Source organism: Neolamprologus multifasciatus, chromosome 12, assembly GCF_963576455.1.
Source record: "Neolamprologus multifasciatus chromosome 12, fNeoMul1.2, whole genome shotgun sequence".
Classification (NCBI taxonomy): Eukaryota; Metazoa; Chordata; class Actinopteri; order Cichliformes; family Cichlidae; genus Neolamprologus; species Neolamprologus multifasciatus.
In genome coordinates, this window is record NC_140450.1 from 31,419,574 (window position 1) to 31,476,170 (window position 56,597).

A 56,597-nucleotide genomic window follows, 5' to 3' on the forward strand; every position below is an offset into this window, starting at 1 on the left:
AATGTTGTTCGTGTGTAATTTACGTTGAGTAGGCTAACCACGTTATTAAATTAATGCATGTAAGGTGAACTAGCAAACATCATCATAGCTACATGCGGCTGTCTTCTTGTTTGATGGCAGATACTCCCTTCACCCTGGCCAAAAAGGCTAAAATGACCAAAAAAAAGTGGAAAACAGCTAAACATGAGAGGTTTTTGGACAAAGTTTGTGTTTTTTCCATTGATTAAGCACTGCTTCCAGCCAAGAATGATACCATATATGCCCTATAGCTGCAGAAAAGGCTAACATTGTTATCTTTTTTCAAAAAAAACAGCTGAACATGAGAGGTTTTTGGATCAATTTTGTGTTCTCCATTCTTTAAGCACCGGTTTGAGCACCGTTTAAGCACCGGCACCATTACAAAAGTACCGGTTTGGCACTGGTATCGGATAAAACCTAAACGATACCCATCCCTATTCATAAGTATAATTGTATATATTCTGTCTCAAGCTCTCAATTTACCGGTTGATCTATGTCTCTACCCTCACCTATGGTCACGAGCTGTGGGTAGTGACGGAAAGAACGAGATTGTGGATACAAGCGGCGGAAATTAGCTTCCTCTGAAGGGTGGCTGGCCTCTCCCTTAGAGATAGGGTGAGAAGTTTGGCTATTTGGAAGGGGCTCAGAGTAGAGCCGCTGTTCCTTCACATCGAAAGGACCCAGTGTCCCACTGGGAGGAGGCCCCAGGGCAGACCCAGGACACGCTGGAGAGATTACATCTCTCGGCTGGCCTGGGAACGCCTTGATGTTCCCCCGGACAAGCTGGAGGAGGTGGCTGGGGAGAGGGAGAACTGGGCTTCTCTGCTTGGGCTGCTGCCCCCCAAGTCCCGGCCCCGGATAAGCGGAAGAAGATGGATGGATGGATGGATGGATAGTTTCCTTAATGGTTAGAGTATTTAACAGTAAACAACCATGTCTAATTGTATCAAGAGAATCAATCTGTCTTCCACAAAACCCTTAACGTACAGCCTTTTTTTCCATTGCTATTCATGTGTAAAGTGTTCTTGGGTTTCTTGAAAGGCCCTATGCAAATTTAAGTCATTATTACTTTTATAATACTCCACCTCACCTGACCATAAAAGCAGGTCTAGAAGATCCTGGAGTGAATTAGCACTTCCTGGGTGTAATCCTGTAGATGGCAAATTGCAGAATGAAGGAGAGCTGAGAAACAGATTAAATCAAATACAAATCTTAAAATTAAAAACTTCAAACATTAGAGGTAAGGAAGGTCTCTGCAACTCTGCACCGAAAGAATCTGAGTAAGCTGCATGAAAATGGAGGAATGGTGTTTTTTTTCAGTTATACTTCCTGTGTTTTTCAGTGTTTTGCCAGTCAGAGAAAAACTGGCAGCTACCCTTTCAGAAATTGCACTTTTAGGATAATCAATAAATCACAGCAGCAACTATTAAATATACAAAGTAAACCTAAGGCAAGGATTTAACTGTGTGTGTGTGTGTGTGTGTGTGTGTGTGTGTGTGTGTGTGTTTCCAGAACAGTCTTTGTTACTATACCAGTGTCAGCTTGAACTGAAATAAAGACCTCTAGATATAAATGTACATGAAAGTCAAATACAAACAATAAACTAACTAAGAAACAAATATGTGTCCATGAAAAGTCAAAGCTCTGGTTCGTGGGATTTTGCCTCAGGCCATGAAAATGAAATATGACATTTGGCACAGCTGCATCAGAAATTGTTTTGTTATTGCGCGACTGTACAACAGGCTAATGTGGCAGTATATACTTTTAGCTTGCCCACTCACGTCAGACCACTGGCTCGTGCCTGCCCTTTCGACCACCTCGGACCGTCCAAACCTCCAAAACTTTCCTCCCCAATACCACAGGACGAGCCCCCAAAACTGTTACGGATTCAAATATTGAGGAGGGATACAGGAGGAAAACCCAAAATAACCACACTGGTCCGGCCGGGTCAAGTCAAACGATGATTTAATGAACACACGCGTGGGAGATGGACACCATACAGCAGACAGCATCAGATCTCATTACAAACTCCACACACTCATTGTTTTATGAAAATCAGGGTATTAGAACGCCCCCTCATGCGTACAGGTGGTACAATACAGTCAATATTGACAACTTTAGACACAGCAAGAAAAACATTCTCATCGTCTCGAGGACAGACACTGGCTCCCACGCCTCTCCTTAGAGCGAACTGTCCCCTACGGAGACACAACATTACAGCTGCAAGGTTTTGCAAATTTATCAAGTTGACCTGTATATAATACGCTGAATCAGGGATACAATATTAAATGCATGTTGGTTTAATGAACTACCACTACTTAAAACTTAATAAAAGATATAACTGAATAAAAATCACAAAGAATCACATAATATCAGTGTTATGTAAGCGCGTGCAACCTCCTGGGCCCAAAGTCATCCCACACCATGGATCAGCCAGTCATAACGCTGACTGAAGTTTTTGACCTTTATTAACTCGGGCACAACTCTATAATGAGCAACAACCTGCCATATGTATAAGGTGATCATGTTTACACCTGCAAAAAGAGATCATATAATTATTCTGACACTTGTAAATAAAAGATTAAGGTTATAACAATCACTGTAATACAAATGTTAAATGTAATGTCAATAGCTTCAATCGATGTTTAATGCAAAGCTTATTAAATGATTCTGATATAATGATGGTGCTACTGCTTAAAATAAAGTAAAACACCCCTTTTTACCCGACAGTTGACTATTATTTAAAAAGTGTTTGGGTATAGATAAAATCACTATATGAATGTGTGTGTGTGTGTGTTAATGGGTGAATGAGACTTGTGGGAGAAAGTGCCTTGAGTGCTCATATTTTTTAGAAAGGCGCAATTTACTATATTACACTTTTCCCCAATCGCTTCAGTACAATTCACACATCAGAAACATCATCAACGCAGTCTCAAATCAGTGCCACATTTCCCATCCACATTAGCCTCACCATTTGTAAAAAAGTTTGCATAATGAAAATGTATCGTGTATTTTCTACTTTCAATGTAACGCTATGCAATTTAATTTCATAGTTTAAACTAAAAATGTAAATTTTGGAACACATCAGACGTTCACACTAGTCTCTCAGGCAGAGAGATAATTGCTGTCTCGTACGTATCCCTCCCATTCCTGTAATGAGCAGCGAGAGCCAACGCATACAAACCGACGGTGTTCCTTAAAGGGGAGGTTACTGATTATTCACATAACTTGACGCATGATGCAACACGCCTCCTTACACTACGGAGCCCCGCAGGGGACATGGGAGAAAAAAAATTAAGACGGACTTTTGCGAGATTTTGCAAAAGTTTTGCGAGATCTCGCAAAACTAACTCGGGATCTCGCAAAAGTTGAATTCCAACAATGGCGGCAGCTACTTAGTTGTAATATTACTCTTTCTGGGTCACAAAATACACTTTTAAGATATTTTGAGGCGTGAATGTAGTTGTGTAAACGTCAGATACCTGCTTAGTTTACAAGACATCACATATTTGCAAAAGTGCTCCGACGTTTTCGGAGATCTGACATCACTAGCTCGAAGCTAACGGGAGGTCGAGACCTACTACAGCCGGGAGGAACACCGCTTTCCCAGCACATCGTGCCTCGACCTCCCGGTCAGCTTCGAGTTGGCGGCATCCGAAGAATGCGGCTAAAACTTTTGCGAGATCTCGCAAAACTTTTGCAAGATCCCGAGATTGTTTTGCGAAATCTCGCAAAAATTTTTGCGAGATCTCGCAAAAGTCCGTCTTAATTTTTTTTCTCCCATGTCCCCATGCGGGGCTCCGTATTACACAACAGTAGCTGCCTGGCGCATTACAGATTTTCATTTTACCTGAGCTGATCTCCGCACACACCCATTGTTTCAGGAAATGTTTGGAAACCATCAATCACTTCTAGGAATATCATTTTTTGAAATAAACAACAGAGTTGTTTGCTGAACGACTTGAACATCTTGTTTCACTAGTACAACTGTTTCTGTGGAAAAACTATCTTGTATTTGGCAACACACAGAAAATTGAATTCCTTCGTACACCAGTTAATTTGCAAAAAGGTGAATTTTAAACAAAAAGTCAAACCACAGCAAATTTGTGATAAAATATACTACACGGCATTATAAAGGCAGCAAACATCTGACACCAAAATCCTCGATTCAACAATAAAACTCACATATCAGGGAGATGGAGGTCAATAAAATGTAACCACTGTGAGATTCATTAACTACTCTGAGTTGTTGGGTCTAAGATATAACATCTGTGCTGTGGTAATGTTTACTTTTGCCATCTGTGGTGCATCAAAAGTGTTTCATGATACAAAATCTGTTTTAATGAGATGAAAGCGAGTAAAGTTTTTCCCAAAATAATGAGATTCATTAAGTTGTCTTAGGACACTGAGCGCATGGTATAGAGAGCCAGAGTTAGTTCTTTAGCAACAAAGCTCCAAAAGCTGACCAAGTTATGTAAGTAAACACTAAAACAGTATATATGCTCCTGATGCAAAACTGCTTCAAAAACTCTCAAATGTATTTTCACAACAATTAACTTGTAGGCAAAAACTCAACAAGTGTTGCTAATGAGGTGATGGAAGACAGATGGTTGTCTGCGAATAATCTAAGGTGCAGAGGAGGAAGACAAGAGCAAAACAAAGGACAGTACTTCCAGATGTTCTTCTTCATTGAATGATAATGAGGCATGCAGGATAAAGAGCACAACCCGACTTCAGCATAATCAGGTTGCCCTGTGTTGTACTGAAACATCTGTGTACATTGCTTTTTACAAACTATATAGGGCATGTGGTGGTTACTTACTGCTTTTACTGCACTTACATTTGTTGCTTTCTTTGTTTGGATTGAATGAGTGCCACTTGTGTATGGAAGGTCTGAATTTTTAAGCATTTATTAGCCCCACACGTGGGAAATTTGTTGGGTCACGGCAGAAAGTGGACAGTGCGAAGTTACGAGCACTAAAAATTAAGGAAAACAATGGAAGAGAATAAGATAAAAAGAATAACATACTATGTAGAATAAAATTTACATTCTATGTTTGGTTAGAAAAATTACACTTAGTGGTATTGCACATATGTGGATGTGTGTGTCTGTCTGTGCATGTGTGGTCATGTGCAAAGAAGATTTATATGTGAAATAGTTTTTGGTGCTGATCTGCACTGAGTAAGTGAAAAAAAGATGTGTGATATGAGGTTTCAAATTGGGTTAATGTGAGTTAGATTTGCATGGGGATAGTTCTGTGTAAGATATTGTTCCATCATTTTACTGGAGACCACAGGAGCTTCTTCCCTTCAGATATACTCTTGGGAGTTTTGATCTTATTATATATTTTGTTGTTGTTGCTAGTGGTAACATTGTTTAAAGATAGGAACCAGACTTACTGAGTTTTTGTCTGAGCAGTTTCAGAACAAAAGAATGTGAAAAGCAACATATTTCTGCTTATAACAGTACCTGCCCACACGTCTTTCCATTTGATCCATGCCCTTCAATCAAATCCCTCTGGTCACATACCGCCGTGACCAAACGTAACTTTCGAAATCGTTCTATAAATAGATGTTCACGTGATGCAAGGATCACTCAGAAGAGGGGGCCTACGATGCTATCAAGTGTGGGCATACATACACCAATACTGTTTACAAGTCGTTTAATGAGAGAAATTTGGATTATAAGTGCCAGGTAGGCTGTTCCAAGCATCTTTGAAAATGTGTGTTTTTTTGTTTTGTTTTGTTTTTTTGTTTGTTTTTCTTTATTTCCTTCCTTTTGTTTATTTCCTTTTGTTTATTTCCTTGTTTGAGTTGTTTATTATTGAGGTATTGGATAAAATTTGGAACCTGCCTGAAGTGAATTTTATACACTATTGTACCTTGTATAAAAATCACAATCTGCAAAGTAACAACAAACTGCTGAGAAATTGGTTCATATCTGAAACATCTCTGTACTGTAGCCAGAGGGGCCGATGGCGCGATATGGCAGCCTCGCTTCTGTCAGTCTGCCCCAGGGCAGCTGTGGCTACAACCGTAGCTTGCCTCCACCAGTGTGTGAATGTGAGAGTGAATGAATAATGGCATTGTAAAGCGCTTTGGGTGCCTTGAAAAGCGCTATATAAATCCAATCCATTATTATTATTATTAAATAAGCTGATCAATCCAAATATTGATAGCATCGATTAAAACGCTGGTTTTGGTAACAGATTAATACTAGGATTGATATGTTGTCTCTATCCTCTAAGTCAGGGGTGTCCAACTCCAGGCCTCAAGGCCCGGTGTCCTGCAGGTTTTAGATATCACCCTGGATCAGCTCACCTAAATCAAACGATTAGTTCATTACCAGGCCTCAGGAGAACTTCAAGACATGTTGAAGAGGTAATTTAGCCATTTAAAGAAGTTGTGTTGGATCAAGGACACACCTAAAACCTGCATTACACTGGCTCTTGAGGCCTGGAGTTGGACACCCCTGCTCTAAGTTCAGTGTGTAGCTCACTGAATTGTGTTTATTGCATTATTTTATGCAAATGAAGAAAAAATCCTCCTCCTCAAACATGCACCATAAAAAATGTCCTTTTTGAAAAAACCTTTTTGTGTTGACTGTCACATGTATTAAATCTATAGCCTATAGCACATTTAAACAACGTTTAAATTCCAGTTTCAAAACACATGAAAGGCTGAATGGTGTCCTTTGTTGTGTTAAGTATTGTGGAAAGTAAAAAATCGTAGTTATTTAGCGGTTATTAAATTCTGTTATGAATTTGGAAACTGATGATGATTCATCTCATAGATCATAACACACTGCCCTACCCTTAAAAGTAACAGTATCAGTATTGATATTGGTATCTTTAATACTGGCCCTGTATTCACTTTGTATCACTTCGATACCAAATTTTGTAGTACCTCAGCACTGTTGTTCTGTAATTTTTTGGAGAAAAGTGATATCACCGCGACATCTCTGCAGCCAATCGGCGCCCTTCTTTTTCTCTGACGTCACCACACTACCAGGTCCAGGAAGCTGGAAGTTTCACTAGACTTTTTTTTTTTTTTGCACAACTCTGTTTTTAAAGACGAGTTTAACTTACGAATTTGAGACAAGTTAGCACTGTTGTGTGTTTATTATTTAAGGGAGCTGTGTTTGTATTTAATTTCTCTGTAGAGAAGGAGGACGAGAAGGACGTAAATTCGCCACACATCCCTGACTAAAGATGTCAACCTCGAACCCTCTGGCTAATTACAGCACGGAACTCCACGATGACCAAGCAGATAAAGTGAGTACTGGCGTTCAACACTCCGCTAGTTATGTTTTGGTGGTTATCTCCAGTATGGTGACGTGACATTTGAACTTGATACGTCTCAGGGAGGACGTGAAACCGGGGTCAAACAGGTCGCTAGGCTGTTAGCATGTATTGTTTGCGTGTTATTACTTCTTCCTCTTTGGCCAAAAAAATCTGCCGTTAACTTAATTAACCCCACTTTATTGCTCACACTAGAGGAAGTTGGAGCAATGCATTGGGTAACAGGATTCAATAAAGCTTATTACGCACTGATATGACAAGGTAATGTCATATCAGGTTTCGTCAATGCAGTGTGTGTGTGTATCCCTTTCTTACTCTCCGTATGGGGAAATCGTTAACGCCCTTTTCTTGGAAGAATCAGTAAAGTGTGGAAGACTTGTTCAGGGAAGTAAAAGCACAGTAATGTTAAAAACTTTAGTAGTTCCTGTCATTTGTGTGCCATTAAGCTCAGTGGGGACATACTTAGAGCACCCTCCCATATCATCAATAAACCTGGGTTTTAACTGCTACGACTTGAATTTTATTTTCTTGATGATTCATTTATAACAGGAAAAAGACATCATTGCTGCAGAAAGCTCCAGATTTTATTTAAGAAATTTGCAGTGTGCCCAAAACAAAAGAAAACAAAACACGATTAGCACTGTTGCACCACAGTAAGAACACCCTGGGTCTGAGTCCCCCATCTGACTGGAGCCTTGCTGCTTGGATTCTGCATGTGTGTGTGTGCGGGTTCTCTTCAGGTACCTCGGCTTGGCTCCAGCCCCCTGCAAACCTGATTTGGATAAGTGTAAGAAAATGGATTAATGGGAAAATAAAATCATCCACAATAGGAAGGTTACTTAATGACGTGGTATTTACAGCTTTCCCAAGGGATTGTCACAGCAGATGTGCGCAGATGTTTGATTTGGTGCAGTTTTTATGCTGCGACCCTTCCTGATGCAACCCTCCTATTTATTCAGGCTTGGGACAGGTTACTTAATGACATGACACCATACAATACAAGTTTACAGTATTATTATATTGTCATTATACATAATGTTTTCAAAAATATTTAAATTTGTAAAAAAAAAAAAAATTCATTGCAGGAATTTTTGTTTTCATCATTATTGACACAGGCTTCAAGGCCAGCCCCTTAATTCAAACACGTTCTGTTTGATAAGTTAGTGACATGCTTTGGTGAAGGGACTGTGTTATGCTGTTAACGCGGTACAGAAGGGAAAATCTGTCTTGACTGAGATCAGGCAGATAGCTACAGTCTTCTGCACAACTTGTCCTTTTCACGATGCCCAGAGGCTCACAGTTAAAACACACGTCATCATTCGTGAAAACACAGGGATGATTAGCAACCCTAGTACAAACACTTCCTGTGACCTCTTCAAATTAAAAGCCTGCAAGTCACAGGACTGTAACATTTACATGATAGAGCCTTCTTTTTAGGCTAGCCCTTGCATACTAATAGATATAATCTGTACCTTGCCTACGAGACTGTATGTGAAAGATGGGTGCTTAGTGATCAGCTTATGTAAGCAAGTTAAACTGTATGGGTGAAAATGCACATGCCTGATAATTACTATTAAATAATAGCGTAATAAAACTTGAATTTACTGCCATTTCAGACAGTGTAATTCCTTTTGTATTCCATTTTGAACAATCTTTTCACTGCTTTTTCATTTCATTACCTACGGTTTGACTTTTATTCAGTTTTTCTGGTGGTAATCTTATGCAATTTGTCAAAATAGCCAAAACGAAATTACAGCAGTATTGCCCTTGGACCTTTTGAGCTGATTCTTTTTGATTAATGGCTGAATGGAACTCATTTGGCCTTTTGTTCTGTTGTTCTGCTGTTTTCTCCTATTGTTGCACTCCAGGCATTGCTGTCATTTAAACGGGGAATTGTATGAATTGATGATTTTGCTTGTTCATAGACGCTACCATTCATCTACGAAACCTTTAACAGCTTCTCCTGCTGTGAGGCTGTTCACTCACACTCAGCTTATAATTACAAAACGTGAATTGGTCTGTCAGATACTCCTGCTGAGGGGAACATTTAAATATTCAGACCTCTTCTCTTTCTAAATTAAATTTTAAATGAATGAATGAAGTATAAATTCCCATCCCTTTAGACTTATTCATTCCTTAATACCAAAGTAAAAACCTGCTTTTAGAAATTATAGCAAGAAACTTACAATAAAGCTTTGTAGTAGCCCCCTATAGTGTCCAGCTGGTGTGTGTGTGTGGTATCAGCCTATTTTCCTGCCGAATCTTAGTCTCTTCCTTTCAGAAAGTGTAATTTCCACTTTCATAGTAGTGATGTACAAGGACTACAATATTCAATCCATTGTGTTCCCTAGATACAAGGTCCAACCCGTACCAGAGTTGAGTTGTTGAAATGGGCTTATTTTCATTAAATTCATTATTGTCATAGCTGGTTTTTCTCTAAAATCTTGAACAATACGTGACATTTTTTGTTACCTTCTTGCTTTAGCCTTGCTCCAGACTGTTAAGTTTGTTAAGAATAATTTTCATTTCTTTCTTTGTTGGGACGTCTTAGGTGGGGTGTCAAACATAAGACCTGGGGGACAGAATTGGCCTGGTAAAGACTCCAGTGCGGCCCACTAGATGGTTTTGGAAAATTTGAAGGAAACTAGTAGAAATCATTCGGCATTTATTTTTGGTGACCTTTAACACGATGATGCTGTTTACTCTGTGTTTCTATTTGAGATTGTGTGTTTGTTTTTTTTCTCAACACTTGAAAGGAAGCTACACGCTATTAAGCAATTATCCCCTTGAACCCTGCCAAGGAAGACTGTAATGCATGTTATATTTTCTGATGCAGACTAATCTAGTACTTAGGAAATACTAACTTTGTTAATTAATTACTTCTTTATTTATCTAGGTGGACAAATACCTTCACAACCTCCAGCTGTCAGATAAGACTTTGATGGACGTGTCACTACGATTTCGTCGAGAGATGGACAAAGGCCTGTGTAGAGACACCAACCCCACAGCTGCTGTCAAGATGCTGCCCACATTTGTGCGCTCCACTCCTGACGGAACAGGTAATACCCGTTTCACGTACAGGATACTGTTCATTAGGGCTGGGCTATATCATATCGTTCACGGTAATACCGGTGTAATTTTGGGCAACGATAGGAAAATGAAATATCGCGATAGAATAGGGGTAAAACGCGCATGCGCAGTGCCTTTTGTTTACATACGCACATGGCGGCGACGCAGAATGAGAAGAGCGAAAGTGGATCGTTGAATGAAACGGATGAACCAGAGCTGGTTTGTAAAAATGCTGCAACTTCAGTGGTGTGGAACTGGTTTGGCTTTCATCCGTCAGATACACAACAAAGCACTATTTTTGGTAGAGCATGCTAGCGGGCCGTCGTTATTACCATGTTGTTTGGAAAATACGGCACACTTAAAATCAATCCTTTGATTTCTCTGAAAATCGACAGTGCGCCTTATAATCCCGTGTGCCTTATGTATGAATTCTGGTTGTGTTTACTGACCTCGAAACGATTTTATGTGGGACACGGCGCTCGAAAATCTGTCAAATGTTTTAGTACGACTTTGCTAAGCTACGAAGCCGCACCGCTTGATGGATTGTCGGAGCATTACATCCGTCGTAGGCAGGAGCCTTGCGGAGTGATACGTACTGTGCTTCAACATAATATTACCGTACTGTGTGTGTATAACCTCTTTTTAAGTTTTGTGGATGTTCTACATGGTTATGCTGAGGATATGTCGGCCAATTTCCACTGGAAATGCCTTTTGGTTAAACTGTCAGCAAGCAATTTGCACTGTTACATTTTTATATAACTTTAATGCACATAAACAGCTGCCTGTTTAAGTGAAAATACATTGATGGGTTTTTTGCACTAATAAAGTTGTGGAGTTGTAAAGTATTTTGTCTAGTGTCAATTATATTGTCAGTTATATCGTTATCGCAAATTTTCAAATGTATATCGTGATAAATATTTTTGGTCATATTGCCCTGCTCTACTGTTCATATGAGACTGTAAAGAGTTGGTGTAAATGACGTGTCCAGTGAAAATGTGTTCCTTGAAAAAGGGGCTTTTGTCTTGAGGCAAGATGTTCTCATCTCAAACCAAAAACATTCATTCATTCTTCAGGGGGTAAATCAGTGTAACAGGTTTTTATCTAATCATAAACACATAACTTAAGAAGGAAGTCACCTAGCATGTTCAAATGTATCCTATTTATCCTTATTTAACCATGAGAGTATCTACTACAAGGGTGAGGAATGAGGAGTAACAGTAAACAGGTGCCATTCATACAGGTAACGAGTGGGGGACAGAAAAGCTTCTTACAGAAGACGTTACAGGTCTGTGAGAGCCAGGGATTTTCCTTGTTTGAGGTGACCAAATACTTATTTTCCACCCTGATTTACGAATAAATTCTTTACAAATCCTACCATGTGAATTCATGGATTTTTTTTTCACATTCTGTCTCTCACAGTTGAAGTGTACCTCTGGTGCAAATTACTGACCTCTGTCATCATTTTAAGTGGGGGAACTTGCACAATCGGTGGCTGACTAAATACTTTTTTGCCCCACTGTATATGTTGTGAGTATATATTGTGAGTGTTGTGCTGTATGTAACTCTGGGTTTATTCTTTTGTTGAAAAGAACAAGGAGAATTCCTGGCCCTCGACCTTGGTGGATCAAACTTCCGAGTACTTCTGGTCAAAGTCATGGGTAACGGCGAGCAAAAAGTGGAGATGGAAAGTCAGATTTACGACATTCCTGAACACATCATGAGAGGCAGCGGGTCTGAGGTAAGAGGCGTTCCACATTATGGAAGGCTAATTTATGTTTTTTCTTTTTCCGTGTGCTTTGCTATCGCTGAGGTTTACGAGCCATGTACGAAGAAAGAAGCACGCACATTGACAGGAGAAATTGGCCTCATCAACTCAAAAATGACAATTAAATTATCATTAGTTTATTTGAAGTACATCTATACAGGCAAAAAGAAAAGACTACGTCTTTCAGTTCTAATGAAATAAACTCTGATCCCTACAGTGTGCTAGAATGAGGTAAATACAACCTCAGATTAACAATTACACATGAGATTTTATACTGTGTCATTATTTATGCTCAAAGCCAAAATGTAGAAGCAGCATGTGCGAAACTACACACACTGCATCATTCAATAACTTATAGAACCACCAATTAATAACTTCAAATAATAATTATCAGTCTCTCACATTATTGTGGAGGAATTTAGGTCCACTCTTTGCAGGTGTTCATTTCTTAACCGCTCTCTTAAGGTTGAGGACTGGACTTTGACTGGGACACCTTGATTCTTTTCTCTTTCAGCTGTTCTCTTGTAGATATGCTGCTGTGCTTGGGGTCACTGTTCTGTTGCAGAACCCAACTGTGACCAAGCTCTAGTAGTTAACAGATGACCTTATAGTGGACTATAGAAAACCTTTGGATACAGAGGAGTTCATGGTTGATGCAATGGTCTTGAGTTTGCAATTCTGCCAAATTAATGTGTGCTCAGGTGTTCTTTTCAGAGAGATGTTTCTCCTGGCAACCTTTCCAAGCAAGCCACATTTGTTCAGTCTTTTTCTAATAGTGCTGTCATGACCTTTAACATTGAACATGCTCACCTGAGGTCTGTAGATTCTAAAATGTCATGTCTTTTCTTTGAGGGAAACTGAGCATTGAATTTACTATGATGTTCACTGGGAAGCGTGGCAGTGTCTTGAATGTTTTTCCCATGTGAATAATCTTTTTCAGTGTAGAAAGAAAAAGGAGTTCACATGGTTTGGAAATGCACTTCCAACCCTTCCCAAACTAATGGACAGCAAGCTACTGAAAACCTCTGCTTTTATAGACAGGCTCACTGATTGGCTGTAGACCATCGTCAATCAATCTTGTTCCATGTCTCCTTCACTGTACAGAATGCGTTCAGCTTGTCAAATTTACATCAATCTTCGATTGCTAGCAGTGTGACTCTGAAGTGCTGCACTGTATGTTTGTAAGTTTTCTCTCCAACAAACAACAATGTTGACAAAACGTTTTGCACCGTCAAAGGCAGCTGCGGTAGCACCCAAAAGGCAGAAGAAGATGCTAATATCGCAAAAAAAGTTGGACTTCTGGACGTGCTAAAGGAATGTACAAGTGACCGTATTTTTCAGACCATAAGGCACACCACATTATAAGGCACATTAAGCTAAACAAAACAGTCAGATAATTCATTAATGCTGAATTCTCTGGCAGCTGCTCTATTCCCATGTTCTGGACCTGAAAACAGGGTTTGATCTTTGGTTTCATTCTGTAACACTTTACTTATTTTTCTACAAAGGTTTGAGCTTTGAGAGTGTTTAAACAAGAGAGAAAAGTGTGAAAATGTTCACGTCTGTCTGAGAAAAGTGTATAAAGTATGTAGTGAAGGGTTTAACAGCCTTAAAACATCTATAATAATTGTAAAAAACAAAAGTGGCTACTTTGCGGATTTCACCTATCGCAGGTTGGAACGTAACCCCCGTGATAAACGAGGGTCCACTGTAGTAGATTTCATCATAGTTAAACTAAATGTGCTAAACACAGGAAATCAAAACATAAACTGTGTAGGTTAACAGTGGCCTAATTGTCATGGACACAGCAAAATAAAACAGCTGTCAGACAAACAAATACACTCAACTGCAAATATTTAAATTAGATATTAAAAAAGTTAGTTAGAAACTAAAGAAAAATAAAAGTTTTTTGCAAACTATCAGACTGGGTTTTGGCAGGGTTGTCAGAAGTCATCACACAACAAACTAAAAAAAACAGACAAATATGACAGATGCCAAGACCATCATGAATGCCAACCCCTGCTGAGCCTGTGGCTTTCTGTAGTGTCGTATCCACAACACTCAAAATGTCTTGCAATTCCCCATCTACAAGCAGCCATTTTCATGGCCTCGGGATGGAGCAAAGGGAAGAGTGAAAAATAAAAAGCGCAGCAGTAGGTTGGGCTTTAAAAGAGAAAGAGAATGCAGTCTATCACCACTAAATTAAAGAAAGCTCCATCTCCCCCGAGTATGACTTCTTTGGAAAGATTATCAGTAGAAAAGCTCTTCTGTTTAAAACAAACATGGAGCAATAAAACTTATTTACTCATGTGTGTTCGCACAAAACTGTCCATAAATCATAAATAAACCTGGTGTTTATAAATATACTTGTACCTGGATTTGTTTGTACTTTATGATTACATTTAAAAGTGCCTCTAACTATGTGTACAAACAAATGAATAGATGTGTTTTTCTTTAGGAAATTTGAACAAAAGTCTTTAAAATGATGCACACTGCAGGCAACAAACACAAACCTGTTGTATTAGAATGAGTTTAACATGGTTGCAAGAGCAAAATTGGATGTTGCTCCCTTGTCAAAATCTCACAGTGGTTTTGCGTGTTAAGCCATTTTTTGCGCAGATTAAGAACTTTTCCATGCAGGTATTGGTAAATGCGTAGCAATGTCCTTTGGTCCGATGAAAACAAAAGGGGAGAAGTTCTGCCATAATACACGCCACATTTGGCAAAAACCAGACACATCAGCAATAACACCATTATACCACCTGTCAAGCATTGGGCTTGATGTGGGCTTGTTTTGCAGCAACAGGACCTGGGCACTTCCCAGTCATTGAGTTAGTCATGAACTCCTCTGTATACCAAAGTATTCAAGCAGTGGCGGTCCTAGCCTGTTTGGCGCCCTGGGCAAACACCCCCTCTGCCCCCCCCCCCCCCCCACACACACACACACACATGAAGAGAGAGACAGAGTATGCATTGTATGCAAACGGCTACTAAACAGACATCATAATTCGTCATACAATGAGAACAGGACAAATCAACAATTGACACTGACTAATTAATATTATATTATTGTATATATTGTTTGGAGTTTAGTCTGTTACTGTTACTATTTTTACCATTTCTTCTTGGAGGAACTGTAACCCACATAATTTCCTTAGGGATTAAGAAAGTATCCTGATTCTTAATGTTTTAGGATACATGACCTGCCATTATCCAATGACACATCTGCTTACCTGTATCTTTTGCTTGTTTCTCCTTGTAGGAGTCATAATTAAATGTATTGAATTTTAATGATCACTGGGTTTTCATTTGTTTGGTTGCTATGGTGATGTGTAATGGTCAAAGTCACGTGGGTGCTAGCGGCGACATTAAGAGGGCGGTGTCAGTCTGTCTTTCACTGGTTTGATTTTGACAGAGAGGAGGGCTGGGTAGCCGTAGTTTTTGTTGACCGCAGCACAACGAGTTTCCCCTTGTTGCATTAGAGCCTGTGATGTTTTAAGAGTTTGAATCGCGAGCCGATCACATTGCTCTGTAAACTTTTCAAGCACTTTAATAAACAAGCAAGCAATTCCACCTCTGGCATTACTGCGTAAAGTTGACAGGCAAATAGGCAGGCTCAGTCCCCGGCCTCTAGCGACTGTGGAAGTCGCTACACTCCTCCTCTTCTTTTCTCTGTTTTTAAACTTTAAAAACGGATTGTGTGTGAGACTTTAAATCAACAAAATATAAAATATACATTTTAAATTGTTATTGATCCCTTTACCCCTGGTCCTAAAGTGTATATTTATTTTCTTACTCTTCTTATATTTATTGTTTGTTTACTTGCACTGCTGTAACTGGAGCCTCGTCGTCTCTCTATATACTGGACTGTATGTAGCGGAGATGACAATAAAGTTTACTTTGACTTCAGCAGCGAGCAGGTGCACCGAGGGCTCTCGCGCTCACTTTTCGCTTATAGAATTTTGAAAAAACATCGGTGCAAATTATAAGTCTGTATCATAATGTCTGCTGTTTTCGTGTTTGTTGGTTTGTTTGTAATTTGTTTTATTTTGCGAGTTGGTAATTTTTGCTGCTCCAGCCAGCCAGAGCATGACCCGCCGCCCCGCCCTCTCCTCCCTGTGCCGCAAGCAGCAGGCGCACCTCGCAAACGGAGGGCGCCCTTACTCCCAGCAAATGGGCGATAGAAAACCAATGCCATTCCCAATATGCGCTGGCATGATGTCGGGGCAGCATGAGAACGAGCCGTGATGCCGCCCCCACCACGATGCCTCCCCGGGCAACCGCCCGTGCCGCCCGTATCTAAAACTGCTGCCGTATTCAAGAGTCAAAAGTGAGGCCATCTGTCTGACAGCTAAAGCTCGGCTGAAACTGGGTCATGCAGCAGGACAATAATCCCACGAACAGCAGGAAATTTCCAACAGAATGCCTGAAAAAGAGTCAATGTTTTGAAATGGACCAAACTGTAGTCTTGAGCTGTGCATAAAGGAATGCCAATGTAAAGTAGAGTGGGATGAAATTCCTCCACAAAAATGTTGATAAAGTCACACAGAAAACTATTACTTCAGCTTATTGCTGCTACTTGTGCTTCTACAAGCTACTTAATTCAAGGTGTTGAACTGTAAAGTGCTTTAAAAGCTTTCTTTATTGCATACTTGAGTTAAGATGTTGTTTACAATTGCCATAGCAAAGATGTGATGAAGTGATGTATAGTGATGTTAGTAGGATTTAAACAGCTTCAGGACTCGTAATAATGTATCACAAGGTTCATTACACCAGCAGCACTGCTAGTTGGATGAACAATGCACACATGCATGGAAAATTAAAGATGCAATTTTTTATTTTGCACTTAATAAGAAAACTGACCTTTCTTCTCCTGTAGTTTTTTGACCACATAGCTGCTTGTCTGGCTAACTATCTGGACAAGATGGGCATGAAGGACAAAAAGCTTCCTCTGGGCTTCACCTTCTCGTTTCCCTGCCAGCAGACTAAGTTGGATGAGGTGAGTGATTTAAAAGTTCTGCCCTCAAATCACAGATTTGGATGGATTTCAATAAAGATTCAATTCAGTTAATTTCTTTCTTGTATTTCTGTTTAAGTAGAACTCCTTTTGTTCTGTGTTTAGATATATAAAGAGTTGAAATTGTTTAAAATAAATTAATGATAAAATAACACAATTACTGTTAACATTTCAAGTTTGGCATTTTAGTTGTTTCTGAATGAGCCAGATTTTTGTTTTTGACCTCTTCAGAAGTTCAAACTGCTACCATACTTTAGATATAATAATAATAATAATAATGGATATATAGCGCTTTTCTAGGCACCCAAAGCGCTTTACAATTCCACTATTCATTCACTCTCACATTCACACACTGGTGGAGGCTACAGTTGTAGCCACAGCTGCCCTGGGCCAGACTGACAGAAGCGAGGCTGCCATATTGCGCCATCGGCCCCTCTGGCCACAACGACCAGAGAGCAGGGGGATCGAACCGGCAACCTTCCGGTTACAGATGAGCTTCCCAAATCTCTTGAGCCATGGTCGCCCCTAGATATGTCCTTTAAAGTGTTGCCTTTCCAGATCTGTGGCTCCTAACTGTAGCAGGGAGATATCTGGTTTTTAGAAAGGTCTTGTCTGTACGCTTGGTTGGTCATCTGATAACCTTTCTTGTCTGGACGAAGAAGGGGATGCGGAGAGCAGCGTTGCTCTGCTGCTGCATGAACTGGGCCTTTATTTTTAGTTCTTTCAGGATATGGAAAATAGCGTGAAGTTTCTCTAATGGTCCTCTGCTGTCAGCTTTTACTTGCAGCAGTCAGTGAGGGCTTCATCACACTGCTGCTTTTCTTGGGTTATTACGTTGGCCTTCTTTCTAACTCTTCTTTTCCTGTGCAAAAAGTGATGCGGTCCAGTCTGTGAGTATCTGGACACTTGCTCTTTGCGTTCTTGTTGATTTATTTCTTTATTTTACTACATTAAAGTGCCAAGTCTCAGTTTGTGTAAGTAAGGGAACAGCTGTGTGTTATATGTAACAGTTTTAACACAACACATTTGCCATTATTATGACAGCTCACTTCACTCAATAAGTTGCAAACATCTTCAACATTTACTGATATTGGAATTTCCATCCTTGTTTCTAAATTGAGCGGCAAGTGCTGCAATTTAAAGCAATCATGCTAAAAAGCCCTTTGTTTGCTTTGGCCACATGTTTTTAATGCTTAATTGTATGATATTTAAAGAATCTAGCTGATTCTTAGCATGCACGATGCTGTTGTGTCATTGTGCATTTTACCTGTTGCTTCCATCAGCAGTGAAATATTCAATAAATGACAATATCACAGTTCTAATTTGACATACAGCCAACCTCCTATGCTTTCCCAAAACCACTTCTATACTTAAAATAATGGTTCGGGTTATGAGACTTTTTTTTCCCCTTCAATTCAGTTTTTTCTCTTTCCATCTTTTTAAAGGAAGCTCATTTTAATTCATCAGTAGAAATTCGGTTTATGGAGGGTGGATGTTTTCGTAAATTGTCCCTAAGCGTACATCTTCAGGAGCTTTTTTCCCCCCCGTGTACTCAAAAGGGTTTTTTTGTCCACCATGCAGAAGACTTCCTCAGCTTTTGCTATTTTCTACTGTGCACCCTTGTGCAACAGATGAAACAAACTGATGTCTCTTGTAGATTTTTCTTTCTTTTTCTTGGTTTTTATTTATTTATTTATTTATTTTACATTTTTTTTTAGACAATTTGTTCTTCACATTTTTACTTTTTTTTTTTTTTAACTTCTCAAATTGACAGATAGCTCCACCACAGCCTAATATCCAACACTCACTCAGCTTGAACCCACAGGTGAGCACCTTTGTCCATAAACATATGTTGAAACCATTGACTGTAGAAAACAGTCAACAGTGTTTTCTACAGTCAATGGTTGAAACGACACACAGCTTCCTAAGGTTTTAGTGACCAAACTGTTCCAGTACTTTCAGACACCGTTTTGCATATATTACAGCTGAGACTTGGAACTTTAATGCTGTCTGTTATATTATTTTAGATTTAATGTACAAACCTGTTTTTACAGTGAAGATGGTCACAAGTTTTTGTGGCTATTTTAAAAATATGCAGTAAAACTGGTTACAGCAGACAGAGGAGGCATTCAGTCTTCTGTTTTCTTTTTGTTTTGTTTTTTTTGTTTTTTTTTTACAAGATTTACAAAGTTCATACATTTTAAAAGGGAAATTATTAGTTAGCAGATAATTACTCTGGCTTTATTTCTATTACTAGCTGCCAGTTGCTAAGTGACCTTTCCTGTTTCGTATTCGTCTGTAGTTTGTACTTCAATTTTTTCAATTCAATTTTATTTATATAGCGCCAAATCACAACAAATGTCGCCTCAAGGCGCTTCATAGATACAGAGAAAAGCCCAACAATCATATGACCCCCTATGAGCAAGCACTTTGGCGACAGTGGGAAGGAAAAAAAAAAAATGACTAACAGATAAAATTGAAATTTCTTATTGATAATACTCATTAATTTTTCTCTGAATGAATGCTGGTTAGAATGAGCAGCTTTCATGTCCCAGACCAGGCTGTGTCGTGGAACTTTATAAAAAGATAAATGTTTATCTTTGATTTATAGAGTAATTACCACCTGCTGTTTATTTACTTTGCTGTTTTAAATGTCAGCAAATTTAAAACAGCAAAGTAATTGCTTCCCCACATTTTACAGGGAAGAGTTGGCATTTAGTTGTTGTCACGTTAAGTTATTATTAACACAGTGTGCGTTGCCACCTGAGTCGGGGACTCTTACAGCCAGCGGTGAAGTGTGTTTCAGATTTCAGGTGATTTGTAAATCACTTTGGTTGATTCACTCAATCGTTGTGTGAGTTGATGAGTGATGTGTAACAACTCTGAGCAATATATCATGAAATTATTTTTTAATTGACTTGTCCTGTTGTTGTTTTTTTCCATCTGCAGGCTGTTTTGATGTCTTGGACTAAAGGCTTCAGGTCAAGTGGGGTGGAAGGACAGGATGTGGTCAGCCTTCTGAGAAAATCCATCAAGAAAAGAGGGGTAATTATCCAAATTCATAAACACTTGAACATTTGGAAAGGTATTGAAACAGTACTAATTAAGTGTAGCTGCAGTTACATTCACTGGCTTGCCACTGTGTTAGGCACACCTTAGTAGTACTAGTTTGGACGTCCTTTTGCTTTCAGAACTTAATTCTTGATGGCAACAATTGTCAGGAAACATTTCGGTCTGCACTCCCGTGATATCATCACAGTTTCTCCAGATTTCCCAGCTACATATCTGTAATGCAAAGTTCTGTTCTCCTGCATTCCCATTGAAACATGACATGTTATCATGTGGGAAGCAGCCATCAGAAGGTGGGCATGCTGTGTTCATACAGGGATGGATCAGGGATCAGCAACAATACCTCAGCTACTGTGGTGTTTAAAGGAAGTTTAACGAGCAAGTAACAAGAGGCCCACAGTGTGTAGAGCAGAAAACTCCACCCTTCTTTAAACTCATTTACAACTCTTTATGAAAGGTTGTAAGGACAAGACGGGAGAAACACCCTTCAACCATGTTATGAATGTTGGTTTTTCATACTTTGTCCACCAGAGGGCACTGTGCAGCGTTCCTATTTGTATCATTTTTGAAACAGCAGGAATACAACAGGAAGTTGAGGCAGTTATACTGTAGATCAGCGGTCCCCAACCACTGGTCTGTGAGTCGTTTATTACCGGGCTGCAAGAGTTGAGGCTCGGGTGTGAAATGTATGGTTTTCAGGGTTTTTAACGTTATTTATTTTTTTAAATCATATTTATCGTTAACTCAGTTTCCCTGGGTCTTTGCCCGTGTGGTTTTTTTTTTGTTGTTGTTGTATTTATCCGCGACACCTTAAAGTCTGGTCCGTGAAAATATTATTGGACATAAACCGGTCCGTGGTGCTAAAAAGCTTGGGTACCACTGCTATAGATCAGTATTTCTCAACCTTTTGGAGCCACAGCACATATTTCACATTAAAAAAATCCCATGGCACACCACCAAACAAAAATGTCACAAAAAGCATAATGATCATTTTTCCCTGCGCACCAGGCATAGTGGAATTGGCTTGGTTTGGCCCCAGTATACCTTTTTTGCTTTCATCTGACCACTGCTCATGCTAGGGCCTTCATCTGGGTCTGAATTTTCTCCAGGACCAGGTCAGAATGACTAATTTTTCTTTTCAAATATTTATTTATTGCTATTACACGCTGCGTTGCCTCACTCACAGCATGACTATTCTTCGTCTTCTTCTTCTTCTGTTTTACTGGCAGTTGGCAACCGATTAATTAGAGCAGGTCGTTGTACTGCCCTCTAGTGGAAGACATTGTAGTTGTTCTGCCTGTGACTCACACCAGCCGCTTGGTGTACTAATCAGGTGGAAACAGATAATCTTCCACAGCACACCTGATCATTTCTCACGGCAATCCTATTTGCCGCAGCACAGTGGTTGGGAAACACTGCTGTAGATGACTAATTTACAACTGAGGACTGCTAAATAATTATACCTAACACATAGTAGAAAAATCTTTTTATGTTTCATGTCCCGGGAAAAAACCGAAACATTAGACAATATATCAGATTTTAAGCTTTACTGTGTAAACTGTAACCTCAGACCAGTCAGCCTGGCACCGACAACTATGCTATGGTTAACGATGCTAATGTATTAGCTGCTTGGCACACTGAATATTTGCATTAACAGGAGTTTGAACATCATTCATCAGTGCTTATTCCTCAACCTGCAGGAAAAAATAGACTTGGGCACACATGAGAAACTCGGTGTAGAGGTGTTGTTTCTCTGATCCTGTCTGATTATAGTGTGAGGAAACTTTGCAACATGATCTCAAAACACGCCTGACACCACAAGGCAAGCGTGCTCGTTTTACTCCACTGTTTCACGACCAAATCGTTCTAATCGTTAAATCCCACACGTCAAGAAGAAGCATGCCCATCTTGACAGTGATCAAAATCATTCAACCACTGACTCCTTGTCATTGGTTGGATGATGAAGAGCATATAACAGAGCAGATGAGCAGATCAACCACTGGTTCTTGCATCACTTCTCAAAGCCTTTCTAATTTCTTCAGTAAGCTGGCTGAAGTAGTGGAAAGACTCAGAACAAGATGAGTAGACAAATGCAAACCACTGGCCTGACTTGTTCTGCTATGCATCTGCCACACTGTTTACTGTGAGACTGCAAACATGTCCATGCAAGTTGATAATTTTCACATATCCAGGGGCTTTATGAATCATCTTCATGAGCATGCATACATGGGGAAAATGAGTAATGACTGAACCCAGTGCCAAAACTAGAGTTTATGGTGAATTCTGAGTATACCCGAGGCTTGGCTCACCTCAAACAAGATATTTAGTGTGTCTGTTCACAACAAACTTACAAGTAATTCACACTGGCTCTTTTGGAGCAGCAAATGGTAAAAAAGTACAGTTTGCTTTCTACGTGAACACACAGTGCCAAAGAGCATCCTGGTTGGAGCTCGTCTGCAAATCGTGTACTCTAAGGGAGGACTCATATTAAATAAATGGAGCAGATACAATAGAGCCTTCGCAATGTGAGTGCTCAGGCTCTAATAACTTGGAAGAAAAGATCTTTTTGTGCAGGCTAACACTACATGCGTCTTGTGCAGGTGACCTGGGGTAATGACAGCATGAGCTGCTGCATTGTGCCTTTTAAAGATATCAATGATACTTCCAGCTATAAGTATGGAAGGTCATCCACAATAACTAAACAAATGTCCTCAGCAAACCTCAGCAAGAAAACACGTTTAGATAAAACACCTGCATAAAAACTTAAAGATTGATTTCAGTGTAGTAAATTAAACAAAATGAAGTGCTGAAGTAAATCCAAAATAGTGTGATGCAAGAAGTAGTGATTTCAAATGAAAGCTTGTTTTAACAAACAGATTCTCATTGCAGGACTTTGACATTGACATTGTGTCTGTGGTCAATGACACAGTGGGAACCATGATGACCTGTGGCTTTGATGACCGTCACTGTGAAGTTGGCCTCATTGTAGGTAAGTCTAATGTAACAGTGACTATAAAGGGATTATGAGGCTCAGTGAGACTTCTACCACACAACAGTGATGTAACACCCATCCTAAGGGATGAACTGCTCCATCTGTTTTCTTTTTGGGTAAAAATATCGATGTTCATGAAAAAAAAAAAAAAAAATCTTTTAATGCTGAAGGCCAGAACATGTGGCACTTCACTGTTTCCATGGCCCTGCTGAAGTTTCTTATTCATCTCTGTTCAGTTATTCAACTTTTCCTTAATGGATTTCATTCAGATGCAGTTTCTGCTGCAAAGTGTGATATTATTGTTATAGTATTATATTTGTAACTTGTATTGTAAAAATATATACAAACTGGAAGAGAGGAGTGAGCACAGGTGCTTTCACACTCATCTTGTAAGTGTAATCTTAAATGTGCCCACTAAGCCCAGCCGACCTCTCAGTTAGTCGTTACATAGTTACTGACAGAGTTGTTAAAGTGAAATCTCTTTTCTCAAGGAACGGGGACCAACGCTTGCTACATGGAGCAGATGAGGAACATTGGTGTTCTGGATGGTGACGAGGGGCGGATGTGTGTAAATACTGAGTGGGGTGCTTTTGGGGACGACGGGGCCCTGGAGGACCTGCGCACTGACATTGACCGGGAGCTGGACGCAGGCTCATTCAACCCTGGCAAGCAGCTGTGAGTGTGTTTGTTCTCACACGACTTGGTATTATATAAAACATCCCATGCTGGTGGCTTCACAGGCAGGCGGGTTTGAATTAGAAGTGACTCTCTCTGATTTCCATTCATGTGGGCATATTGAAATACTTTGTCTGACTGCTTCACCTTTGTTGGTGTTGTTGCTGATGTTATGTAAATGACCTTTTTCATATACTAATTCAGAGTTCTGTCAAAAAAGTCAGTGTGTCCTGGAACATTTGAGGTTTTGCAGACATGTGGGCACTTGTTCACTGTTTTGGACATGTGACAGTCATGTAGGATCAAGTGAATAAGGCCTCAGTCACACAGGCCTAGAGATTGGTCCATGACCATCTGGCAACCACCGGTTGTGAGGGAAAAATTAATATTCGGCTCTGTTAATACTGGCCAGCTGCTCTCAGAGTATCAGCGAAAATGAAAAATGCGATGCAAACTGGAAATGGAGCCCTTCAGCACTGCAGCCGGCAAATTTCAAAAGGCACAGCTAACTATTTCTGGTTTATGTTTCTTTAAGTTTTACTGCTGCTTGGCTAGTTGTTGGAGTATTTGCAGACAAACATGAAAAACTAAAGGTGACCTGCAGGGAGGTTTTTGGTGCAGCACCTTCTTTGCAACTGATTTCACCCAGCGACAGCCATCAACCTGCAGGAACCATTGGCAACCTGTCAGAAAAGCACATTTTTCCCTAGCAACCAGTGGTTGTATCACATCCAGTATAGTGGACAGCTCTTGATGTCACATGAGAAACCTCAATAAGAGGTCTGGGCCCAGACACGGTTTAATAGGGTGAGGTGATGGATTTAAGTTTGCATGGCCTTAATTTCCAGTCACAATAAACCATGCAGTGCGTCACAGAGAGATTAAACAGTTCACATACTTGAATGAATGACTTTAATGTCTAATTGGTGGATCATTATCACCATGTAATTCTAAAACAAAAATCAAACTTTTGACAGTTTATTTATTAAAATTGTTGTAGTTCTGACTGTCTCACACTTGTCAAACATTGATATTTGTTTATGTCTAAAAACATAAAAATAATACTCTGCTGGAAAGGCTTTTTGCCTCAGCATTTCATTTGGGAACAGCTTTGTTATGTGCTGCTTACTCAATGAGTAACGTATTCTGAATACTTTGGATTACTTAATATATTATCATGCTTTTTTACAACTACATGAATGTACTATTGCTGTGATTTATTACTATTACTGAAGGTTACTCGCCATACCAATACCAACTAGATGTTTAAATCTTAATATAAAATGAGTAACAGTAGGTGGACATTAGGTAAGGCTGCACTTTTTGCAGCGATCTCGTATAGAAAACTATTTTGCGCGTATATAAAACAGGTCCGCGGCTCCAAACCGTAGTAAAGGGACCTCTGGCTAATTCGTCGGGTTTGTGTCGGGCTCGTGTCGGGCTCGTAGCTGAAAACTAGCTTTACTTTGTTGTCTGGGTCAACTTTGCTAGCGAGAGAAAGAGAGAACCGTTGAAAGGCTGCTCCAACAGAACTTATTGTTTCGGAGGAAAACACGAACACAGTGTAAAGTCGAGTCTTAATAGCTTACTTACAGCTGGGCTCGTCAGGCTCTCTTCTTGGCTGCAGTGGTTATTATTATATTTACATGCTTCCAGCTCCCGTTTCTGCTCGATGACAACTCGCACTTTTCCTTTTTCTCCCTCCCTCGCTCACAGACACATAACGGGTATGGCCGTCCATTCTCCCTGCAGCACGGACTGCACTGCCCATGAGGCTACATTCTTTAGGGCTATGCCTGTAACACTCTGCCTGCATATAAAATTTTTTTAAATATTTCTTCACGTCATTATGCGGGCCGCAAGTAGGGGTGATATGGGCCGCGAGATTGAGACACAGGCATTAGAGCCTCTTAATGCGTGTTTTGTTTGGGGCGTGGAAACCAAAAATAGAGAGAGCATAGCTGAACATATGAAACAGGAAAATACCGCCGTGTAATCCCTTAATTTCAGCAAAGTAACTGTATTCTAAATACCACCTTTTTAAACAGTAACTGTAACGGAATACAGTTACTCATATTTTGTATTTTAAATACGTAACGTACGGTACATGTATTCCGTTACTCCCCAACACTGTGTGTAGATGTACATAAATAGAGCTCATCATATTTTATAAATATATGTATATCATGTTGTTTTGCTTCTCTTTTTTTCATGTTGCATGCAGGTTTGAGAAGATGATTAGTGGGATGTACATGGGGGAACTGGTACGTCTCATCTTGGTAAAGATGGCCAGATCACAGCTGCTGTTTCAGGGCAAGACTACGTCAGAGCTCCTCACCACCGGACACTTCAGTACCAGCCACATCTATGCAATCGAGAATGACAAGTTAGTTTTTCTCTGTGTGTGTGTTTGTGTGTTTGTGTGCACATCTGCACCTTGACACTGCATTCTGTGATATCTCTCAGATGGCGGATTAAGTGCAAACCTGTTGAACATTATGTTAGTAGCAACGAGCTATGCCAGCAATTAAGATGCTCATCGAAACTGCCGAACATCCAAGAGCTACATCTGACACTCTGCAGACCTGAATTAGTCTGTTAAATGTTAAAGTTCATGACAGCACAAAAAAAAGGCTGAACAATTATAGCTCCATTGGACGTCAGTCTAAAAATAACATGGCAACACTGCTGACGTTTTTAAAGTTGCATAGGTTGGGTGGGCTGGCTGTAGTCAGGAGGTAGAGCAGGTCATGTACTAATTGGAAGGTTGGTGGTTCGATCCCTGACTGCATCCTGCCTTCTGCATCACAAACTCCAAATTGCTCTCCGATGCATCGGAGTGTGAATGTATGCATTATATAGGCAGTAGATAATAATCAGTCCATTCACCATTCGGATGAAACTCATTCATGCAACAGGAGCCCAATCAGAGCAAGAAATCTCTAACAGAATGGTGAAAAAGGCAAAGAATCAAGGTGTTGTAATGGCCCAGACCTCAGCCTGACTGAAATTTTATGGCAGAACTTTAAGAAAGTAAATCTCCAAAAGTTGATTCTGTTCATCTGGACGTAGCGTTTTGTGGGAGAAACGTTTCATCACTCATCCAAGTGACTTCTTCAGTCTCAGCTGACTGCAGGTTCCCCAATCTTATACACAGTACATTTTGCAGTACAGTAAATTTGCATGCATTTGCATAATGCATACATTTGCAAATGTCATTATGCAAGTGTCATTACGCAAATGTATGCAAATCACTTGGATGAGTGACGAAACGTTTCTCCCACAAAACGCTACGTCCAGATGAACAGAATCAACTTTTGGGGATTTACTTTCCTGGATGATTGAGCATGCATCAAGACGTTAAGAAAGTGTTGCATAAATGAGAGCTCCCACACTGCAATGAACTGAAGCAACATTTTAAAGAAGAGCCAAAATGACACAATGACAAGAGAGAGTGATAAAGTCACACACAACACAATTACTTCAAGTTAGGTATTTGTCACGATTACGTATTTATTCTAGTGAACAATAATATTATAATTCACACTGCTTTCACATCTGTTCACATCTTTGTATCAAAGTAGTCCTTCTTATTCACCAAAACTTTCAACAAAATTAAATCAACAGGGCATTATTTTACATACATTTTAATGCATGAACACTCATATTCATTTAATTGTGGGAAGCCAAAATTGAGATTATAATTTGTCTAACTGTGGAATCCTGCTTCAAGTTATTGTGTAAACGTCCTCACATGGCTCTATTTGCATATAATTGCCATCGCTCCTGTTTTGCTAGATTTTTTATTTTTATGTTTATTTTTTGGGTGGATTGACTCAAAATATTAGTTATTTATAGCTAAAGAGGTGAACAAGTGATGTTTAACACCAAATACATGTTTAGTGGGTCTTTCAAAGATTCTTGAACAGAAATCTTCCCCAACAGCAAAGTAGAAGCACAGCATGCAGGGAAGAGAAAACCAGACCCTCTCACAGAACACATAGTCCATTTCCTGAAAGTTTATTATTCTTTTATTGCTTTCTGGTAAATAATCTATTAACAGGTCTTCATTAATAAGTTAAATTCTGAGTTTGAATGTTCAAAAGCAATGGGCAGAGATTATATGCTAGTAATTAAAAATGTGCTGTGAAGGTTGAGGATAGAGAAGGAAGAGGCGTACAAGCCAAAGAACACCTTCCCCACACTGAAACACGATGGTGGGAGTGTTATGCTTGTGATCGTTTCGTTTGTCTGGAACTGAGAATCTCATCAAGGTGGAAGGAATCATGAAGAAGGATATCTGCAGATTTTGGGAAAAACAAACAAACCTGTAGCAGTGAGCACCAAAGCTGAGATCCTCCCTTTGTCTCCAAACACCACAACCCAAAACACACATCTCTCCTGGTGGAGAACTACCTCCAGACAAACAAAGTGACTCTTCCTGACTGGCCTACATAGAGCCCTGACCTGAATCAAAATTGAAAATCTGTGGGATGAACTAAAGACTAAGATCCATACCAGAAAAACATAAAATGTGGAGGAGCTTAAAAGATTTGCAAAGGAAATATGTAGTTGTTGGAAACTACAGCAAATGAGTGCAGGCTGTTATCCAGCAGCAAGTATATGCAACTAGCTATTAGCATGGAGGCTAATAATTTTGAAGCTGTTAGTTTTTGTTTTTTGTGAAATCATTATGTTTCTGTATGCAAAGTAAAATAATGTGAGCATCTATAATAATCCAGGCTGTTTGGAACAGCTGTGTTAAAAATGTCTTGCCCTTTTAAAAAACACTTGGCACGTATTTAAAATAAAAAGGCGTTTTATGGGGGAGGGTAAGAATTCTGTCCTCAAGCTCTTCTTCTATTCTTCACGTTAATTTCTTCACTTTCCTCCCTGCAGAGATGAGGAAGGTATTGCTAGTGCTGAGAAGATACTTCGTGGCCTGGGGCTGGACCCGTCGGTTGAGGACTGCATAGCAACTCGGAGGGTGTGTCAGATTGTATCCACACGGGCCGCACACCTGTGCGCTTCCTCTCTAGCGTCGGTGCTGCGACAGATCCGGGACAACAAAGCTGCTGAGAAGTTGCGTGTCACTATTGGAGTGGATGGCTCTGTTTACAAGAATCATCCAGAGTAAGTGGATCACTTCTGGTATGTTGGTCTCGCCAACACATTCATGACTTTGAGCTGTGTCACTGGCACCTTTTACTGTAGCTGTGGAGTGGCTGTGTTTGTCACTTCAAATCACATTTTTACTATTCATTCTGTGTGCCTGCATGTCCCTGAGACAAAGAATAGAAGAGCATAAAGACAAGTCTCAGGGAGCTTGCAAAGAAAAGCGTCTGGACTTCTTTAAGTTACTTGAAGACGTTTCACCTCTCATCCGAGAAGCTTCTTCAGTTCTAAGGTCAAATGTCTTCAAGTAACTTAAAGAAGTCCAGACGCTTTTCTTTGCAAGCTCCTTTGACTACGATGACCTGGATGACTGAGAACCTTCACAGACAAGTCTCAGGAAGGTGATCTCAGTGAACAGCCACACATTTGCTCTGTGTGATTAGAAATAAGTCAGACAAACAGCTTAAAGACTGAATGCTGGAAGGATGTATACACGATAAAGGAGCATCATCAAGTTCACTTATAGCAGAGAAAAATCCATCTATAGGAAATTGTGCTCTTAAACTGAGTCCTTATCTTTCTGCCCCCCCCTTTTTTAAAGGAAAATTGCTGCAAGCTGAATTGCCTGTCACTTACCTTTTCCAGGTTTCCTAGCTGGCTTGATTATGCGCTGCTTTTAGTGTAACTGAAAATTATAATCTATAACATATACAGCTTGTCATTGTGTGTGTGTGTGTGTGTGTGGGGGGGGGGTTAACTGACAGGGAGGGTGTGTTCAAGACGTTAATGGGCAAATTTTAAATGTAAAAGGTTTGCTGATCAAATATATCTAGTGGAAATGTCACCAAGATCACCTCCACGTTCATCAGTTAAAGTGCACAGTGTGTATGAAAAAATGATTCATTACAGTTTGGTGTGTGTGTGTGTGTGTGTGTGTGTGTGTGTGTGTGTGTGTGTGTGTGTTCCTTGGCAAAAATCATAAGCACGACTTTATCATATACTCAGGTATAAGAAGTGGCTACACAATGTTAATCTCTGAAGAAGGAAATGTCCACAGATGATGTTCCAGATTATTGTCTGGTGTAGAGCAGCTTGAATGTAAAAAAAAGATCAAAACACAACAGAGCAAGTTGTTTGGGTATCATGTGTACAAGCGAAAAAGGAACAACAGAAGACGGAAACCATTGGGACTTAACCAAATGTGTGTCTTTTCTAGGTTTTCCAGGAGGCTCAACAAAATGGTTCGTCGACTTGTACCCGACTGCGATGTGCGTTTTTTGCAGTCACAGGATGGTAGTGGGAAGGGTGCAGCTATGGTGACTGCGGTGGCCTTCCGACTTGCCAACCAAAACGCTGAGCGGCAGCGCATCCTCGACACGCTGCGCTTGAGTCGCGAACAGCTGCTGGAGGTAAAGAGGCGATTCAGCGAGGAGATGACCCGAGGTCTGTCAAAGCAAACCCACAAGCAGGCCAGCATCAAGATGCTTCCCACTTATGTCCGATCCACTCCCGACGGATCAGGTAGGTTTAACCCCGCCTCCCCCAAGCTCTGGCTTGTTTTTGACACAAGGTTTCTTTTTTCTTTTCTTTTTTTAATATAATGAGTTAATGTCTTTTATACCTGGACAGAACATGGCGATTTCTTGGCTTTGGACCTCGGAGGCTCCAGCTTTCGAGTGCTTCTGGTGCGAGTGAGAAGTGGAACAAAACGCAGTGTGGATATGCAACAGAAGATCTACAGTATCCCACAGGAAATCATGCAAGGCACAGGGGAAGAGGTAGTGCTTCGACTGAAACTGACTGACAGGAAGCTACTTGTGATTAAGAGCTAAATTAAGGCCAAATGTTGGTTAGAACTTGCCATGTCAAAGCACAGTACTGTGGATGCTTGCAAAAGTGATGCTTTGTACTTATTTGTACTTATACCTTATAATATTCCTTTTAATTTTGTTTTTTTGTTTTGTTTTTTTCTAGCTGTTCAACCATATTGTGGACTGCATAGCTGACTTTTTGGAATACATGGGCATGAAAGGAGCATCTTTACCTTTGGGTTTTACGTTCTCCTTCCCCTGCGATCAAACCAAACTTGATGAGGTAATTTTTTGTGTTTGTGTAAAATGAGCTATAAACTATATGAATCACTGGTTACATCTTTCTCTTGGTGCCTTTCACCAAAGACGTTTATACTTTTTACCCCAGCAAAGACCCACCCTTGGTCTACGTCAGTATGAGTTTAGACTGAAGTAAACTTCATGATTCAGTAGTTTGTAACTTGATGTAATCATTTTCTGAATCACTTGTATCAATTTCCACATCATCATTGTTTTGCCCACCCCTCTTTATAGCATTGCTTCAGTTCATTGAGCTTTGCAGGTAGTTGCTTCATTTGTAGTTCTTGTGAGGTCCCACTGCAGCATCTGGCTTTGACTGGGCCATTGCAACACCTTAATTATTTTCTTTTACAGCCATTTAGTTGTAGATTTGCTAGTTGTCTTAAAACCAGCGTTTTGTTTCATGACCCAGTTTTTTGTCAAGTTTTAGCTGTCAGACAGATGGCCTTACATTTAATTCTGTTTTTTTTAATTACTCTGTCATAAAACTTTGATAATTTAGGCTTGATGAGACTGAGATGTAGTCCTTTTTGTAGATAGGACGCCCAAATGCCCCAGATCAGCAAAGTGCCCAAACTTCTGCTCACACTTGCTGATGGATCAGGTTGCTACTTGCACTGTACTCTGGTTTGGCTTAGTTGGTTTTGTTTTTGTTAAATAAATAATGATGCGGTGCAGGATGTCATGTTTTGTGGTTGCTTGGAGGTTGTATTTATCTAATTGCCAGACCTGCTACGGATCAGGTTATTTCATTTATATCTTCTTATACTTAAAACTTTCTTCGTCACGCTGTATGTGAGCACAGGAGTGTGTCAGGTAGAGAAACTGGTCTAAACTATACTCTGTTTTCTAAACTTGCTGGGACACTCTGGTGGGGAGTACACAAGCTACAGGCCCCCTTGAACATTCCCACATTTTGTCACATTACAGCCACAAACATGAATCAATTTTAGTGGAATTCCACGTGAAAGACCAACACAAAGTGGTGTACACGTGAGAAGTGGAACAAAAATCATACATGATTCCAAACATTTTTTACAAATAAATAACTGCAAAGTGGGGTGTGCGTAATTATTCAGCCCCCTTTGGTCTGAGTGCAGTCAGTTGCCCATAGACATTGCCTGATGAGTGCACCTGTGTGTAATCTAATGTCAGTATAAATACAGCTGCTCTGTGACGGCCTCAGAGGTTGTCTAAGAGAATATTGGGAGCAACAACACCATGAAGTCCAAAGAACGCACCAGACAGGTCAGGGATAAAGTTATTGAGAAATTTAAAGCAGGCTTAGGCTACAAAAAGATTTCCCGAGCCTTGAACATCCCACGGAGCACTGTTCAAGTGATCATTCAGAAATGGAAGGAGTATGGCACAACTGTAAACCTACCAAGACAAGGCCGTCCACCTAAACTCACAGGCCGAACAAGGAGAGCGCTGATAAGAAATGCAGCCAAGAGGCCCATGGTGACTCTGGACGAGCTGCAGAGATCTACAGCTCAGGTGGGGGAATCTGTCCATAGACAACTATTAGTCGTGCACTGTACAAAGTTGGCCTTTATGGAAGAGTGGCAAGAAGAAAGCCATTGTTAACAGAAAACCATAAGAAGTCCTGTTTGCAGTTTGCCACAAGCCATGTGGGGGACACAGCAAACATGTGGAAGAAGGTGCTCTGGTCAGATGAGACCAAAATGGAACTTTTTGGCAAAACGCTATGTGTGGCGGGAAACTAACACTGCACATCACTCTGAACACACCATCCCCACTGTCAAATATGGTGGTGGCAGCATCATGCTCTGGGGGTGCTTCTCTTCAGCAGGGACAGGGAAGCTGGTCAGAGTTGATGGGAAGCTGGATGGAGCCAAATACAGGGCGATCTTGGAAGAAAACCTCTTGGAGTCTGCAAAAGACTTGAGACTGGGGCGAAGGTTCACCTTCCAGCAGGACAACGACCCTAAACATAAAGCCAGGGCAACAATGGAATGGTTTAAAACAAAACATATCCATGTGTTAGACTGGCCCAGTCAAAGTCCAGATCTAAATCCAATCGAGAATCTGTGGCAAGATCTGAAAACTGCTGTTCACAAACGCTGTCCATCTAATCTGACTGAGCTGGAGCTGTTTTGCAAAGAAGAATGGGCAAAGATTTCAGTCTGTAGATGTGCAAAGCTGGTAGAGACAGACTCTAAAAGACTGGCAGCTGTAACTGCAGCAAAAACTGGTTCTACAAAGTATTGACTCAGGGGGCTGAAAAATTACGCACACCCCACTTTGCAGTTATTTATTTGTAAAAAATGTTTGGAATCATGTATGATTTTTGTTCCACTTCTCACGTGTACACCACTTTGTGTTGGTCTTTCACGTGGAATTCCAATATAATTGATTCATGTTTGTGGCTGTAATGTGACAAAATGTGGAAAAGTTCAAGGGGGCCGAATACTTTTGCAAGCCACTGTATCTTGGATATAGCAATCATAGCCTTTTGCATTGTCAGTAAAAAAAAAAAACAACAACAAATACTAGCAATCAAATGTTCCCAGCAGCTTGAAGTTTGAACAATCAGTGAACTATAGGGAATGTTGTTTGGATGATGATGAAAATAAGAAGCTCTGCAAAATAAATTTGAACTCTGAATCATCGCCCCAAACAATATACCTGTAATAGGGCGTCATGCAGACAGAGTTGCATAAAGAAAGATATTTTGGTGATCTGTGAATGTGATTGTATAAGTGGGCTCGGTTGTTGAACTTCAAAACAAGGAGCGACAATTGATGACAACAACCTGCCACATGTGTTAAGCCAGTGGTTCCCAAACTTTTTTTGCCAGGCCCCCCTTTGTTTTACAAGAAAAATGTTCGTCCGCGCACATGCACGCACATGCACGCACATGCACGCACAAACTCATCCTCCAACCACACATACTTTGCTCCATTGCGGTTTATTTCACACCTCAAACATTTAGTAAACAATTAAGCAAATACAAGTAATCTGCAATAAATTACAGGTAGTAAGAAAATAATCTACTAACTCTTTAACGCTACGTCCACACCTACATGGGTTTTTTTGAAAACGCAGCTGTTTCATCCACACCTAAACGGCGTTTCGAATCACCGAAAATGGAGATTTTTTAAAACTCCTTTTTTGCGTTTACGTGTGGACGAGGAATACAGAGTTCCTCATGCAAGGTCAAAGGTTTATTCACGAGCCTTTATTCACGTCACGCTGTGCGCCACGTTATTGTTTACATTAGATGAATTGCAGAATAGCAGATAGTCAGATTAACAGTATTTTGTCTCTATCTGCAGTATTTACACGCTTACACACACGTAGTTACTGTCCCTCTATTTAGAAAGGCAGAGGCGTCTCGGTGTAATTATTTTACATGTAGTTGTTTTTTTCCTGTGTAATAATGTTCAACATTGCTATCAATACATTGCCTCTCTGTACAAAATGGGTTTAAAAACATAAACAACTGTGGGATCCTGTTTGTCTGTGATTTGAACAGGGGGAACAAATTGTGGGCTGATGAGCCTGATATTATTTGTATCCCACTTGTAACTTTACTGTATAAAGAGCTAACATCTCCAAATGGAGACAATGGAGGTTTGTCTTCCCTGACTGCTTCTTGTTTTTGTTTGTGTTTTGTTTTTCTAATTGAGAGCTGAGCTGTTGTTTTTTTTCTTTCTGTGTGTGCTTCAATTTTCAGCTCTAATGACACCCTGACTACAAAAAAATGTTTCTTTTCTTTGCATGCAAAGAGTAACGTGAACCAAAGTCAAATGTTTGTGGGCACAAACGTGGCTAAATACAAAGGATTCTGATTGTGACTCTGTAATTTGTCTAGGGCATACTCCTGAAGTGGACGAAGGGGTTTAAAGCCAGCGGCTGTGAGGGGAAAGATGTTGTCGCGTTGCTTAAAGAAGCTGTCCGCAGCAGAGGGGTCAGTACATCAATCACAGTCTTAAATACAATTTTAAAGTCACTTCACTTTTTGCCTCAAGGTGTTTTATATGTAAAGCAAAGATCCAACAATATTACAGAATTGTGGCTTTGAATATTAACCCTTGATTCATGTAATAAAAAGAGCCAAAGTGGCTCACTTATAGACTGCACCATGTTGTTATACAGTCACATGTAAGACCCAGGAGAGCAGCACTCCAAGAAATCCACCTACACTTGTCAGTGAATGTCTGATTTAATTTTCTCTCCAATGCTTTTAGTCACAACTTTCATGTATGATTGAATAACAAGTACATTTCTGAAATGGCTGAGTGTATATGTACACACACACAGAGATATATACATATGTGTCTATATGTATATTTTTACGTTTGTGTGTGTGTGTGTGTGTTTGTTTGTGGCTGAAATGTAAGATAAAGTAATGTAAGTAGCGCTTGTTAGAAAAGTACAGAATCTTATTATATAATCTGACAATTTACCAAAACTATGATTTATATCTTGTGTTTTCCGGTGCTCACAGAGTTAGATGCACTAAAGCAATATGAGGATTCTCAGACCCGCAACCATTAGAACTGCAGATGAGTGAAGAGTGTAGATAAGCGAATAATGTCTTTCTAGTGCTGTGGATAATATTAATATTTATGCTTATGCTCAGTTCCGGTTCATAGATATGAATAAGTTTGTTTACTTTGCTTCCAGGAATTTGATTTGAACTTTGTGGCAGTAGTTAATGACACAGTGGGAACCATGATGACTTGCGGCTACGAGGACCCCAAATGTGAGGTGGGACTCATCGTCGGTAAGTTTGGCCACCTCCTTCCTTCTTTGAAGTCTTTTTTAAGCATCAAAGTTTAGTTATTTTTTGCAAACATTGTCTGGTATATTTCTATTTATTCATCATCTTTGTAGTCAAGCTGTTCTATGAAAGTCTTCGTATTTTGTCTGATTAATTTCAGGCACAGGGACCAATGCCTGCTACATGGAGGAAATGCATAACATCGAACTGGTGGAGGGCGATAATGGCCGCATGTGTGTCAATGTCGAGTGGGGAGCATTTGGTGAAAATGGGGAACTAGAGGAGTTTTGCACAGAGTTCGATCACCTCGTCGATGCCTGCTCTAACTACCCTGGGAAACAGAGGTACTGGATTGGTAATAAATGAAAAATCCACAGCGTGGATTCTCAGAGCCAAGATTCACAACAAACAGCATCACATGTAGTTACCATTATGAACACATAAGGGAAAAACAAGACAAGGACTGACTGAGAGAAAGACACACTCAAGAAACACAGAAGAGTCAGGGAATCTATCATGAAATAATAATGCTGCCAATTAAAAGACACGTGGAGAGTGCACTACACTGCAAGTCACCACTGTGACAGTTGTTGAACAGATAACCTCATAGTGTCACACATCAAGAGCTCTCTGTGGGAGTAAAGCAATTCCAGCGGTCAGTTCTGACATTTCCCATAATGACAAAGTTTCAGTGTCGAAAACTGGAATCACAGATTTATTTATTTATTTTTTTATAAATTACTGACATTATTCTTTTAGAAATATCAGGCTCTAGAAGTGCTCAGTATAAACTAGACCTTTAAGATATTTATGGTCACAAGTCAGATAATCTTACCATTGTCAAATACTCAAACAAACAAAAACTATGAAGGAATAATCGGAAACATTTGTTACAAAAGGAGGAACAAGTTTGTCTTATTCAGCATTTCTAGACTACAGACAAACATGTTGAGAATAAATTGAACCCTGTTGTGCTTTAAACTCAATTTGCACTATTTTATTTCTTAAAATTTCACGTTTCTTTCCCTCTGTAATGTGACACTGCAACACTGTGTCATGATACCCAGATGTGAGTTTCTCTGCATCGACGTCAGTATTTTCTTTCTTTAATGCCTAAGATAAGGTTTATGGTTAAGTGCTATGCTAACCATTGGTTATGGTTGATGTTGGTTTGTGATGATTATCTTGCTGAACAATTTATCCAAAAGATGAATCTTTAATTCGCACAAAGCTTAACTTCTGTATAGTCCAAATGTTTACCAACAAACTGGCAGTGGCTTTTTGTCTAGTGAGCCAGAGTGATGCTAACTTTCAGGTTGGCCTACAAAAAAACATTGCCGCTGCAGCATTCTGTACTTCATAACAAACAGGCCATTATTCACCAAATTCTTATACTTCACATCAGGGCCTTTTGAAAGTACACATCATTTAAAATCCAACAAGTCAAAAGCAAGAGTTAATCTGAATAAAAAATGTATATTCTTTAAACAACTATGTTGGTGACTGTTGTAGGCTTAGACCTCAGCGCCCTGTACTATGACCTTCAGTGCACCCAAATTACCTTCCTGTTATCTGGATTCACTTATCCTAGCATCAGTGATCAGGATAAGTGATTGCATAAAGCAGGTTATCAACTTGCTAAGTTAACCCAGGGGGTTACCCTGTGTGTTCACATTAAAGTGGTGGTGCTGGCAGCATCTTACCAATCCAAAAGGGGCATTTCACCAATCATATAACTCTTCTTTTCCCCCACAGAATGATCCCTATGAGTGTCACCTATTTCAATGATAAAATGTAAAATATTTCTATGCGATCAAATATATCTAAGAACATTAAAAGAACTGAAAAATGCAAATGCAGTTCGATGTTGTAGAAAGACTCTACTGAAAAATGTAGCCTGTCCTGTTCTCCCTGCAGATGTGAAGGGGCCGTGGATTATAAGTCTAAATGCTGAGAATTAAGTCTGATCACATTTGTCTCTTGGCTCTTTGCACACAGTCGATCACTCAGTACCTTTGGCTGAATGATAGAGACTCAGCATAGCTGCCAGCTATTTTATTCACCCAAAGAGCTGTTTATACAGCTGTCTGGATAAGTTAAGTGTTTTATCTTTTTTTAAAAGCACAGTTCTTGTATGATTGTTTATCAAACTACTGGATGGACTACAAAACAGCAGAATTGTGTCTGCAGGAATATCTGTTGCAGAGACACTCTTAAACTAAAACGACGCAGAGTGATTTCCACTTGGGGTTCAGGTTTCATGTTGTTCTTATAAATAGAATTAGATTAAGGAAAAATAAATTCATCAGCTTCATCAGATCAAATATTAAAAACACATCAAACAGAAGAAGAGCTAAAGTCATCTGGGGTCATTTGATGAGCATCTCTGTAAATGTGCAATCTTTGGATACTTAAATACAGTCTGTTAGCAACATGTTTTTAACAGTTTCTAATTACCAAAACAAAAACAGCAGACTCCATCAAGAACAAACTAACAATAACAAAAAACAATACCAATGAACTGAATACACAGAGCATACAAAACAACACAAAACTGCAAAAGTATTTTTGTTTTCTATGTTGTGCATGTGCTACACATGCAAACTCAACAGCATGCAACTATTTAAGCAATATAACATTATATATTATTTAATTAATATAGATATAAGATGATAGGTGGACATTTTACCAGAGTAACTAGTCACACATACACACTTGCATGTATCTTAAAATGGAAAAAACTGAAAAGCAAAGTTTTCCCTTTGCTTTTCAGTTTCAGTACTATCTGTGAAAATGAGTTTGTGTGATTATGATCACTTTACTGCAGTTCTTTGGAGATCTGAGCAGTTATGGTGTTGATTGATTGTTTCTTTATTTCAACAATAAAGCAAAAGCTGCACTTTAGTTTAGCTTGTAGTGGAATTAGAATATATACAGGCAGGTTCAAAAAGCCCAGAGCAAGTGAGTCTGAATATGTTTGAAAATGAGTCTTGACTGTATTTGAGTGTTCCAGAAAAAGCCCAGACCTCTGTGGAGTTGTCGATCCAATCTGATTGACTTTGAGAGCATCTGCCTGTGAGAATGAGATAAAGGGTTCAAAGCTGTCCCAGAACCATCCAAGTTCAGCCTTTTTTTCCTGAAATCTATATATTCTGTATTCAAGTCCACAGGAGCTCAGGCCGGCCACCACATTACATTTTTCTCTTGTTTATTCTGTTTATCTGAACACATCCAGACAAAGCATTTAATTTGTTGGCTTAAAGCACTTTGTGGTCTTTGTTCTGAGAAAATACAAAATACCAAGCCACCGAAGAGGACGGTCACACCTTTGACCGGGAGATGAAATGAAATGAAAGACACATTGTTGTTTTAAAGACAAGTCGGGCAACATCACTGGCTTCCTCTTGACTTATTCATGAGAGAACATTAAGCTGTAGCTGTGAGTAAGACAGCAGAGCTATACCTATACAGGCATAGTATACATTGATTATTTCAAAAGAAGAAGTGCTTTATTAAGTTATTTTTTCTTCTTTTAAAGAAGCCTTTTGGAATATCTGTAAAAAGCAGTCTCAGTGTCACGTCAGGGAGTTCATGCAGTGTGTGTCCTGTACATGCCGAGCATATAACATTAGACAGAATTCATTTCAGTCCCACTTACACATTCTGGTAACTATTCCATTAAAATCTGCTTTAGTAATGACATTAGTTTTTGTTAATCTAACAAATAACTTATCTGACTTCTCATAATTAACGTTTCTGTCTCCTCTTTCTCAAAATAAATTGCTGCTTGCTCACTAAATTGCTTTTTAGTAACATTTGGGACTGAAATTGTAAATGGTGATAATGTCAATACTGTGGCTACTGTGTTGTCTGTGTGCTTGGATCTGGAAAATTTGAAGTTTGTGTGTTTTCTCGAAGGTATGAAAAGATGATCAGTGGGATGTACCTGGGGGAGATTGTGCGGAACGTGTTACTGGATTTTACCGCTAAGGGCCTGCTGTTCAGGGGCAAAGTGTCAGAGCGACTGAAGACGCGAGGCATCTTTGAGACAAAGTTCCTGTCGCAGATCGAAAGGTGAGTATTACAAACTGCTCTAGTCTCAACATGTCTGTCGAGCTCACACCATCTTGGTCACATGATTGGCATTTGTTGTACTAAAGCCTGAGGTGTATAATGATGTCAATACTTTTTGTATCACTGACTCATTTTTGTTCTTTGAAACCAACACAGACTATTTAGATGTGATAACATAATATCACAGTGTCTGAATATGTTGCCATCCTTTATACTTTCCAGTTATCCTTTTATATTTTTATATTTATTTAAGTATGTTAGTGAAATATAATACAAAGTTAACAGAGTTAACCATTTTTCCTTTTCAATGATAGTTAGCAGTCCAAAACAGGAAGCTCGACTTTACACCACAGTCTGTTCGGCTGCGATGCTTCTCCAATACATGTGCTGCTCAGACTATTGTAAAGCCACTTGTTATCCCAGGGTGTTAAATGCTGCTATTGTGTAAGATCTTGCTGGTATCATAGAGATGCACTGCCAGTGTCCTGGTCAAGCCCAGTGCAGAGGGTAAGACAGAAAAGAAACAGAGCAAAAACAGTTAAGCCGATTTAAATATTTAAGGTTTAAATATTCCTGAATACGGCAGCTGTGGCTCAGGATCAGGAAGGATCAGGCTTAGGACGGAGAGGCTTGGGGGTTCGATCCCTAGTCGCTCCAGAGCCCGGAGTTGCTCCCAGTGCATTCATCAGAGTTTGGATGTTCTACTAAAGTGAATGAAACATGGTGGATAAAGCTGAGTGCTCAAGTATCACTCAAAGAACTCTACTTGAGTAGTAGAGCAGAAAAGTGCTGCCTAAGAACTAGGGCTGGGCCATATCATACCATTCACGGTAATACCGGTATAATGTTGGGCAACAATAAGAAAATGAAATCTCGCGATAGAATATGGGTAAACGCGCATGCGCAGTGCCTATGTTTTGTTTTCATACGCACATGGCGAAAAAACCATGGCAGAGAATGAGAAGAGCGAAAGCGGATCATTGAATGAAACGGATGAACCAGAACTGGTTTGTAAAAATGCTGCAACTTCAGTGGTGTGGAACTGGTTTAGCTTTCGTCCGTCAGATACACAACAAAGCACTATTTTTGGTAGAGCATGCTAGCAGGCCGTTGTTATTACCGTGTTTTTTGGAAAATACGGCACACTTAAAATCAATCCTTTGATTTTTTCTGAGAATCGACAGTGCCCCTTATAATCCCGTGTGTCTTATGTATGAATTCTGGTTGTGTTTACTGACCTCGAAACGATTTTATGTCGTACACGACGCTCGAAAATCTGTCAAATGTTTTAGTACGACTTTGCTAAGCTACGAACCCGCACCGCTTGATGGATTGTTGGAGCATTACGGCTATCGTAGGCAGGAGCCTGGTGGAGTGATACGTACTGTGCTTCAACATAATATTACCGTGTTGTGTGTGTATAACCTCTTTTTAAGTTTTGTGGATATTATACATGGTTATGCTGAGGATATGTCGGCCAATTTCCACTGGAAATGCCTTTTGGTTAAACTGTCAGCAAGGAATTTGCATTTGCACTGTTAAATGTTTATATAACTTTAATGCACATAAAAAACAGCTGCTTGTTTAAGTGAAAATACATTGATGTCTTTTTTTTTTTTTTTTGCACTAATAAAGTTGTGGAGTTGTAAAGTGTTTTGTCTAGTGTCAATTATATCGTCAGTTATATCCTTATCACAAATTTTCAAATGTATATCGTGATAAATACTTTTGGTCATATCGCCCTGCTCTACTAAGAACCAGTCCATCTACTGTATGCATCATTAACACTGCATGCTAAGAAGTTCAGCTCATCCAGCGTGAACAAATAATACCAAGGTGTCGTTTGCATGTGATAAGGAGGATGTGACAGACCAATGACAAGCAGACCTTTGACCGTATTTGAAACTCTGGGAATGAGAGTAGGCTTTGCAACCTGTGTGATGATGGCAGGATTTCTAAATGTTCTGTATGCTAGTAGCATCAGTTAAGGGCCTGAGGGCTCTGTCTTATCAAAAGCTTAGTTTAGCATTCTAATTGAATCCTCCTGGATTTACCTCCTCTGCTACAGTGCACATGAAAGAGCCAAGATGTGTTATTACAGATTAATCTAAAGAAACATCAATCGCGCTGGGTGATTTTAAAGAGATTGATAGAAGCAGATGAATGCAAAAGTACAAAGAAATGGGTGAGATCAGAGATGTTTCAGAGAAAGGCTGTTACTTTGTGTTCATAAATTGCGCTCTTTACTTTCAGCACATTTGATGTGGAATTACAATATTTTAAATGGGTAAAATGACATTTATTCTAATGATTCTACACAAAGTCATTTAGAATGAGAACATTAAACTATGTTGATACTTATCAATTAAAGCTCACAAACTGAAATAATTATGAAGTGATTAAGATCCTTTTGGCTGCACGTCGCAACGGACTGAGAAGGAAGAAGGTCTTTGGTCAGAAAGGGCTCCATCTGTCACTTTCCCATAGCTGCAGATGTCCTCTGCAGAGGAGTGAGAGCTCGCAGCGGCTCATCATCCATAAGGCTTTTTATGAAGCGAGATAGAAAACATCATGTGGCAACTCTCATTTAGAGGAAAAGATGTGGAAATAGAAAAATAGATGAAACAAAAAAATAGTGCTCCTGTGTAGGTCACAATGCTGCAGGTCCATGTTTGCTGCATCCTCCAACATGTGGAGTCTGAAATCTTTCTAAAATCCAACCATGAATCTCTCTGAGTCTTTATAGGGTTTAAATTTGCACGTGTAAGACTTTGTCTGCTTTAAAGTTCTGTGTTTCTTTCTGATTATAAATGCTCTGCATGATTGTGTGTCTAATAAGTGGACTCTCTTTGCGCGTGCATAACACTTTCTTCTCTCCGACCCCGCAGCGACCGCCTCGCCATGCGTCAGGTTCGCTCCATCCTGCAGCACCTGGGCCTCACCGGCTCCACGTGCGACGACAGCGTGCTGGTGAAGGAGGTGTGCAGCGTGGTCGCCCGCCGTGCCGCTCAGCTCTCTGGCGCCGGTTTAGCCGCTGTTGTCGACAAGATACGGCAGAATCGCAACTTGAATCAACTCTCCATCACCGTGGGAGTGGATGGCACGCTTTATAAAACGCATCCTCAGTAAGAAGCAGTTATCTCCTAAAACAGCATTTTATTTACAGTTCATAAGAATCAGACAAGCCTGCACTATTAAGCCGTGAGTGGTTGGGATAAAGAGCTGCACTGCACACTTTCATATTCACTAATTTATTATATTTTTTTCTTGTAATTTCTGTGACCTTGTTCAAGTGTTCTGTAAGCTCCCTGCTCTGGGAGCTGGCCTTCATTCATCAGCTGAAAAAGGGCAATAATAATAAATGAACCACTTGCATTACCAGCACAAAGGTTTGTGTAGGTGTTTGCCCAAATCTTTTAATAAGGCTCTTTTTCTGTCTGCAGTGCTATTTATCCATGTAAAAAGCTTTTTGTATATGTTAAGTATGCATTTTTGAATTCAGTCAAACTTAAAGGTATTTGTGCTTTGAAAAATCTATTTGAATAACTCAGCAGCAGTGTCTTGTGAGCAGCTTTTTTCCTCCCACTCTCTGCCAAACAAAAGAAGCGTGAGGCCAGCTAACATTAGCTCAGCCGAGGGTGGACGTTCATTTACATCCTGTCACACTGTCTCAGGCACTCGCCTCACTCTAACCACAACTACATGATCGCTTTCTTCTGCACAGTCATACGATCTGTTGCAGTTCAGCGAAAGAAGGAAACTATGTGAATTGTAGATTTTTGAATTAACTATTCATGATTTGTACAAAGAGCTGCAGAAATGTATCTTTTTAGTCCTTTGACTTGAAAGAAAAGACCATCTGGATGTATTAAATTTAAGACAACGTAGTCATCAGCTGCGAAAATACTCTTATTTGCATAGTAGAGGAAGAGAGTTTCTTGCAGCTTTTTGACACTTATTTCTCCTCTCTCTCTCTTTCCTTTGCTTATTAAGTTTCTCTGCCATTATGCAAGAAACACTGCGGGATTTGGCGCCACAGTGTGAGGTGACGTTCCTGAAGTCAGAGGATGGAAGTGGAAAGGGAGCAGCACTGATCACCGCAGTGGCCTGCAGGGTCAAAAATGAAGGACAGCAGTAAATCCCAAAGGCTGCTGTGATGTCATGAATAGTTATATATATATTTTTAAGGGTTTTTTTTCCACCCCCAGTGTAAAGGTGTGTAAGAATGTGTTTCAAGATTTGTGTTTGTAATCTTTGTAGCTGACATTGAGAAGGGGGGAGTCTTTAAATGAAGTTCAGACAGCGCGTTACAAGAATTGCACCTCCTGTGAAATGTGACTGTTAACAAGCTGATGGGCTTGTTTTGTATACACTCCATCTTTGTCTTTAATATTGAATATCCCAGGCTGCCTTCCAGCTCGCTGTGTAGAAGTTTATACACTGATTGAAAAAAATAATGTTGGAAAAACTTGTTTATGCAGCACGTGTCACAAAGTGCCTCCGTCACAAAAACATTTCCATGGCCTTTATTTGGAAAATTGCTGAACACGTGGGAGATTAAACTGTAACTCCTGTGTTATGAAACCAAAAATGAAATGCCGGTTGTTGTACTGAATTTACCAATATTTAAACACAGCATTTATATAAGTGAACTGTTCTGTTCTGCTGGACATGCTGAAAACCAAATCTTATTGATTCTGTATTTTTATTCATACTGTGCTTGTATTTGTAGTCCTAGCAGAGGGCTAATGATTACCATTAGGTTATTCTGATGCTGTAGGAAAAGTACCAACATTAAATATTATGACTGCACCCATCCCCAGGGACTCTTAGCAAACAATAGAGGTCAGAAAATAAAGGAGAAAAGACAAAAAGTTGAAATCCAGCACTGGTGAGAAAATGTTTTTAATTTATTTTTCCTTTTTATTTGTATTAACTTTATTTGCATGTTTAAATATTTCATTTTGCTACCAAAAAGGTTAAAAAGTCATGTTTCTGAAAATGCCTGTCAAGCCGAAACGCAGCAAAAAAGACTTCTCTTTCTTTTAAAAAACAATCAGAATTCCCAACATTCGGCAGCAACATCACTAAAATCAGGCTTTAGTGGATTTTTAGAACCACAGCACTTTGCTTTTTCATTCATAATCTGTCTGCTAAGAGCATCAGATTGTCTGGCAGATCATAATTCATCCTGCGGTTTTACTTCCATTAAAGACCGTCACAATACAATTGATGTATCCGTTTGCTCTTTCTTTTATTCAGTCGCAGCGAGGGTGCAGGTGAATCACAGCATGACTCATGCAGGCTTCATAGTTTTAAGCTTAGACACGTGCGCATGTAATGTGCCTGTGGATGAGTTCAGGAAACAATCGGTACACATTTACACTCTCTCGTTTCTTCCTCCGTTGTCCTTTATTCCATTATTCTTGTTGCACGGCCTCCATGTTGCGCCGTCCTTTTCAAACTCAAAGGTCAACAATAGGATATACATATACACAGTTTAGTGTTCCTGAAAGAGATCACAAGATCCCTCTAACCTTAAAGAATGTGTCCATCACCAAATACATTTGTTTATATCCAGGGAGATGTGAGCAGGCTGCATCTGATAACCTCAGAGGTGAGTATGCTCCTTTAGCCAACAGCAGATGTGCATTTGCATAATATGCAGTCTAATTAGTGTTACTGCATTCAGTTTAACCTAACACCTTAATCACTATACGCAGACTTTTATAATGAGCCTTCGGTCCTTGGCACATGCTGGGGTTGGACGGCTAATGAACTGGACATCACATATGTCAGTCATACGCTTGTATAAATGTTGGGTATATACAGTCTGCTGTTATTAATATAACAGGTTCACCTAATGCTGCAGTCCTGTGTCTGTATTTAAAAACAAAAGGATCTCAAAATGCTTTTAAAATGGTCTCTTAAATTTGTTTTTGATCAAAACAAAGTGTATGGCTTTTCTGGGAGATACCCTTGCTGTGACATCATAAAGATGTAAGCTTAGCACTGAGTGTTCAGAACAGTTTGAAGCCTGAGCTTTAAGTTCACATGGATTACTTTTACATATGCTGACCCGATTATTTAAAACTTTGGCCACTTTAATATGAGCATCTATGCCTGTAGCAATAAATGTATGATAAAAATAAGGACAGGAATAATAGGCCTGCCCTAAAGGTCACTGCCATTACAATCGTCATCTCTCTGGACAGTTTGTGCTGTTAGTTGAAGAACTGCTGCTCAATGTCAGGCTTCAGTTCATTCATTAGTTTGTGCTTGGTAGCAGTGGCGGTCCTAGCCTGTTTGGCGCTCCGGGCGAACACTCCCTCTGACGCCCCCCCCCCCCCCCACACACACACACACACACACACACACATACACATAAAACATATTAAGGATTATACATTAACATAAAACTGTTGTCGGAATGATACTGAATTTCACCAGAGAAACACACACACATATGAAGAGAGAGAGAGTATGCATAGAATGCAAACAGCTACCAAACAGCCATCATAATTCGTCATACAATGAGAACAGGAAGAATCAACAACTGACAATGACTAATTAATATTAAAATCTGTAACATAATGTACTGTTTGGAGTTTAGTCTGTTACTGTTGCTATTTTTACCATTTCTTCTTGGAGCAACTGTAACCCACATCATTTCCTTAGGGATTAATAAAGTATTCTGATTCTGATTGTTTCAGGATGACCTGCCATGATCCACTGATACATCTGCTTACCTGTATCTTTTGCTTGTTTCTCCTCCTCTTCTTTTCTATTTTTTCTAAACTGAAGACATGATGGCTTTGAACTTTTCTTGTCCATCTTGGTTTTAATTTTGCACTCCAGTATGAACACAAACCCCCCAACTCGAGGATCACCACAACATAACCTAATAGACCTACACCTTGGTTCACAGATTCACTTTGTTGAAGGTTTATTTCTGAGATTTCACACAACCCAGGATTCAAATCATGAATACATAATGGACTTGGATTTACAACATTATGAAATGTGCTCTATTTGGAAGCAGCATTCATGGAGGACTGCAGTCCCTATATGAAATGAAACATGCAATAATTTATACTCTGCAGTACCCCTCACATGAAGATGTACGATTTAAAACTGAGATCCTGTTTATCACAGTAATCATGAAATCAATGAAAGAATGTTTTATATACTTCTGGGAACCTTTTTATTAAATAAAGTGTTTATTTCCTAATCAAGTAGATGCAACAGTTACATTAATTGCATCAATTTCCTTAATCAAGCAATATTTATTCATGTAACACTTTTCGTACGAGTCAACGAGTGCTTCATAGAGTGACGGGCAGATTTGGTGCTTTACAGCAGACAAAATCAAATCTTTTACATCTAATGCTTACAAACATCATCATCTTTATTCATTATTATTATTAGTGATTTAACAAGCACAAAACTCAATTCCCAAATGCCCGCTATTTTTGATCTAACATATTTTTAAAGTGACAGAACAAGAGGGTCACATTTAACATGTTCAGCCTGTCACCACAAGGTTTCTATTAAAGATTCTTCAATCTTCACCTGCACTTCAGTGCCAATTACATCAGGGTTCGCAGCCAAGTGCTAGCTTGATGAAACAGCAGGGATGGGCTCTGAAGGAGTCTTTGTTAACTTTTTAAATTTCTTTCCATTCTTGTGCATGTCTTATATTTCAGAGCCTCAAGCCAAATTACAAATTACAAAAAGGGGTCAGTTTGTCTTAATTACGCATGTTTCCCATGTTCCTAATGAAGTCTTTGATGGGAGATAGTTTCTTTACTAAGAGAGCAAAATTTTGGCAACATAATGAGGAAAGAAGATAGCGTATTAGTATAATGTTAAAGTCCATTAATGCAAACAAGTCAACCTGATGTGAACTGCAGGCTTATTTTTCTTAACCAATCTTGCAATGAAAAAAAATTATTTCCACCTACTTAAATTATTCTGCTTGCACCTGTGTATTACAAAGACTGCATTAGTAAATGGATTTCATCCGTGGTTACTTCCACAGAAGTCAAGTGAGGTGTATATTCATCACGACATGTGATGTTATTAACCTCTGTCTTCTGTTATTAACCTCTCTCAGTGACACAGCATGTCTTTTATCCTGTCTTCCTTCTCTCACCCCAACCGGTCTCAGCAGATGGCCCCGCCCCTCCCTGAGCCTGGTTCTGCCGGAGGTTTTTTCCTGTTAAAAGGGAGTTTTTCCTTCCCACTGTCGCCAAAGTGCTTGCTCATAGGGGGTCATATGGTTGTTGGGTTTTCTCTGTATCTATGAAGTACCTTGAGGCAACTTTTGTTGTGATTTGGCGCTATATAAATAAAATTGAATTGAATTGAATTGAACTGAACACAAAGGCAGTCGGGTAGAATCATTTATTTGGTAGCTTTACACAAGAGAAACAAAACAGGCACACAAAACAACGCACATAATTAACACGTTAAACCTGAACACATGATGTAGACTGAACATGAAAAAAGCTCAAAGCACAGTTGTGGCATGAGAGCACACAGTCTGTAATAATCTGCCACTGCAGCAGCTGTTTGCGTGTTACAGCTCCTCAGCTACAGCCACAAGCAACTAGTGTCACAGCCGGTGTGCAAGCAGGCACAGTGTGAAGCAGAGCATGGCATAAAGGATAATCTATAAAGTAGCTGCAGGATGTCATAGACTGGCATTTTGAATTTTTTGGGAATATTTTTTAGCCTTTAAAACAAAGAGGAAAGTTGAGTGTGAGGGTCAGCTTGTCCGGATCACAATGAAACACCCCAACAGCTTCTCCCTGATATCCAAGCTGCCCACAGGATTAATGCTACTAAGCCTCTTAATACGCTGACATTTTCTCCACTCCAGCACGAGGATGACTTTTACTGTGAAATGCCTCAACAACTCTTTGAGTTCATTAGAGAGAAATTCCCTCCGGCATTATCAGTAGAATAAAATTAATGTTGTTGATTAACTAAAAATTGAATCAAATTAAATATTTTAAAAAAGAATGTATATGAAAGATGCAAATGAGCGGCATGTGCCTTTATTATTCTTGAGACGTCTCAGCGTTAGTGTTTAGGCCACTGCCATACTCGTTTTAAGGAGCTGCATGGTTCATGAAGGCGTTTCATCTCTCAAGAGGCTTATTCACTAAAAATAAATGGAGATGTGATTAAAAAGCAATTTTGCCATTTTCATAAAGGTGTCAGTGATGTTTGACTTCCTGCTGCCAGCTTCCTGTGGCTATTCAAGGAATTAATGGTAGTTTTGCCCTGCATAATTGGTCAGAACCTGGTTTCTATAGCAACACACGTCTAGCTCTGGCTACAGGGACGGGCTGGAGCAGTCACATTAGACAGACACCCAGTGCTGCTGCTTTGTTTGTGGTTGTAGCTGAGCAGTGACTTTTTTTTTTCTACAGTGCCTTATAATACAAAAAATAAAAAAATAAATGTTTTCACCACTGAAACATGAGCAATATAACTGGGCTTCATAAAACCGTCAGAGTTAAACCCTTTGTGACACGAATCAAAACAGAACCACAGGAAGCTATCGAGTACAAGAACACATATAAATCACAATAATATAGAGAATATAGAGGCAGAGTTTTGCATTGTAAGCCACACGTATAGTTTGCAACATAGCTTTTGCTTCTCCTGAGTTGTCATCAGGCAATACTGACCACAAGAACACTTTTTTCTGACATCATTAATACATTCACAAAAAAAATCAACAGTGATAACAAAGTCACAGGCCACTGCGCAGTAAACATCCTCTGTCCATGACACTTGAGCTAGCATGCTTCAATTCTAAAACACGTTTAGATTATTGAATAAAAAGTACACAAAAGTAGTTCCTCTAACCCAAAGTATGGTTACGCCGCGCTCACAACATGATTTCAAACTTATGATGGCCTTCTCGAGGCTCTTCTCAAATACTAGAACAGTTCTGTACATGTTGACGAAGGCATGAACGGGCAGTGTTGGGGAGTAACGGAATACATGTACCGCCGTTACGTATTTAAAATACAAAATATGAGTAACTGTATTCCGTTACAGTTACCGTTTAAAAAGGTGGTATTTAGAATACAGTTACTTTGTTGAAATAAATGGATTACACGGCGGTACTTCCCTGTTTCATATTGTGGCGGGTCAGGACTGTTTGGGTTTTGTTTGACAGCTACGTTCTGTTGTTCCAGGTGGCAGTGTTACGGTTGCCATGGTTACAGGGTGACGCTCTCTCGCTGAGTGTTTCCTGGGTGAGAGAGCGCCTGTTGTTGTTGTTGTGCTAAGCTAATAGGCAGAATGCTACAGGTATAGCTCTAAAGAATGTAGCATCATAGGCAGTGTAGTCCGTGCTGCAGGGAGAATGGACTGCCATACACGTTATGTGTCTGTGAGCGAGGGAGGGAGAAAAAGGAAAAGTACGAGCTGTCATCGAGCAAAACGGGAGCTGGAAGCATGTAAATATAATAATAACCACTGCAGCCAAGAAGAGTGCCTGACGAGCCCAGTTGTAAGTAAGCTATTAAGACTCGACTGTACACCGTGTTCGTGTTTTCCTCCAAAAACAACAAGTTCCGTTGGAGCAGCCTTTCAGCGCCTCTCTCTGTCTCTCGCAAGCAAAGTTGACCCAGACAACAAAGTAAAGATAGTTTTCGGCTATGAGCCTGACACAGAACTCACTGTATTAGCCAGAGGTCCCTTTACTACGGTTCAGACACGCGAACCTTCAGTAACAGTAATAAATTACAGCAATAGTACATTCACGTAGTTGTAAACAGCATGATAATATATTAAGTAATCCAAAGTATTCAGAATACGTTACTCTCATCGAGTAATGTAACGGAATACGTTACAGAATACATTTTGGGGCATGTATTTTGTAATCTGTAATGGAATACATTTTAAAAGTAACCTTCCCAACACTGTGAACGGGTAACGCATTCAACTTGTACTACAACAGTGACTGTGTAGCAATAAAGATGGCATTAAAAAAAGCAACACGAAACAGAGCAAAGATCCAAAACATTCTAGTACTGTGCAAAGGTTTCAGGCACTGTTTCTCCCTTATTATCCTGCAACGGCTGCTGTAGCCCTGACAGAGATTTGGGGTCAAAATTACGACGCAAGTTCAACACACCCTGGATATTTTTCAATTTGCTTTACTGAGTGCAATCACAAGTCTGTTTATTTAGTGCTACAGTTAACTAGAGAAAGCAGTGGTTTGAGGCCACAGCACGACCATGTGCAATGACCTTGTAGGTTGGTTGCTTTGAAATAGTTTCTTCAAAAACAGGGACCAGGTCGAAGACCACTCACAGTCAGAGTGGCTTTGATCTGTTAAGATGATGATAAATCATCAGTGAGATGGAGTCACTCTGCTGTCAGTCTGCTAGCAGTTTGCAACTAAATTGGGTCAAGTTGGGTCAAGTAAATTGGCAATTTGTTTCCAATAATATGGCAATTAACTGAGATAAACCGTCAACCATGCAGTCTGTCATGCACAAACTACTACTTACATTCAAAGTTCAGATCTGAAGCAGATGGACGGGTCTAAAGCTACATACATCACACTAACAATAATCATTAATGAATGACAAATATCAAAAATATGATGGCAGCTACAATAAACAGCTGCTGCAGCCAAACTCAGGACACAAAGGAAATGCCAGCAGTGTGTGAGTCTAATTTGCAGAGCTGCACTGAGACTTAAAAGGTGTCGTAAAAGTGCAGGTAATTCATTGGTGTACAAAGGCTTAGAAATACAGACTGGGGGCAGTCTTCCTCCACAGCACCAGTCCTACTGAAGAGCTGGCCTTTTCCAATAACCAGCGTGACCTCTTAAGGAAGTAACTAGCAGCTCCTTCCTTAAAGGAAAATTCATAGTGTGTGTCAGTGCTTGATTAATATAAAAAGATTATCATGTAACAGATTAATTAGACCACCACCAAAAGTAAGGATTATGGCACAGCCTTAAACGAACAATATCACTAAATACTAGAATTACTTTTTATGCTTCTGCAACGGCTAATCCGCCAGTTTACACATGCTTTTATTATCAAAATGACATTTCTAATGCTAAAGTATAATTACTGTTGTTATGCATGAATTTTCCTATTTAGCCAAAAGCAGAAAAAAATAGCACATTATTATTATTATCTTAAGAGAAAGGAGCAGACCATTCTTTCTTTTTTTCTTTTTCTTTCTTTTTTTCTTTCACTGCTTCGATCACCTGCTTCCACACTCATCCACAAACAACATCATTTATTTCGACACTTACTCACTGCACGATCACGCACAGTCATGCGCTCAACGGCAGCACATTTACATCAGTCAGACAGCGCACACAGACCTACAGGATACACACACTTAAGCCAAGCATACTCATATTAGTAAATATGCAAACACATAGTCAGACTCGGGGAGCATCTCGCCACACATTTTTTCTCTCTCTCCCTCTCCTTATTTATGAACAAGTGATATATTCTCTCCACCTGTCTAAGCGATACACACAGAGTACACCCCTAGTTATGCACAGACATCTATGGGTGCACTAAGATTCGTTACATGGAATGTAAAATGGAGCTGGCTCCAGAGAAAAGAGGTTAAAAATATTTAACCAACTCAAAAAACTACAGGCAGATGTTGTCCTTTTACAAGAGACCCACAGACCTCTTAGAGGTTCGAATGAACTTAAAACACCTGAGTTTCCTAATGTGTTCTCAGCCTGTTATAATTCTAGACAAAGGGGAGTAGCAATTTTAATCCATAAAAAAATTAATTTCACAGTACTCGATACAGTTATAGATCCAGAGGGCAGATTCTTAATCATTAAACTATCTATACTTGATAAAAAGCTATGTATTGTAAGTGTATATGGTCCAAATGTTGATGATCCCTCATTCTTTCACGGTTTTTTCAGTGCACTCTCTGAACACTTAGATGGCACACTTGTGCTTGGAGGCGACCTCAACCTTGGACTGAATGAAGAAATGGATAGGCTCAATACAGCAGGAACTCAGCGTAATTGGCAGTCCACAAATATAATCAAACAGTATATGAGCGACTTTGGTCTTTGCGATGCATGGCGCTCCCTTCACCCCACCAGTAAGGAATATACTTTTTTTTCACATGTTTATCACTCCTACTCTTGTCTAGATTATTTTTTGGTCAGCAGCTCACTGCTGAGTGACGTTTCAGACACTGAGATTCACCCTATAGTTGTCAGCGATCATGCTCCTGTATCTTTAACACTAATGCACAAGAATAACACTATGCCAAGTAAAAACTGGAGATTTAATACATCACTGCTTAAAGATGAAGACTTTATTAAATATTTTAAAAAAGAGTGGACTTCATATTTAGACTTTAATGACACTCCCGGAACATCAGCTTCTGTTTTATGGGAAGCAGGGAAAGCTGTGATGAGAGGTAAAATAATTTCTTTCTCATCACATAAAAAGAAAAAAGAAAACAAAAATATTCAGGAATTAGAAAAAAGCATCAAATCACTAGAAGAAGCCTACGCGTCCCACCAAGATCAGGAAACATTGAACAAAATACGCAAAACAAAACTAGAATTAAATGAGATAATTGATAGAAAACAAAATTCTTAGTACAAAGACTACGCTTACAAAATTATGAACATAGTAATAAATCCGGTCAATTCTAGCAAACCAGTTAAAAATAAATAAAGAAAAAAACAACTATATGTGCTGTTCAAGATTCATCTGGGAACACAATATATGAACCGAAACAAATAAACAACATTTTCAGGGATTTCTATAAAACGTTGTATTCACCACAAATAAACCCATCTAAAAAGGAAATTGATCAATTTTTAGACAACATAACTCTCCCAAAATTATTAGACTCTCAAGCAATGGCACTGGATTCGCCACTGACATCAGGTGAACTCCAGGAAGCCCTGATAAATATGTCCAATAATAAGGCTCCAGGTCCAGACGGCTTTCCTGCAGAATTCTACAAAGAATTCTGGACGATTCTAGCACCAGTTTTTTACAGAACGTTGTTAGAAATCAAAGAAAAGGGCAGACTTCCATCAAATATGAATTCTGCAAACATTAATCTCCTGCTAAAACCAGGCAAAGACCCTGTATATCCCTCAAGCTATCGTCCAATATCCCTTATTAATGTAGACCTCAAAATAATCTGCAAAGCTCTCTCGAAGAGACTAGAGAAAATAACCCCGCTCTTAATTCATCCTGACCAAACTGGTTTCATAAAAGGTAGGCACTCATCAACAAATACACGTAGATTACTTAATTTGATAGACTACTCATACAGTAAAAACCTTGAAACTACAATATTTTCCTTAGATGCAGAAAAAGCGTTTGACAGAGTTAACTGGAAATTTCTATTTGCAACTTTACACAAATTTGGTTTTGGATCTTCTTTCATCAACTGGTTAAAAATATTATATAATTCCCCAACAGCTTGTGTCAGAACAAATGACCAGACACCCTCCAGCTTATGTCTCCTGAGGGGCACCAGGCAGGGATGCCCACTCTCCCCTTCACTGTTTGCAATTTTTATCGAACCACTAGCAGCAGCAATTAGACAGAATTCAGCAATTAAGGGCATAAAATGCAAGAACGTAGAACATAAAATCAGCCTTTATGCTGATGATGTGTTACTCTTTCTCCAAAATTCACAAACCAATATCTCTGGGGTGATTGAATTGATAAACTCTTTTGCAAGAATATCAGATTACTCAATTAACTGGTCAAAATCTACAGTCCTTCCTATTAATTGTTGCTTCCATAATTCCTCTTCTACTCCACTGCAATCGGGAAATATAAAATATTTAGGTATTAATATTTCTCCCAAGCTTGCAGATCTAACTAAATTAAACCATACCCCACTTTTAAAGAAAGTAGAAGGTGATCTGGCTAGATGGAAATGTCTACCCATATCACTCATGGGAAGGGTTGCTGCTATAAAAATGATGGTATTACCAAAAATAAATTATTTATTCTCAATGATCCCAACTAAACCGCCGCAAGATTGGTTCAGATCTCTAGATTCATATATGTCCAAATTCCTTTGGAAAAATAAGCCCCCACGTATAAGCTTAAAAACACTACAAAAGACCAAGGATAAAGGAGGATTAGAACTACCTAACTTTCAGCACTACTTCTTAGCCAACAGGCTTCAGTTTATCTCAGGATGGCTAAAACATACCCTCTTAGATGAACCTTGGCTAGATGTAGAACAAGCACTTTGCAATAATCTAGAGATTTCAGATCTACCATTTATCAGCTCAAACATCCACGACATGAATGCTTCAAAAGCATCAACATCAGCTCTTCTCTGACAGCATGGTGGGAGTTTCTGAAGTTGACAGAGTCTTCATTAATCCCATGCAAACGTACACCTATCTGGAACAACCCTGACATATTACAAAACAATAATATGATAAACTTTTCAGATTGGAATGGTAAAGGAATCAAATATGTAGAACATATACTAGAAGGAACAGAATTTATTTCATTTGACAGACTAGTTACACAATATGGGATCAACAAGAAAAGATTTTTAGAATATCAACAAATTAAATCCATAATAAAAAAGAAATTTAAACTGGGTCAAGTTGAACTACAAACACCACCAAGTGTGGTTCAATTTTTTACTCTTAAAACCCCCAAATTACTATCCAAAATATACAGAATGCTTTCTAAAACAGATGAATCAATATCACTTCCTATTGCAAAATGGGAAGCGGATTTATCAGTTAACTTAGACCAAAACTTCTGGTCTCAGATTTGCTTAAAAACCTTTCATCTAATCAGAAATCCCAGTCTTCAATTAATTCAATACAAAATACTACATAGAGTGCACTATACAGGTCATCGGATGTTCAAGATGGGCTTTGCATCTACCAACAACTGCTCACACTGCCAAACCAATTCACCGGACAATTATATCCACGCTCTTTGGTTCTGTCCACCAGTTCAGAAGTTTTGGCGCGAGATATGTGAAGACTTATCAAAGTGTCTGAAATGTAACATTCCAACTTCCCCCTTAGTGTGTTTGTTGGGCAGCTTAGATAATGTCACTTCAGAAAAGAATATAGCCCATATGGTTTTCACTGCCCTATGCATAGCCAAGAAAACAGTCCTCATGAACTGGAAAAATAAAAACAATCTTAATTCTAACCAATATAGAAATTATCTATTAGATTACATTAGTCTTGATACAGCCTCTGCCACCACATCAGATCAATCGCTCTGGGCTCCTCTGATCAGCTCCATCACCTAGTGGGGGTGGGGGGTCATATTTTGGTCTCGCCTTCACTGTTGTGATTGGTGTGGGGGTAGGGTCGGGCTTAGGGCGTCGGGGGGTTCCCCGGGAGCATCTTCCTTGGGGGGCTCAACCCGGGGTAGCGGTCATGGCCAATTAGGGGCTCTGTTGGCTCTTAGGTGACAGCTTCCTCGTGGCTACGTGCAGCGGGGCTAGGGGAGGGTCTGTGCTGACGGACGGGGGTTACTGACCTGGTAGCCTGGCTGCCCCTGGGTGGGTCCGGGACGGGCGTGAGGTTCTGGGGGCGCTCCGGCTCTGGCCTGGGGCCCTGGCCGGGCCTCGGGGGCCTGGGTCCTG

General features: G+C 39.7%; 1 protein-coding gene across 2 annotated transcripts; it reads left to right on the forward strand.

Annotated features, from left to right (window-relative positions):
- The first annotated feature begins 6,997 nt into the window (after positions 1-6,997).
- hk2 (hexokinase 2) lies at positions 6,998-45,185 on the forward strand. Of its 2 annotated transcripts, XM_085180664.1 has the most exons (19): positions 6,998-7,292; positions 10,216-10,378; positions 11,978-12,126; positions 17,033-17,152; positions 18,945-18,995; positions 20,120-20,215; positions 23,129-23,228; positions 23,723-23,906; positions 26,131-26,292; positions 28,806-29,039; positions 30,238-30,542; positions 30,651-30,799; positions 30,996-31,115; positions 34,971-35,066; positions 35,786-35,885; positions 36,043-36,226; positions 39,801-39,956; positions 42,845-43,081; positions 43,950-45,185. In XM_085180664.1, exons 1-19 carry the CDS (start codon positions 7,230-7,232, stop codon positions 44,092-44,094), a joined length of 2,814 nt encoding a protein of 937 aa, XP_085036790.1. In that variant the 5' UTR covers positions 6,998-7,229; the 3' UTR covers positions 44,095-45,185. The 2 variants fall into 2 exon arrangements, with proteins under 2 accessions (XP_085036790.1, XP_085036791.1); XM_085180665.1 differs by lacking the exon at positions 18,945-18,995 and having other exon boundaries at positions 6,999-7,292.
- The last annotated feature ends 11,412 nt before the right edge of the window (positions 45,186-56,597 follow it).

Excerpts from the sequence above, each read along its gene's own strand:
- hk2 (XM_085180664.1), top strand. The coding sequence starts at position 7,230 with ATGTCAACCTCGAACCCTCTGGCTAATTACAGCACGGAACTCCACGAT. Across the intron at positions 17,153-18,944 it reads AGCAGACTAAGTTGGATGAG|ATAGCTCCACCACAGCCTAA; the intron begins GTGAGTGATTTA and ends TCAAATTGACAG. Across the intron at positions 26,293-28,805 it reads TATGCAATCGAGAATGACAA|AGATGAGGAAGGTATTGCTA; the intron begins GTTAGTTTTTCT and ends TCCTCCCTGCAG.